This window comes from Anser anser, assembly GCF_964211835.1.
Source record: "Anser anser genome assembly, chromosome: 10".
In the NCBI taxonomy this organism is placed as follows: Eukaryota; Metazoa; Chordata; class Aves; order Anseriformes; family Anatidae; genus Anser; species Anser anser.
This window is the reverse complement of record NC_139730.1, coordinates 25,795,900-25,866,213: the sequence shown is the minus strand read 5'-3', so window position 1 is coordinate 25,866,213 and position 70,314 is coordinate 25,795,900. Positions and strand designations below refer to the sequence as shown.

Genomic DNA, 70,314 nt, shown 5'->3' with positions numbered 1-70,314 from the left:
TACCAGAGTCCACCAAGATTGGAACTTCTTTTCAAAATCATTGGCATTGTCCCAAACAATCTTTCGGACTTCAGCTGGAAAAATGCCTTCACTTCCTTCCCTAATGATCAAGGCAGCCGTTGCCTGCATCCATAACTGTACCTGTATACAACTAAGAGCTAAAGATACATTATCTTGCGCCATACTAAGTGCATCTATTATTAGTCTGTGGTCCTGGTCTTCAGCCTTTTCCCATATTGGTAACACCTTTGAAACTTGCCATTGGCTAGTTCCCAATGCCAGTAAGGATGATTGCAGGGGCTGTTTTAGTTTTGTGTTCCAGATTGTTGTTGGCCTGTGTTCCTTACTACATATGGGAGGAAAGGAGAACAGGCTGGTTGAACTGCTGAGATGTTAATTTGTATTAGCAATTCAACACGCTTGAGAAATGATCACCATTTGTTCGCCAAATAACCACAACAGCTAACTTTCCATTAATGCTCTTATCCTCTGTGGTTACGGCTTCAGACCAAGGCCACCCACCATTCTCCATCATCATAGAAGCACCTTCCAATTCTTGGATCACAATTATAACTATAAGCCACAGAAATAAAACAATTCTGTTAACTAAATTTCTGCTAGCTACATTACTAAATACTCCTGACCATAGTGTCTTCATTTTGCTTGACTGAACTTTAGTTTCAGTTCACCGTCACCCAGTGTTACTTTCCAGGGGGCTTTTGGAGCTTTCTTCACTCTCGAATAATGGATCCAGGCCGTTTGCTCCTTAATCTTGATGGCGGTATGTGTTGTCAGCAGCACCTGGTATGGTCCCGTCCACTTTTCTTCCAAAGGGCGACCTGCAAATGCTTTTACATACACATAATCCCCAGGTTTAAAGGGGTGGATTGGTTGGTCCAGCCCTCTAGCCCTGGTTCCTGAGACAACTTTAGATATTTGATCCAACTGTTTTTGGAGTCCTATTAAATAATTATACAAGTATCCCGACCCCAGTTGCGTCAGGTCCTCCCCGCTGAACAAAAACTGATAGGGTCTTCCGTATAATATTTCAAAAGGGCTTAGATTTTCCTTTGTCTGTGGTTTTACTCTAATTCTAAGTAAAGCCAAAGGGAGAGACTGAGGCCATGATAAATTAGTCTCTTGTCCTATTTTGGCTATTTGTTGTTTGATTAGATGATTCATCTTTTCCACTTGTCCGCTTGCCTGTGGTCTGTAAGGGGTATGGAGTTGCCAGTCTACCCCTAAGACCTTACTTACTTCTTGAACTATTTGCGCACAAAAATGAGAGCCTCTATCCGAGGACATTGCTGCCGGAATTCCGAAACGCGGTATTATCTCATTCAGTAAAACCTTAACCACTTCTCTTGCCTTGTTGGTTCGACAGGGAAAAGCCTCCGGCCACCCGGAAAAAGTATCTGTCAAAACCAACAAGTATCGATACCCCCCTTTTCTTGGCAGTTCTGAAAAATCTATCTGCCATTGTTGTCCTGGATAGTTTCCTTTACTGATTATTCCGAACTTTACCCTATTTTCTGTATTAGGGTTATGATGCAAACAAATACTGCATTGCTGGGTTACTTGTTTTACCGTAGTATACAGATTTCTTCCCACCAAGACTCGACTCAGATTTTTATATAAGGTGTCTGCTCCCCAATGAGTCTTATTATGTTCTGCCATGACCATAGGCCATATTAAATTAGAGGGTAGTACAACCCTATTATCTTTCAGGTATACCCATCCATCACTCCTTGCTTTTCCTCCCAGGTCCCCAATTAACTTTTGATCTTCCCGTGTGTACCTAGGTTCCTGTCCTTCACCTAAAGTTTGTATTTTACCGTCTGGTATTAAAGTGAGCGCTTCTGCCTCAGCCAATCCGGCCACCCTTTTTGCTTCTTGGTCAGCCAATCGGTTCCCTACCTCGAAGTCAGCGGTTCCTTTTTGGTGTCCCCGGCAATGTATAACAGCCACCTTCTCTGGGTGCTTTACCGCTTCCAACAACTTCAAAATCTCCTCAGCATATTTTATTTGTTTTCCTTGGGCCGTTAATAATCCTTGTTCCTTCCAGATAGCCCCATGTGCATGCACCACACCAAATGCATACTTAGAGTCTGTCCAGATATTTACTTTCTTTCGTGCTGCTAGTTCCAATGCCTGCGTAAGGGCAATTATTTCTGCTTTCTGAGCAGACGTCCCAGGGGGTAATGGTTTCGACTCAATTACCTGTTGAGTGGTCGTCACCGCATACCCTGCTTTGCGTTGTCCTTGTTTCACAAAGCTGCTTCCATCAGTATACCATGATTCGTCCGCGTCTTCCAAGGGCTCCTCCTTGAGATCTGGTCGGCTAGAATACACAGTTTCCATAGTTTCGATACAATCGTGGACCACTGGCTCGTCAGGAGCGTTACTAAGGAAAGAAGCTGGGTTCACAATGTTAGTAACCACAATTTCTACGTCATCTTGCTCCACCAGTATTGCTTGGTATTTTAAAAATCTTTGAGGGGATAACCAGTGTGCCCCTTTCTGCTCCAAGACTGCCGAGATAGTGTGTGATACCAGCACGGTTATCTTCTGTCCCATAGTGAACTTCCGAGCCTCCTGTATATTCATGATGACAGCGGCCACCGCTCGAAGGCAACCCGGCCAACCTTTACTTACTTCATCCAGTTGTTTAGAGAAGTAGGCCACAGCTCTCCTGTAGGGGCCCAGCTTCTGTGCCAGCACCCCCAGAGCCATCCCTTGTCTCTCACAGGAGCACAACCAAAAGGGTTTGGACAAGTCCGGTAGACCCAAAGCTGGTGCTCGCATTAACTCCAATTTAAGCTTCTTAAAGGCAGCCCGTGCTTCCCCCGTCCAGACCAATTTTGATTGGTTATTCTTGATGAGGTCATATAGGGGTTTTACAATTAGTCCATAATTATTAATCCATAGACGGCACCAACCTGTCATCCCTAGAAAAGTTCGTAATTCCTTAATGGTCTGTGGTTCTGGGGTACGGCAGATAGTTTCTTTCCGTTCTGTTCCTAACTCCCTTTGTCCCCCTGAAATCTCAAACCCCAAGTAAGTTACACGTGACTGAATCAGCTGAGCCTTCTGTTGAGAGACCCGATACCCATTCAAACCCAGAAAATTAAGGAGACTTATCGTCCATTGCATGCAGCTGCTCCTATTCTCAGTGGCTATCAAAAGGTCATCAACGTATTGCAGCAGAACTCCTTCGGTGTTTGGGGCCTCCCAAACCTCAAGCTCTTTTGCTAGTTGATTCCCAAAAATCGTGGGGCTGTTTTTGAATCCCTGCGGCAATACGGTCCAGGTCAATTGAGCCTTTCGTCCTGAGTCTGGATTTTCCCATTCAAAAGCAAAAAGCTTCTGACTTTCTGGGGCTAAAGTCAGGCAGAAGAAGACATCTTTTAAATCCAGTACGGTAAACCAAACTAAATTATCTTTTAATTTAGTCAGTAATGTGTACGGGTTGGCTACCACAGGGTGTATATCTTCAGTGATCTTATTTATAGCTCTTAAATCCTGCACTAATCTATAGTTCTTCCCATCTGGCTTCTTAATTGGTAGTATAGGAGTATTATATTCAGATTCACACTCAACCAGCAGTCCATGTTTTAAAAAACTTATCCACTATCCCCTTAATTCCTTTCCTGTCTTCTAATCTTAGGGGATATTGCTTAATCTTAACTGGCCTTTCCCCTGGCTTTAATCTCACCACTATCGGGGCTGCATTTTTGGCTCGCCCAGGGATGTCAGTAGCCCAGACTCCTGGGTAAACTTGGTCTAAAATCTCCGAAGGTACTTTTACCGATGGGGTCTGCTTGTATCAGCGTTAAGCTCAGCGTGGTTATCAGCTTTTCTTCTCTCACCTTTAACCCCACCTTCCCTTTTTCAAAGACAATTTCCGCTTCTAATTGTTCTAGTAAATCTCGCCCCAGCAAAGACTTCGGGGATCCTGGTAAATATAAAAACCTATGTATTCCCATCTGTTTCCCTAACTTATATTTTAAAGGCCTTAGGAAAAAGGCTTTCTCGTGCTGGCCTGTAGCTCCTATCACCGTCACAAAATCCTCATCCTCTGGTATCAATTTCTGGTTTAACACAGAATAAGTCGCTCCTGTGTCAATTAAAAACTCCACTTCCTGTCCTGATTTCCCTAGCTTAATTTTAACCAGCGGATCTGCTAGGGTAGAATCCCCTGGTTCACTTCATTGGTCGGGAGATACACTAGCTACCATCAACCTGTTCTTCTCCCATTGTTTCGGACATTCCCTTTTCCAATGACCCACTTCCCTACAATATGCACACTGATTCGGTCTCAGGGGAGGCTTTACTGACCTTCCCCTTATCCCATTCCCTCTTCCTTTTCCCCGAAAAGGTTCTTCTTGCCTCTGTAAGGCCGCAACAGTTGCCGCAGCAATAGCCCTACCCAGCCTTTGTTTCTCATTCCCTTCTCGATTCCTAAATACCCTCCATGCCTCTTCCACCAGCCTTTCTAAATCTCTCACATCCGGCTCTTTCATTTTCTGAAGCTTCCGCCTTATATTGTCCGCAGACTGACCCAAGAACAATGATACTAGCTGGACTTTACCTTCCTCAGAAGAGGGGTCTATCGTTGTAAATTTTTGCATTGCTGTCCTTAGTCGATTGAGAAATTCTGACGGGGTCTCAGTTTGCCCCTGTTTTATGGTATATAACCTAGACCAGTTTACAGACTTTGGTATCGCACTTTCCAAGGCGATCCTAATCCATTCCTGATATCTTTTTAATAACCTATAATCACCCTCATCATTATAGTCCCAGTTTGGGTCCACTCTGGGCACATATACCTCCACAGTTCCAGGTAAAACTGATGTTACCTGGGTCTGTACTTGAGTTTGTGCATTCTTAATTACCAGTTGCTTTTCCAGTTTCCGATAATGCTGCCAGCATTATCTCTATATCTTTCCAATCGGGATCTAAATTCTTTCCAATCAGCTCAAACCTCCGGGCCACTGATTCTGGATCATCCTGGTATCCTTTCACAGCTTCCTTCCGTGAATCTAACTCAGCAGTTGTGAAAGGTACTTTTATCCGAGCTGGTCCGTTAGCCCCCATAGCCTGTCGTAACGGGGCTTGAATAACGGGCCCGACCTTACTTCGGGTTCGAGCCGTGATCGGGGTAAAGTCTCCATTCCCCCAACTCTCATTTTTCTTATCTATTCTGCGGTTTCCTGGTCTCGCCCCCACGCCTTGTTCTATTATCTGGGGCGGGAGGACATAATCCTCCATTCTCTCCTCTGACTCATTCAATTTCAAACATCTCTGCCTGATACTGCACGCCGAACAACATCTTTTCATTTTTCCTGCCCCTTCCTTCTTCATATCCTTTTCTATTGCCAGGATCAAAGGATCCTGTGGGGCTAAGTTAATTCCACACTCCTTCTGCCATTCCGTGTGGTTTCTCAAAGTGAAAAACATATCTGCGTATGACACCTCATCCCACTTTCCTTCTCTCCTTAGAAACAACATTAACTGTAGTAGAGTATTATAATTTAAGGTTCCATTCAGTGGCCATTTCCCTCACAATCCAACTTATAAAGTGGCCACCATTGATTACAATATTTTATCAACGTTTTCTTATTTTCAGTTCTACCGGGGGATCCCCCTATATTTTTCCAATGACTCAAGATACATCCCAACGGGCTTTTCTTTGGAATCCCACTACTCTGCTGCCCCCCCATGTTACAGTTCAGAATGTTTCTTGTTACACAATACAAGCCGGCAGCTTTCCACAATAACACCAAGATCCTAGTAACGTTATAAAGAGTACAATCAAAATCCCAAAGACAATAGCCAAGGTCAAGTTCCACATTTAAACACAACGTAATACCAACCTCGCATGCAAAGGTTATTTGTTTCCCAACAGCAACTGAGTGCTTTCCAAAAAACCAAATGCCGTCCTGCAGAAAACTTTTGCTTTCCAACTTACAGACGACCCCAATTGACCGGTCAACCAAATAAACCAAAATAAAGAATATAATCACTTACAGTGATGGGGTCCGTGTCTGCCTCCGCAGTGATCCGTTGAGTCGAGGAGTCCCTCCGGGAAATCCCGGGGGTACCCTAGGGAGTCCTGTTCCCAGCGGGTCCTGCGGTCCGGCAGAGAAGAAGTCCCATCTGGGTCGCCAGATTGATTCAAAGATAATAAATCCAATTTCTTTAAGTGATTTATTCTTTATTGACGGCGCCGGATGCACGGGGGATCTTTCCGCCTATCGTGCATCCCGAAGTGAAAAGCCGTCCCAAATTTATACATCACAGTGATTAATATTTTATTAACGCCTATACATATTCATTATCTAACCCCGCCTACTCTCGCTTCTCATGCTAATCAGTTTTTTGTGTCCTGCGCCTGCGCAGATCCTCTCAGTGGTCTTGGGCAGGGGTCGTCGAGCTGTGGTCGGTGGTCTCAGAGAGGAAGGCCATAAGTCTTCCTCACAGTGTACTTTTCACCCTTGGTCAGGATTCTGCTGATTTAGCTTTCTTCCTAACCGCAAGGACTGTTTTTTCTTTGAATCTTCTGCTCATTATTTTCTTATCTTGGATTCCAATGTCTTGTTCGAGATATATTGCCTGTATATGTCCTATTTCGAGATACATTGTCCGTACATCTGTTTCCTGCCCTACACCTAATGTTCTGTTCTCCTTTAATAGTTACATTCTTAACCCTTTCTTATCTGGAATCGCCTCAGCTTCCCTAATCACCCTACAGTGTAGAAACGCTCCAACCCCCCCCCTTCCACCTCAAGGGAGTCCCTCCCCCCCCAGTATACACGAAGCTCCCAACCCCCTCTCAGAGGAATGCCTAAAAAAGTATACAAGCAGCTCCTAACAGCCCCCCCCCCCCCCCAAAAGAGGCAGTCCCCAAAGGTGTACAAGCAGGCCCTCAAATCCCTTAGGTGTACAAGCAGGCCCTTCAAATCCCTTAGCCCCTGCGCCAGCTTTATTGGCGAGCAGCGAGGCTGGGGGGGGGGAGGGGGGCAAGACAGCCTTAAATAAAATACGAATATAAAAAGTGTTATAAATGGCTGAGTCCCAAATAGGATTACAATCAAAGTTTACAATTTATTAAACGAATAGAGGCAAGCAAGTAGCGCTGGGTGCGCCGGGAGTCTCTGCTCCCCCAGGACGCACACCTGTTACGTAAGGCGGCTGGTTTTGATGCTCCCAGGCTAATACATATTCATTACTACTTCGAGAAGAGGCAGGGTTATTAGAATTGGTTTCCGGAATCCGAAACCCCTCCCAGGGGCGCCTGCGTACCAGTCTCTGGTGGTCTCTCGGGGGTTGCTCAGGCTGAATGCTGGTTGTCTTCCTCCCAGGCTTTTGTCCTTCAATTGTCCTTCAGCTCCCCCTTCCTCCTCGTTTGGGAGCCTCTGCGCCGGATTTCAGAAACTCTAGCAACATCCCCTGCAGTAGTCAGCACTTTTCCCTAAAAACCCCTTTGTTCTCTTATCACCTAGACCCGGACCTCGATGTTAACCCTTCAAATCCCTTAGTGACACGAATTGCTGGACCATTCCTTACAAAAGGAAGGATAAAATATGTAGAGGAGCAATGGCACACGCGAAAGCCCAGCGCCGCGGGCAGAGGCAGCGAAGGTTGACGGCAGAACAGTGCTCGGTTTGAACACGGAGAGGGAAAGCGAGGGGAAGGTGGCCGAAGCCGGCCGCAGTCTCTGAGCTCTCCTCCTCCTGATTGTTTTCTCTCAAAGCCATTTCTGTCTGTGTGCGGGCACCCGGAGCCGGCAGAAGTCCCCGTGAAGTCCTTCGGCAGGACGGAGGGCTGCGTGGGCTCCAGTGAGAGAGGGAGTTAGGAGAATCTTATCAAGTAGAGATAGAGCGCTGACGGCATTAAACTAGGATGCTACTTAGTGTCTTTGCTAACTATGGTGCATTGTGCCAATTAACTAAAGCAAGAAGCCTTGGGCCCCTTACCAAGGTCAGTCTCCTAATAAGAGAGCGAGCCTGTCTTAAGAAACTGGGAGAAACTGGTCCTGCAGGTGGACAAGAGCCAAGGAGCAACTGAGTGTGTGCAAAGACAAGAGGTCAACTAGCGGTGACGAGGAAGAGTCATCAATCTTCATGCTCACGACCTCCCGTGCTGCCCAGTGCTGAATAAACATACCTACTTTACAATCTCACTGATTGTGGAGTCCCTTTTCCGCAAGTCACCAGCAGCAGTTTCTTCCGCAGAGGTTTTCCCAGAGCCGCTTCAAAGCTTCCCTCGCGGAGCTGGGGCGTCGCAGGGGGTCGTCAAAGCACGCACGCGCGCACACACACACACACACACACACAGGCGTTGTTGTCCAAACAGAAAGTATTTACAACAAATTCGACAAGCGGTTTTCCTCTGCCAGCAGCAAATGCCTGAGGGCCCCTACAGCTTCACAAATCATAGCACAAAGAGCCTAAAGTTCCTCTAAAATTTAGGGAAATAATTCAAAATAGATCTGCTAGGGGAAAACGATCCCTGGCGGCAGGGTACACAATACACGCGAGTCTCAGCTCTCCTCCGCAGGGTCAGTGCCCACGCCCAAGTGCGACGCTGATGGCACCCGAACATTTGCTGTAGCAGGCAGCAGAGCCAGCAGCTCAGGGGAGCAATTTTAAAAACCAGGAGGCACTTAAACCAACCCTTAATTGACCCAGTTACTGCAGGAGAGTCCCGACTACTCGCCCTGGAGTCCTACTGTCACCAGCAAAAAGCACCAACCAAAGCTTGGGGGAACTTTGGTACAGCACAAGAGAAGGGAGTGGGGGTAGCGTAGCCGTATCGCAGAGCTGCTGCTTTTCACACCATTTTATCATCCCTGATAATTGAAAGTAAGGCCGGGTGGGCTGACCCCACCACCACCACTCCTGGCAGCATGTTTGGTCCACAACGCTAGAATAATTATTCTGCTCCCTCCCGCCCCTACAGCTTCATCATCTGAAAAGATTACAGTCAAAACAATGGCATACACAAATAAAAGTCAAGAGTTGACATAGTAACTCCGGGATTTGGGTATCAACTGTCCGAGAAATCAGAACACCCAGGCTTCACAATGTGCCCAACATCGAGCTGTGCCAAGGCGGGGGGGAAGGAAGAAGCTTTCCGTTTAAGCCTTCAGAGCATCGCTCCATCACTACGTCAATTCACAGCCACCGCAGCGTGCCGATGGACATCTTTCTGTGCCAAAAGAAACAAGTGCTTTGTCCTCTTGATATCAACGGTAGTCACCTATAGTTACGGAACCATGCACAAGACCTTAACTCTGACCAGCAGGGAAACTTAGGACAACTGAGTGCAGATCCTGCCAATTTCTACCAGTTCCAACTGTGCTTTAAGTCTCATTGCAAAGCCTCAGTTAGAAAAAGGATCACCTCGGGGTATCCAACAAGAAGAAGAGGTTTTTTTTGGTTTTTTTTTTGTTTTTTTTTTTAATATACCATAGGACTATGCAGTTCAATCATCAATCATCTTGGAAAGCTCAAGGAGGAGGTCATCCTCATCCTTTCCTGGGTCCAAGTCGAGCTCGTCTTCCAGTATGCCGTCTGAGAGTTCCCAAAGTAGCATCTCTAAATCCTCGTCTACAGATACGGGCGCGTTGCCTGTGGAACTCAGCCGGCGTGTCCTTGCTTCTTCTAGCTGGGAAGAAGCTGAAGTCGAGCTTGAGAACTCCATTGGCTCCATGGATTCTGCCTGGCTTCCAAGATGTGCTTCAGGTCTTGGCAGAGCAAGGAAGAGAACAATCAGTATATGCCATTTCTTAACGGGAAATCCCTTTTCTGCAAACCGGCTCTTAAAACCGTAGCCAACCCCTCCTGCACTTCAATCTTACCCAGGGATTGTTATTCAATTAACCCAGGGCTACATTTAGAGCCCAATATATTAGCAGGTACATTTTTCAGTTTGGGGGTTTCTCTGTGAAGCCAGAGCACCCGGAGTCTAGCAAAGATGGTTCAATTTTTGTAGCAAGAGGCACTTTGCCACCTTGCTTAATTTTCCTGTAAAAATGTTAAGAAGTCTCCATCTGCAAATATCTGTTTACTAAGTTAGTCATTTTTCCCACGGCACACTCAGCAGAGTTTGCTCCCCACTACAGGAAGCTGATCTGCAGCCATCACTTCCCTCTGCTCTCCCTGCACTCTTGTCACCTTGTATGTTTGTTCGGGTGGCATTCTTGAGGACCAAAAGGCAGAGGACACTACTCATCATTTATCACCTCACGAGGAAGTAGAAGAACTTCACCTCATCCTCATTTAGGTATTCAGACAGAGCAAGAAGTCACTGGAAAGCTGTACCGGCTTGCAGCATTTAAAGAAAGTAAGTCTAATTAAGCATTCCTGCTAGCTGCTAGAAAGTCATTTCACGTGACTTATTCCTCTGATGGATTTGGGCTTTAATTATCTCAGAACCCTCCTTTTTTCCCCACCTGTGACAGAACTTATGTTTCACTGGGGATATACACCGATTGAGAAAAAGAACAAGTTGTGGTCATCACCTGTTTTGGGGATTTTCTTCAAGTCTGGTGGCTGGGACGTGCTCCAGCGTGGCTGGAACAGCCTAGAAAGCAGCAAAACAGTATTTAGGACTCATGGGTAAAAGATTCCTTACTAGCTTTTTCCTCCATGCTGCTTCTCCTCTGGCACTGCGGAGCCTTAGCCAAAATACAAAACCAAGGTGCTCCTGAAGAAAGTTAATATTCACTTGGAGGTTACGAATGATCTTGTGTCTTTTAAGAACACAGCATTAATGGACAAAATCCTCCACACCAGAGAAATCACAGAATCACAGAGGACTAAGTAAATAGTGCCATTAATCTAATAAATATGGAAGGGTACTACAAGAATTCTGTAGGCAGCTACTGGATTTAAAAGGAAACAGAAGGCCTGTAGAACATTTGAGTTTTCCATCTTTTCTCCTAGAGGAGGGTATAAATTTTACAAGGGATCCATTTCTGCATTAGCCCCTGTCCTTACCATAGCTGCTTTTTTGGCTGGAGGTCCCATTGTGTCAGCGTCAGAGGCAGTCCGTGGTTTCACAGCTGCTACAGCAGAGGGAAAACTGCCAGGTGCCTTACGTTTCAGTGCCTTCTTCTTGGGGGAAGCGACTTTCCCATCCCAAGGCTTCGCAAACATGTTAAAGTTGGCTAGAGTAAAAGGAAGAGAGAACTGATACAGTCTTGCTCTGCCTCATGAAAAATCCACGTTCTCTTCCTCATTTCCACGGCCCGTCTACACAGTTAACTGTATTTGGCCAGCAGAAGTACACTGCCATTGCCTGGATTCTCAGCAATATCTTCCACATAGTAAACTCCGTCTACCAACAATCCATACAAAGGAACAAAGAAAGTGAATAGCTACAGTAAATCATAATCCAGGACGAGGGAAACTCAGACACAGAGCGATCCCAAGTGCAAGCAATACTCTAAGACGTTGTATGAAGTCTAGTAAGATTCACAAATGTTGACAGCTTTTGTATTTAAAGTCTTGCTCCCTCTAGGAAAGGAAAAGCAGCAGGTATAGTAAGACAAGAGAGTGTATGCAACTGTTGTACCAGCTTCCTCTCCCCTGCAGTGATGTCCCACAAAATCTATTAAGTTGTTCTACAAAATCCAAATGTGTAGAGTCATATTCTAGTCTCCCATTCCTGACCTAACGTCTGGCTGGCAGGAGAAGAAACGAAAGAAAGCTGGGTACTTGTTTTCTTTGTGTGTTTATTTCCTCGTGTCCCGTGAGACAGAGAGAAAGGCTACAATGTGCAGTGCATGCAGCCTTTAAGCCCTCCTTATCTCCCTCACACAATCTCATTTTACAAAGTTGATATAATCTTAACAACGAGGCCTTTGATCCTCTGTCATTTTTGACAGAAACTGGCCCCCCACATTAAGACGCTGACGCATGCTTTACAAACACATACACGTGTCAAGCTAAGCAACACATGCCAAAGAGGAAGGTGAACTTGAACTCAACACAGGGAGGACTTCATACCATAAACAGATGGCAGAAAAAAACAGAATACCAAAATTAGACTAAAAAGCCCCTCAATGTGTTAATTTTCTAGTGGGAAATACAGAATACCATCACGTAATTAACGAAAACAGACATGGTTGCACGTTCTGGCCCTTCTTTGCCTTTGAACTTTGTAGCCTTAAACTCTTTTATCCTCCGCATTGAAGGAAAAAGCAAAGCAGATCCTGAGCAAACGGAACTTGCTCAATATGGGAAGCACCTCACCAGGGCAGGTATTAAAGCATCTTATTACCTGATAGCTTTGTGTTCCATAACGATTTCTGCCCGGCTGGGGCAGGTCCAGGTTGTGCTGGGGGAGCTGGCACATTTCCTCCACTCTGCTGCATCCGCAGAGCTTTCTCGCGCTTTATTTCTTCCAAGGTTTTAACACGCACTTCTCCTTCTGGCTTGGCTTTACCTGCCGGCTCCTTCGACTGCACTTTGCTGGGCCCGGAAAGAGTGAGCACACTCTGCTTCTTGGGCTCACCCTCAATTTTTGCCCCTGCGCTGGGATCTTTGGTTTTACCATGCCATTCAGCCTGGGCTTTGGCTTGACTTTCTCGAAGAGCTCTCTCACGACGGATTTCCTCCAGTGTTTTCACATGGATCTCTCCCTTTGGCTTAGCAGCCTTCCCTGTCATCATCAAGAAATGAGAAGCACCAGCATTTAAAGAGAGTCCAACAATAGTTTAAGTCTCCAAAATTTGTCACAGTACTAAGGAAAACTAAGCCTGAGCGTTCCCAATAACCCATCTTAGGACAATAGCCTAACATTCTCCTCCTCCTCTGAGCCACTTGTTGTATTTCGAAGACCAGCCCTATCCAGAGAGAGTTGCTACACAGAAATGCTAGTTTACTTGATTACTTTTTCAGACTGCATTTCAAATTCCTGCTCCCGGCAGTGGCTCTATTCTAATTGTATACGATGGTTCACAGAAGCAGCTTAAAACCTTGACAAGGCACAAGCGGAAAATAAACACACACCTAGAGCCAGATTTCTGATAGTGGCTGTCGGAAGAGCTTCAGCACTCGAGCAAGAGGAACCAGTTCTTTGTTTTCATTTGAATTCCTTTTTAGGGCTGTATGAAAACGGTCTAAGTTCACGGAAAGGAAGAAGGAGAAAGTATATTTAATAGCCAGTTGTTACCTTTCGCAGTACTAGTCCGTTGAGAAGGTAATCCTAGTCTCTCCTTCACAGACTTGGGAACTTGAACTGCAAAACAGAAAAAGACCAAATTAGGGAGGCTGCATAAACGTCAACTTTGTGTTCACATTCGAAAACAAGGCAGGAAAGGTAACTTTGAATCCCGGCGATTAAGACCTCAGCCAACATGCAAAAAGAAACATCGCAGGAAAAGGACAAACAGAAAGCCTAAATACAAAACCCGTGAATCACATCCAGATGCCTGTTTAGTAGCTGTACCTCTCTTTGGTGTTTTGTCAGCATTTCCCAGAACCTCCACCTTCTTCCCCAGCCTTTCAGCAAGGCTGCGCTTCACCGGAAGGGCGCTTACATCAGCTTCAGATGGAGAAAACAAGGAATATTTTAAGAACATTTCTTTGCAGGAAGATTTGAGAACAGTCAACCACAAGCTTCTATTTTTCAAGCATATTTTCATAAAATTGCCTTTCAGCTGCTAAATGGTTTTTTTGCCATTTCTGCAGTCAACACAGATCTCCACTGCAACGCATTTTCCTCTCACACGTCAAAAATACTCTTCAATGCAGTCATATAGAGAAGGCGGCACCTAAATAACAGCTCATAAAAAGTTCTTACCCACGGAGGCTTTCCGTTTTCCTTGTTTCTCAGCAAGATCTAGTCGAACCACAGGTTCCTCCCCTAAAACAAAAGTAAAATTTTTCTATTTCATAGAAACCAGTAGCCAATAGAAATAGTATACTGTTAGCCCATGTCCAAAAAAAACCAGCAAGACACTGTTTTGACAGCTAAACCACACAAACTCATATTACAACTATAATGAACTTAGAAAAAGTATCCATAGTCTCAGTGTTTGCCTCAAATTCCAGCTGAATGTAGTCGAGAATGAATCTGAGTCTGCTTGACAGCTATACTTTGTGCAGAACAGAGCTGCATAAGCAAGCAGAATATTATTAGGTACAAATGCTGAGAAATATTCCTTTCTAAGGTGAATGTCTATGAGTAAAAGTACTTCTTCACTTCTTTCCCTTTCAAAGGAATTTGCACAACTCTAAACAATATAATTTATACACAGACTCCTATCGCACTACTGTCCACACGTGCCACTGTCAGCCTCTTTAAAGCTTCAGAAATTGCTTCTTACATAGCACTGTCCTCTAGAGCTCTTTCTTCTCGTTACTCTCCTGTTTTTCAGTTATCCCCCTATTTGCATACTGACACATTTTTTTCTTTCTCCTGCTACTGCACTTAACCTGAGCACCAAAGCTTTCCAGTACAACCAGGGACTTTCAGCATAAAAGCATGTTTTGAACAGAAGGCGGCAGCACCAGGAGGCTAACAGGGGTGAATTGCCTTCCTTCTTGCTTAACCTTCCAGTTTAGGAGTAATGAAATCAAAACAAAAGCATTAATTATTACCTTCCTCTGTAGACAGTGTCACAGTTCTCACCACTGTCCGGACATTTTCCTTTTCCGGAGCAGGAAAAATCATAGAATCGACGGGAGGAAGAGAAGATCTTGAAGGACCTTCTGCTCAGAGCAAGCAAAACATAAGGAAGTTTACCAAACAGAAAAAACTATCACGAAGAACAAAAAACTTTAATTATTCATTACTGTCAAACATACAGTGACCAGAGCATGCAAATAAGAGAGGTGACTAATTTGCCTCTGGTTGCCCTTGGAATTCCCATCTAGAATACCAGCTGGCTGAGAATCAGGTTGCTCGATGCCCCCAGCTAAACATGGAAGTCTATCCCTCAAGCAGCTCCCAGCCACCATCACCTGCCATTCTGAAGCCAATCAAATTTCACTTCTTTGGCAAATAGTTGGATTCACCAAAGCATAGCCAGCTACCCGGTATTACTGGAAGAGTTTTTTTTTGAAAGAAAAATCATCACACAGGATGAAGGTGAACAGGGTAAGAAAGTAGGGAATATTAACTCACCACCGTGTCTCTTAGTTTTTTCCTTCATTTTCTGCAATTTGATTTCTTCAAGTGTTTTTATTCCAAAATTCAGACCGTCCTCTGAAAACAGAAAACAGTTAATGAGACTAAGGCTTAGAGGCACTCACTGAGGACCACAGATCCTCAGGCTTCTTAGTGCTCAGGAACTTTCAGAAGTATTTAGAATAAACCCTGTCAACACTCCTCACAAGTCAAACAACCATAGAATCAATGGCATTTTGCCCCTCCTTTCACCCTTCAGGGTAAAAACTGTAGTTTTAATTTTAATCCATTTACGTAATATTAGATCCCTCTATCGTTAGATATGGCTTTCAACAGTGGTTGCCAGGCTGCACGTGCAGCCATTTAAACTCCACGCTGTGACCCTGTTTTGTTCTCCAAAAGGAAAGAAAAGGAGTTCAACTTTCTGACCCAATGGGCACATGATGGTATCAGGGAGAAATGAGATCATGGAAATAACCGAGTCCATTCAGCACCCCTACATTCTGTTGTGTTTTTACGCCACATTGCTTTTGAGTTAATTGTCAAGTTCTCCTTCCGATTTATCCTACTACAGGTGCTGGAATACCTTGTTTAGCAGTAGTAGCACTGGCTTTCCGAGTGGAAATCATCCGTAATCCATTTTGGCCTTCCTCAGCTGGTTGCTGGACGGGAGTTTTAGTTTCTTCTCCTTCCGCAGAAAGCTGGTCTGAAGGGGAAAAATCTATTCAGTTATGCATAGGCCAGATTCTTCGTGATTATGTAGCTCATGCAATGACACTTCAGTCCATGGTTCCTATAAAAAAGCTTTTTTTTTTTTTTATTATTATACAGCTACACTGACCTGATGAACTCGTAAGTAGACTACCCTAGGACAAAACATCTCGGACTCTAGATTCTCTCTGCAGCTTTAACTACTACACAACATATTACTCTTCAGACAAAAAAAAAAAAGGAATTTCCTTCCTAGTTTCACATAGAGCTTTACACAACAGACCAGCTAAAGCCAAGAGTGGTTCTAAGCTTTCCTCCAACATTTCAGGTTCTGTCCACTGACTGCCAGACAAAGCCACCAGTGACCTGACCAGACTGCCTGCCCTATCGCTAGTCAGACCTCAGGTCATCTGTGATTTATACATTCATTTACAGCACAAATTCCTTCCAAGAACCAAAGACTTACACAATCATTTACAGCACAAATTCCTTCCAAGAACCAAACCATGCTCACCATCATCATCTTCATCATCATCTGCAGCATTGATTACAACTGGAGGGTGTGTAGGGCTTGGGACATTTCATTTTCCGAGTTTTCCACTTTCATCACCCGCCTTAGCTATGGAGAGGGATTGGACTGGACAGAAAGTTTGTTTTGCTGCAGTGACATCTGAGCCACTTTCAAATCATCGTCCGCAGACTCAGGCGGACTTGGCAGTGTAGCTAGAGGAAGAGGAGGATCATCAGTAATATGGCAGTTTAAAACTTTGACCACAATGCACGAAGATGGTAGCTAAGGCAGATAACCTGCACAGACAATGAATTCAGCATCTCCTTTTGCCCATCCCGCCACTGTTTACACCGTGAACAATGACTTGCCTTCAAACAACAACACATCTCCCTACCACCCAGCAGAAGACGAAACAACAGAAAGCAAACTGCAAGGCAAATATCACACAAAGCAGAGAGAAGCTGAGCATGAAAGCAGAAAACAAATACCAGCAGTACAGCAGCAGTACACTCGGTTTAGCTGACCACCTAGGACTGCAGACCTTTTCCTGCACTCACAAATGGACGGTTACCTGATGTCTCCTACACTATTGGCACCCACTAAGTAATATGCAAAATTAATTCTTCAATACTTAAAGAAAAAGGACCTAAACTCACTCTTGCTTGGTGGTAAGAAGACTCCATCGATGTAACGTCCCTTTGCGTGATGAAAAGCACAGTTGGCTTTCTGACAGCCTACTGGCTGCTTCTCCCAGTAGCAGGGAATCTCACCGCGCTTTTTCTGAAGACAGAAAGAAAGACAAGCTCGTGATAACATGCACCTAAGGTTTGCAAAGAGATGCACAGTTCCAGGTCACGACAGCGATAGGGCTGTCACAATACAGTGCTGAAACATCATTCCAAAGGTCAGTTTATCACGGAAGTATAGTATTTCCGGGCATATTCACAAAGTTTGCAGAAGCTGTAACCACTATGCACGTTTAGCCCTGTCATCATTCAGTTTGAGAAGACAGGCACTCTCAGACATCAGTTTAGGATGGGTTAAACTGATACACCTAGGATTATACTAGGATTATTCAGAGGGAAAAAGAACATCTTAAATTGCCTACGTTAACTCTATCCAGAACTACTTCTTGGAGACTTCGTTCTTCTGCACCTTTAACTTTCCCCACTGCTTCCTAGCCCAGGCAGCTAGAACAGCATTATCTGAAGGACTCCGGGACACAAGAGACCTGATAGATCATTATCAAGCCTGCTCTCAGGAGGCTAGTACAGCCTGTTTATTACCCCCCTGCTCCAGCAGGTTTTAGCAGTCTAGTTAGCGGTTATTCTGCATCTGTTGAGAAAATACTGTCGGCGTCTAATAAAAGAAAATCTTGCTAAGACATACTTAAGGCATTGATTTTATTTCCCTCTCCTTCCTCCCACCCCCTCCCCTGCTAACAGAAACCAGTGTAATTCCAAAGCAAATGACTCTATCCTGCAAAAGCACAATCAGCACACCTACAGCACTGAAAAATGCTTTTGTTGATTTATTTTGAGAACACATCTTTAGGCACTCACGTCAATTTCCATGTGTCTGAATCGGCAGACATTCCTGAAACAACGACCCTCCTGCCACAGCGTGCAGACTGCCTCGTTCCCCAGAGCAGCTTCGCAGTGGCGGAAGGAACAGTTGTCTCCCTGTAACCAAAAGGAAACCAACAAGGAAAATATAGTACAGCCTCAAAAACGTCCATGCTACTGCCTCAGGTTGCTACGATTGAATTCAGAATCTATCTGGTTATCACGTTAACCAAAGACCAGTGTGCCTCCTCCTCCTACTCTACCCCTTCCTGAAAAAAATGAAAAAAAAAAAAAAAAAAAACCAAAGCAAAGCAAAGCAAAAGAAACCCAGCCATACCTTGGTACAGGTAGAATAGAAATAGAAGTAGCAATCGTCTCCTTGTTTAGACATGACGACAAGTTCTGATAACAAGCTCGGGTTCTCTCCACAGGGACTTCCTCTTCTCTTGGAGAGAGCTGTCTTCACCCTTGCTTGGGCTGAAAGTCTTCCACTGGCTTGTGATCAGTGAAATCTTCTTTTTAAAAGTAACCCTAAACAAAGTACCAACAAGTGAAAAATAATGAGTAACAAGCATTTTTCCAGCTTTCTTCTGTTCATCAAATTAGTCTCTTGAGGAGAGCAATGCCTTGAAATCAGCTGTTACGGGAACTAACACAATATTAAACTAAAGTTCTGTAAAGCTGCCAGGAGCTTTGTCAGCAAGTGTTCTCTTCTACGTCCTCAATAATATGCCTTGGAGCACATCCGGAAGAAAATGGAGTCACTTCTTCAAAAACCACCTGATCATACATGCAAGGCAATGATCAACTATGGCTACGAGTAACTTCTACAGAACGCAGTATGACGCATTAAATAGCATGTTCCAGTCACTGTGGGTCTTCGAGTTCACCTACCTGGACAACCTCAGCAAAGTTATCGATCTTCAAAGACTTCCAGTTAACTTCTCCTAGAGGCCGAACCAACACTGAATCCGTGAATTAATGATAAAGGGGTAGGAAGAATTTGCCTCCTCACTTTGCCAAGGGAGCCTCTCATCCACAATTCAAACATAGGATGTGCTTTTAAACAGCTTGTAACTAATGGAGGAAGCAAGTCCATCTGAACACTCTCTCAGACTGGAGACAGCCAGGGTTAGTTAGCTCTTCAAAAAATAAAAACAAACAAAAAAAAAAACACAAAACAAAACAAAAACAAAAAAACCCAGTGCATTTAGAGATGAACTCGTGATTCAAAGTGGCTGCAAAAATGAGGATCCATCTTCCACAGCCAGTCAATTTAACTTTTTTTTTTTTTTTTAATTCAAAATTCAGTATGTTCCAATCTCTGGTCTTCAAGATTTCTTCACCTATTAAGAAAACACTAAAACCTTTCCCCATCTTTATTACCTGTACAGCAAAAAACACACCAGTGCATAGAAATACACAAATGTGCATACGCATACCCACATATGTGTTTAGACACACACACGAGGAGTGAGTGATAGAAAGTTAGCGAGAGCGACAGTGGAAATCAGAAGTTTTGCCTTTTTGACACAGAGCGCGCGTAAAAACTCTCTCATTTTGAGGGAACTAGAAAAAAATGGAGGATCTACCAAATATTTTGATGAGTATGCCTTCGAGGCCAATGCTTTATACCATGAGTGATCTGGGGGCCAGCACACAAATATGCATACATATGTACATGCATACAGGATAAACATATCTATACACACAAGCGTGCACAGTATATGTTGTATGGTATCCATATGGAGAACAACTCGTAGCCCTGATCAGACACGTAGAGTTGCAATCAATTAACAGCAGGAAGACAGCAGATCAAGGATACAGCAAGCTTTGAGAGGCAGGGCAATGCTCACTTTGCCAGTGGCATGGCTGCATGATACCAAGAATTTTGAATTAGTTTGAATTTTTGGAAGCAATTTGTTTTCTTTCTGCGCTGTAGCAAATACCACAGGTTTGCCATCACGTGCTGTTCCCTAATCCATATATCCATCATCATCCATTGCTGCAAGATCATGAAAGGTTAGAAAAGATGACTTAGGTCCAATTTAACAGCCAATGATTTTTCAATGACCAGAGCTGCAACAGATTTTATTTAGCCACAAGCAGGTTTTTTTTTCTGATGTGAAGTCAGATATTTTGATTTTTTTTTTTAAGACACTAAACGTCATAAAACCTGCAACCAGACCAGATAAAGTTCAAATTAGAGTGATTCTGAATCCTTTCATTAAAATGCTGCACATTTCTGTGCAAATTATTTCTGACTCTTCTGGACAAAAGCGGATGAAATAGTTCTTACGAATTAATAATAAAAGTTTGGAACCTTTTACTCACACAAACACTAGTGAATTTTCCAGGAAGTATTATTTTGGCAGGGAATTTTCCCAAATCTAAAGTAAAGAGGGGAAAAGTTGGGTTCTCGTATTAGTTGTTGGTTTTGTTGGTTTTTGTTGGTTGCTCCTTAGCATGGATGTTGGACTTGAAATCTTTCCCAGACTGAGCTCTTTTGAATGCCCAAGGAGCTCATCATTTTGCTTGTTGCCTTCCATTTTCCTGAACAGACCCAGAACGCTGTTCAGGATATGAATGGATCTGGTCTAAGGAATGGGAAGAAAGCAAAAACCAAGGATACCTCACAGCCCTAAATGCCATAAAAAGCAGTCTCATTTTAAAAAAGATCTCCAAAGCTTTTTTTTTTTTTTCTTTAACTGACATCTGCCAATATGGCGATCCAAGTGCTGAACAGAAACCAATTGAACTAGCCCCTGAAAGCCTGAATAAAAATGAGTAACTCTGGTGCACTCAGCAGGTCTGTAATAGAAGTTGGCAAGATTTTTAGATTTCTTTTTTCTCCAGGGTGCTAGTAAAGTTTTTGCGTTACGAGATTTTGAACTCTTTTTGTACAAAAGAATTACAGATGCACTACAGTCACGGTAGCTGGGGGTCTGGAAATACATGCCAACAAGTGTCATAAACTTTGCCGTTGCTGAAGGAAGATAACTAGTCCAAAGAAAACCTGTCTAGTTTGTTTTACAGGCTTGTCTTTCTCAGTATGGAACAAACTGACCTCCGTGGTCTAACTTTCCAGTTGGCTATTCTGCCTTTGTCCTGGAGAGAAGAGCAAGAAGGGAACAAAATATTTTTGCACTCCAAAAAATGCATTAGGGAAGGATTATCACACCTACCTAAGGGTAATTTCTTGTTTGTTTATAAAGCACAAAGTCTTTCTCTTGGACAGTCTCTGTTGCTGGCCTGTTTTGTGCCTTCCATTTATAATAAAGGTATTAAAGATGCTTACCCCGTTTTGGTGGTTTTTTATTTTTAGAACAGTGTAAGCGGACAGTCGGATGACAAGCAAGAAAGAACAGCATAAACTCCTTGTTGTGACCCTGCTTTTTAATCACCCAGCATCAGCCTGGCTGCAAAACAGTCTCCGCTGATTTACCTGCTTGTTAAAGCACCCCACAGGCTGCAAGTGTTGTGTGCTAGGTGTCAAATTATATTTAACGGTGCATAGGTAAACCATTCATCTTCCCACGGTCGAAGCACAGAACAGCCTCCTGCTAGCACAGCTCATCCTTGCTGTAACTGCTTTTAAACCTATTTGTTGGTAAGAAAAGAGCTCAGTACACCACCTTCACAGGGCAAAAATTCACATGGAAGAGCAGAAAAACCCAGAAGTGCTTCCTGAACTTCACGTTACCAACAGCACCATCGGATTTAGATCCTGGCCTGGCATCCAGGATGCATGGCATCCAGCAAGCACTGCTGCGATGTGGAAGTGCCAAGGCAGGTTTTTGGCCTGCCCTAAAACACTTTTTTTTTTTTTTTTTCTTTAACAAACAATACAAAGAGTGTGCCAGGTACGCTGTAATGCCCGTGTGCCAGGTCAATAGAGGATATCCAAACAACAGAGGCGCTTCTCCTAATTTCCGGCGTGAAAACACTTTCACAGCGTTCTTTTCACGAAGGAATCCCTCTCTATCTTCTCCAATGCTCCAGGACCTGCTGCAGCTGCAGCGGCTGCGCTGGTACAACCCGCATCTTTGACAAATCTTTTCAACAGTTCTGCTTTACCTCGGCACAGTTGAGGTCACTCCTCTTCCTCTTCCAGCTGAGGAAGCAGCTTGCGGGCTCTGCCACACGGTTGGTGCAGAAGCGAAAGCTGGGAACACAGCAGTCAAACTCTCACTGCTAACGAAGCCACCAGGGCAGAGGGCTGACACAGACCCGACAGAGGCGAACCGCACCCGCTCTCCCTCCCGGCTGCGAGGCTCGCCGCAGCAGCCCCGACCCGAAGCGCTCACAGTGCTTTGCTTGGTGATGTCACCGATGAGTCAGAGTCCCCAGATGAGCATCTGCCTTGCCACTCTTTAATGTTGGTGTTGTTTTTTGGTTGGTTGTTTGCTTGCTTTTGAAACTTATGCAGGTTATTGTAAACCTTCAGGTAAACCACAGATCAATGTGGAAGAAGTCCCACACGAGGGAAGGCCGTGCTTTTCTTCCAGGCAATGGCGCATGCTTTAACATGCTGCATTCGACAAAGAAGCTCTCTCCATTTTGCGCAGTGGCAACAGGCACGACTGCAACACACGCACGTGTAGGCAGCACCTGCAGGTCCCAAACCCTTAACCAATTTTTAGATAGCACCAATTTTTTATGTAGTGGCTTTCCCTTCATCCATAACCCCTATTTTCCTTTCTTTGTATCGGGTGGCTCTCCTCCATTGTTCTCTCTGTCATTTTCCTCCCCAGTGTCTGAGCAGGCACTGGGAATCGTTTCCAGAGGAAGGGTACTGCTGAAGCTACAACATTTACTCTCAGGGAAAAGAGAGTATGTGAAAGAATACATACTTCCTTTCTTTTTCCTTTTTTTTTTTTTTAAATCTCTGAAATCAACGCTGCGGCCTGGCAGCAAATAACTATGGGAGTAATGATGATTCCTCATCCTCACTGTAACGTTGTAGTTAATGTCATAAAGAAGCAATTTCCCCAGGCAGTGGCCATTTGAGATGGGAAGGGGCAGTAAGAGGAAGTTTTCCTTAGACTAGCTCTTCCCCCAGAACACCTCGCCATCCAGCAACAAATTCAATTCACCTGCTCCGCCTGATCAGTCAAACGCGCGTCCGACTCCAGCACACGCCACAGCGGTGGTTCTGACATGGTTTGAGAATCACCTATCCGCAGAATATCTCGGGTTTGTACACTCAAATAACGCAGTCTTTTCCAAATAAGGCCTAGAGCTCACACTCCGAGTGCAGCCTAACAGCACCAGAGGGCCGGTAGGCTATACATTCCCATCCTGGCAACAGGACTGACCCGGGCAACAGTAAGCATCCCTTCTGCACTTTCATCGTGAACATCAGCATAAGGAAACAGAGTGTAGGTGTAGGAACAGCATCGGTATGTATATGGAACATCGGGAGAGGAAACTATATCGGTATTTACAGCTTTTCTACTTCCTTGTCAGAGAGACGTTATCTCCAAATTAGAAATTGATGTATTTTGAATAAGGGCTGGTGCATCGGATTTATTCTTACTAGTGATAATATTTCCTCTTGAATAGTACTTAATATCTGGTAACGCATCAATCAGTTGTCAAAAATAAACTTAAAAATGTGTAAGGCTTATCTCGTTGGTCGATACAAAGACCAAGGACTTTTCTCTTTTCTCTTTTTTTTTTCCCAGTATTGTTTTTCTGTTTTCCTTCTCACTGCAGTCTTGATTTTGTTTCTTGTCCCTTAAGTATGTTTTCAATGTGTTGTTGAAACATTTTCCCTTTCAATCCGAAAAAAGGAGCTGTCACTGGTGTCTGCAAGTTGAAGACTGGAGCTTATCTGAAAATCACTGAGCCCAAGAGCTGTCACCTTAGTCTTCCAATAGGACAGGGATGTCTTCGTTTCTCAGTTAAATGCATTTTTCAGGTTTGTGTATTATTTTCTCAGGAACGGAAAGTGTGCGCACAATTTGCCAGTTGTGGGACTAGGAGTTCTCTTATTTCCTGTGCTTTGTTTAACCTGTCTTAAGTTTAATGGATAGCAATCAAGGTGTACTAGAAATCTGAAAACACTTTATGATTTGTTCTCTCAGTCATTTTGGTATAACAAACTAGCTTATGATTTAAACCCTCCATTAGGTTAGCCTTTTCCCTAAACGTAACAAGTCCCTGTGTGCTACAGGAAGACAGTAACAAAAAATTAAGTATAGATATTCATCCTGTCATTATTCAGCTTCTGCCTATGGACAGACAATTACACTTATTTAAAGCGGTATCCTCTTGAAACCTAATCAGCATGTTAGAAAGGACTTAGTTATCGGCTTTTGTCCTGGAGGGCTGAGGTTTGGTCTGTTTTGTTTTACATTCAGCATTTCCTTTTCTAGCTTCCATTCCCCTGTTGTTTTGCATGAGGAAAACATGCAGCTTTACAAAGTAGAACGGAAAGAGATGCTTTTCAGTCTAACTTTTCAGTTTTTTGTAGGAGTTTTAAATGTGGTGGGTGCAAAACAGCATAAGTACTGCTGCCAAAGTTATATTCAAACAAGTATTTCGTGGAGAAGCAGAAGAAGCCCAGGGAGAAATAAATTTACAAACATGCTCTTCATGCTCTCCTTTCCCAAGATTTCTCTGAGATATATCCCATAGTCTGTGGGTTTTGAGGTATGTGGTTCCCAGGAGTGAAAAGGAGGGCCAAACAGCTCTCCTCTCGGATCTCAACGTGCCAGGGCTTTAGTGTACTGCCACTTATGGCTCCGCTTTTCACCTGGAAAAAGCGACCTCATGCTGTAAACTGAGGAGCCCTGCTGTTGTTCTACTTGTTTTTTGTTGTTTTTTTTTTTTTCCCCTGCTCGTATAGGCTTAGAAATGTGCTGATGAAACAATAAAAAAGCCAGCTTGGTACATCTCCTTACAAAAAAATAAATACAAACTTGAGCTCCTGATCGGCTTCATGCTGAACTCTGTGCTGTTCTTGTCATAATCTTGGTCTCTCAGTAGATAATATGGTTTAATTACGAATAGAATCATGTGATCAAGAAGATCTCACACTGCAACAAATTCAACATCTCAAATGAAATTTTACATTTTCCGTGATTTTCTTTCTGAGCAGAAGTGTGTAGTATTAAATATATATATATATATATATCTGTGATGAAGCCACGGTCGCAGTTACTCAGATATCTTAATAAGCACTTGCAGGAAGATAAATTGCTGCATCTTTTAGCATTATTTAATTGTAGGGTTAGAGACATGTTGATTCAACAGAGCTGTAAAGTTTCTAAGAGGTCACTTTGAAAAATACCAGCTAAATTACTGGCAAGACTGCACCCGTTCTTAAAAACAAACAACCCCCCCCAAATCATCTGTTTTCCTCTTACAGGTAACTGAAGTAATCCCCAAAGAAGACAGTTCACTATCCAAAGGCAAGTTTTATTTTTAAACATTTTCTACATTTTATACCTAGCCACAACTTAACAACCAGTTAACGGTCGGTGACAATCCTGTTCAGTGTTGAAAATGTCATTCTGGCATAGGAAACAAAGGACTTCATCTTCTTGCTTTACAGCTGAATGTCTTTTACATAATGTTTGGAGAAGTGAAATCTTGCAAGAGGTTTTCAAAAATTCTGCCCGGTTTGGATGATGAAGTAAATTGCCATAGTCGGTAGATTCTGGCACTGACAAGTTCCTTCAAGCTAAGAGTGCGATTCTTGCAAAGCATGTCTGTGTTTTGAGACAGGGACGACCACAAGTTTTAATCTTAAAATACGACATGGAGGGGAGGCTGGTTGTTCACACATTCTTGCAAACATTAATACAATCTGTCCCATTATCAAGAACAAAATTAGGGACTGAACGGAGGTCTTTCAAATACCAGTGTTGCAAAAATAGACTTTTTATGCTACTAATGTCAAAAGAATCCTGATTGTACTAAACTGTAAGTGTCTCTTCTAGCTGGTAAATCAGGAACAGCACAGAAGAAAATGCGTCTGCTCTAATGCTCTTTGGGCTTCGGTGAATTCTCTGGCCAGTAGATGGCGAACTCGTTTTTTCTAAACCAGTCAAAAGTAGAGGGAGAAAGTAAATGTCTTGCACACATTACACAAGTCCAGGGCATTGGGATCACTGGGCTACATGAGTGAAAGAGATGTACCCCAACAGTACCCCACTTAGATACGCTGCTTGCAACATAAGCAGGATAGGAGGGCTGTGCAAAGCAATTTTGGTAAATTGAGGAATTCATGTATTTCATCAAGCCTAAAGATACTAATTAGTTTCATGTGGGGGAAGGTCAGTCTTTCAAAGAAAAGAAAAAACGTCTCTTAAGCAGGATTTTCTGAATGGTGGAATCTAATCTGAAAAAAGGCCACTTCAGCAGGTTATTTATTTATTTATTTATTTCTTACTGTATTGAACCTCTCAAGTAAGCTAGGAGCAGACTAGGAACAACTGAGGACTTGTTAGAGTGTGCCTTTTCACCTGGACTCATGTTACTTTGAATAAATTAACAAGGATAGCTAGTGATAATTTGTGATTTAAGGAAATTCCAGATACGTGAGAGAAAGAGCAGCGTTAAAGCAGTTAAATTCCTGCTCTCTCTAATAAGTGCTCTCTCTAGCCAGTTTCTGAACGCTTCTGTTCTGTGGCTAGGATTTGGTCAGCTTGACCACAAGATCACTAGTAAAACAAGGATGCTGTCCAGTCAAACCTTCAAATGAATGCAACTTACCTAAGGTCTACCGTTTGCTATCAAAGCAGGTAGCTTTGTCCTAATATTCTGTACAGTTGACCAATTTTAGCATGGAACTGAAATGCAGTCAGTTTAATGGGAGGGCTTTGGAAGCTGCCTTCTCCAGTCAGTTCAGCCCTGTAGTCAGAGAGCAGATCAAGCTGTGTGCAGGCTTGTGACTTCTCTCTTTAGAAAGAAAACCACTGAGCCAGACAGTTCCATGTTGAGTATCACAACAGGGAATGACATTTCTTCCCTTTGTCTTTCAGATGCAGAGCTTACTGATGGAAGCCTTCAATACTCAGACTAAACCTACCATCAAAACGGACGACCTTTTTACCATCCAAACCAACCATTTTTCCATCAAACCCAACAACTTGGGTTTTGAAATGTAACTGGTAAGCCACAAGTCTTTATTGAATCTATTTTGCAGTGAAAGGGTTTTCTCTGTAACCTGATCATTTAAACTGTTGTGCTTAAAAGAAGGTCACTTGCAAGAGCGGTTATAATCCATGCTATAAAATCGAATCATCCTCTAGAAAGAAAAAAAAAGGAGCAATTATCTTGCATGTACTCTTGATAAAGGAGGAGCTACACAATGGTATATAGTTTCACACTTTATTTTTGAGAATGTCCAGGCTTAAGTAACAGCTCTTGATGATAAATGAAAAGATTAATACGCAGTGGATTTACACAGAACATTACGTTTTTAACAACGATCGATACAGAGTATTTGTCATGCATATCACCTGTGTACACCAAGAAATACTTATTTCAATATATATCTGTACAGTATTTACATTTTATATTTAAACTCTAACTCGAAACATTTTCCAAGAAAATACAGAAATGGAACTGGTAAGCCACAAGTCTTAATCTGCAGCATTTGGTCTACAACAGACCTGGCTTTTCCAGCAAGCGTATCTACATAGATATGTAACAAATCTTAAAAATAGGCATTGTTTTTATATATGAAGCATTATAAATGCTGCTTGGTTTATAAAGCTTCAGTTTTGTACCCGTTTAAAACTGTTCAAAATGTCAAGTGATTTAGAGCTTACTTTGTCAGAATATTTTAAAATTTAAGTCAGTCCAGGGGAGTTTAACTATTATATACAGTTCTCTCCCTAGATTGCACTGGCAACGGGGCAGCAATTTAATGCTAGAAATAATATACTTCCTGCTACGATCTCCTCAGTTACATGTTACTCTAAATAATTATTTCTGCAGGGTATAAGAACTTCAAATACAGCAAACGAACTCTCAAGGCGTTTCCTTTGTGCTTACAGGTAGACACCGTCGCCTGGCTGGATAAACAGATTTTCTTGAAGGTGTTATTTCAGCATATAAGAATTGATTAAAAAAAAAAAAAAAAAGTGCTTCATGGCTTATTGGTTTTGTAATCTCACAGTTCTCCAGGAACACTTGATTTGCTGCATTTCACCATTACACTCGTCAGTAGCACTGATTCTGGTTTATCACTATTTGCATTACAAATCTCCTTGTCCAAAGCCTAAACTGATGTATGCACTGCTTGAAAACAAAATTTGAAGTTGCAGAGCAGAAGACTCAAGTCATTAGGTTAGCAGCTGCATAACCATACTGCTTTCCAAACATGAGATGTAGAGCTTATTGAGTTTCTATGAAGAGTTTAAATGGCTCCCATTAAGCAAAGATGTCCCCACACTGCTACTTCCTCTTAAGCAAGGATTCTACCTCCTTTGGCTGAGGCTTGCTCCCTTACTCACATTCGAACATTCATCCAAGTAGCCTGCAATTCCACATTCGTGGGGGAAAGTCTATAGAATAGAAAAGGTTCCTCCAGTCTCTTCCTCTCAGCCTTTTTTTGAAGCATGCAATAAAGCAAAACATTCACAGGCTGACCTTCCATGCAAAACAAGGCAACTTAGTAAGACAGGAACCGCAAAACTGATTGCTCTTTAAAGTTAAAATGAGATCTGAAATAGATCAAGTTAGCAAGTGGTGTTAAGTCTGTAAGTAAGTCTGTTTTTGCCAGTGCAGCACAGTTCCCTATCATGTAGCCAGAGCTGTTTCTGTAGCCCCAAGAAGCAAAACTGCGTTGACAAAATACTGTGTCATGAAAGCATTAGTTGGCGCAGTAGGCACAGTTCAGGTTCAACAAGTTTCTGAAAAAATGAGTACTAACAGAAGCAGCAGCGTCCAAAGAAACACTTTATGTCCCCACTGCAAAATGAGGGGCTTTACCTTGAGTGTTCTGCACACTGGCAATAGAAAAGCACCGTAACAGAATCTGACACGGCAGTTTGTATGTTACTGAAAGACCATCAGAGTGGGACTGCAGAAAGATCTTTCAGAAGTTCCAAAAAGACATGTGGGGGTGGGAGTTTAGTTGTGTTAGATAACACAATCTTAGATAAAGATTTTGGTCTTAACGTAAAAGTAAGGGCGGCTACTGATTTCTTCAACTCCAACAACTGAAGCACAAGTCTGAAAAATCGCCTTTAAGAATGCAATGAAAATATTTAACTCTTCTGTATGTTCATAGTTTGTTGTCAAGCAAAGGAATGAATGCTGATGCCTTAACTATCAAGAGCTGTAGCTTACAGAAGGACTACGCCTTCCTGGTTTTTTCCCTTTAAAAACGTTAAATCCATGTGAAATTATTTGGGGGTGTTTTCACATGCAAAGCCTAATGCAATGCGTGCAAGCCCTGTCATCTTCTTCCTTTAGTAGTGTCGCATTAAGGGGTGTAGCCGATTGACCGTTACGGGTCCGGTCGGCTTCAGGGTACTGAACTATCACGGCCACGGATCCACCAACAACGCAGCACGCCCTCGCTCTAGTCGCGTTCAAGGAGAACTGTCACGGCCAGGAACAATGCAATTAAGTGCAGTTTATTACGGCAACAGATGCACAGGTCCTTTGGATTGCCAGTGATAAATTCACTGTCTGCAAAAGCAAGCTAGCATGCATGAAATGCACAGGTACACGGCCTAGGTATTAAGATGTTAAAAAGCATAAAGACGCTAGAGATTTCTAAGTTTCCGTGGAGACGCCTGGTATAACCAAGCGTTCAGATCTTACCTCGCAGCATCCCAGTGGGTGGGAGTGGGGAGGGTGAGAGGCTCAGCCTGTCGACTGATGTCAGAAGGTATCCTTCGTGACAGTATCTCCCCCAACATTCCCTTTCTCTTAAGCCAATTTATATTATTTTCTATCTTTTAGGTGGAGCTTGAGTGACTCCTGTCACGCATATCTTGGTTGTGATTGGAACAGGTACAGCACGTTAGCCTGGAATGCCTTCCCTCCCAACCAAAGTAAACTGGAGCTGTAACTAACACAAGCAGAAACAAGGCTTCCACGTTTTCAGCTGAATAAAGTTCCAACAAAATCATCCTCTGGGATTTGAAGCTTACTTCAAATTACATGCCAACAGCTCTTTTCCCTGAAAGGTCTTGCCCAGTTCTTACGTCATAGTAAAGTGTATACCTATAAAATTTACAGTTAACGTCTTCTCTTAGTTTGTCCAATTTTTGCATTATCGCTCAGCTGTGTGCTCATTCATAAGCTGATGCATGTATACAAGCTGCTGCTCAAGTCCTACGTCTTGTTTGCAATTCTTCGTTTCCTTGTTGCCAGCATATTGTAAAGCGGATCCCTGCTGCTACTCGCTCTAGAAGAAAAGGAATCATCGGTTTGGTTACCAAATACCCGCTTCTGGAAACCAGAAGTGTTTTGGTCTCTCTTCCCTTCGAATGACTCCACACCTCTCATCAGATAATGGATTGCTGACCTAGAATCAGAGAACATCCCAAGGTGGAAAGGGCTCACAATAATGAGCGAGTCCAACTCCTGGCTCCACACAGGACCACCCCAAAAGCAGAGCCTATGTCTGAGAGCATTGTTCAAACACTTCTGGACCCCCGTCAGGCTCGGTGCCACGACCACTGCCCTGGGCAGCTGTCCCAGTGCCCGAGCGCCCTCTCAGGGCAGCACCTGAGGCGCACGGGGCTCGGCGGGGCGGCCCGGGAGGGGAGGAGGACGGCGGGGCGAAGCGGCCGCTCCCTCAGAGCCGCCTCCCCGCCGCCTCGCCCGCACGTCGGGGCTTTTTCGTGTCGGGGCTTTTTCGTGTCGCGCCCTCGGGCTCTCGCCGCGGGCGACATGCCGCTCCCCAGCGCGGACAGCTTGCGCGCGGGGCCTGCCCGCGGCGGCGGCGGGAGGGAAACCCCAACCGCAAAGCCCTCCCGGCAGGGAGAGCTCGGGGTGAGGGCCGGTCCGGCACCGACAGTAAAGACACGCCGGAGGAAACGCTCTGCTTTTAGCCGTGAGCACCGCGGCCAGGTTGAAAAGGCGTCACGCTGGAGCTCCGAGTTGGGCGGCGTTCCGAGGCCGTTGTGGCAGTTGTGGAGACGGCCTCGGCTGAGGTGGCGGCTGCTGTCGCTGCTGTCCCCTCTGTCCCCGCTGTTGCCGCTGTTCCCGGCGCCTGGAGACCCCCGGCAGCCCCCTGTGACAGGACCTGTGGCCCCGGGGAGCAGGACCTGTGGCCCCCTGTGCCCGCCGCCTCGTCGGCCATCCCGGCAGCAATCCTGCCAGCACAGAATAGCTCACCGGCTTTACGTGCGTTTCAGGGTAAAGTGACGATTAACTTCTATTTCCTGGCTTGGGTGCTGCTTTATTCTTTAACGGAGCTTCAGGTTTAAAGGTTAAACTCAGTTCTGTCAAGGTTAAACTCAGTTTCGTGAATGGCATCTTGGACAAAATCTTAAGCTGTGATTGACTCTCTGCTTAACAGAGGCCAAACGTGTACCTACTGAGAAGCAGGTCATAGGTGATAAGCCCTCACAAATTAACTTGCTATCACAAAGTGACGCCCAGAAAAAGTGTATTCAAAAGCTAGGCTCATTATAGAATCACAACCAAGCCATCATGACTGGTGCAGTAGACAGTGAGGTAGAGGGTGAGCCCTGGAAAGACAGAAGTAAAGTAGCAGCGAAATGCAGGTACCTTTGTGCACACGAAGCAGAAAAGCGCAGGCAGTAAAGTAATAGTGCTCCATTACTAGCGTGAGCAACAATTACATATAAATCGCAACCATTATCTATTAGATAATAGGTAATAATTAATAGATAATTGCAAAGCTCCAAAAATGCAATAAATAACTGATTCCCCTCAGAGAATGTCATTTGCATTTTTTTATTAAAAAGACTCCAGAGTTGTAATGGATTAAAATCCTACGAAAGTGAAAGAAATGGCATCAGCCACTAGTTCTGCAGAAGCTAAAAGTAATACTGATAGAGTTTTGATGGAAATTTTTCCTTTGTGTGTTTAGTTTGGGGATTCCTTTTAAATCATTCATACCAGCAAGTTAGTTCTTCAAGGCCGTTTCTTTGAGATTAAGTGACAGGACTTCTACTACTCTTTTCTTCTTGGAATGCTTCTTGGTATTCTTACGTCAGCCAGAACATTTGTCTCTGTCGCAGATGAGAACAATGACCATAGTTAACAAGCCCAAATCTTCAAAGTCTAAAAAGCCATCTTCAAGGCGGTCTGGCAAATCCAAGAAACCGAGTACTAAAAAACTGATGTCACGCACCGCAAACTGGGGCCGGATACCACCTGCAGAAGATTCAAGCCAAGTCTCTATGGCCCAAGGATGTGGAGGTGCTATTTATTGTAGATCCTCTGAAAAATCTAAGCCTTTTGCCCAAAGAGATCTAAGTAAGTGTGCGCTTTATCCTGCCTCCGTTTTCTTCAAAACAAAAGTAGAAAGTGCAGTTCTTAACTTGTTGCACTGATAGAGAACGGGACTACTGTGAATAAAGACTTCAAAAGCGATTCTCCTAAGGCAACTGAAGTGACTGACGTTACAGAAATTAATTTTGATATATTTACAGTCGACAGAGAAATATGGGGAGCATTTTGTAATGCACAGATTCATCCATATCTTTTCTGTTTTGCAAAGAAAAGTGTTTGATTGTTGCTATTCACAGGTTCCATTATTCACAGGTTTTTGAATGCTAAGATTGCTCAGGAAAAGATCTGATATTTGTAGGGGTACCGTCATTCCTAGTTATTTGTTTTTACATTGTCCTTGCATTTATTACCATATAATTTCAAGTCTAAGTTTGTGGTTGAAGTTATAATAAGGAAAAAAGCAGTAGTTGAGGTAATCAGGTTAAAGATTATAGCTGGAGAGGAACTTGGCGTTAGATACTAAAAACAGGATGGCAGTTAGCCTTGCCTTAGAAAAATTAAAATGGTCGACTAAACTTTTTTTTCCCAACACGTTGTGTTGACCAGCCAATTTGAATTTGGCGGTATTAAAGCTGTCTGCAATAAGTTTTTCTGTTTTGGATTGTAGCTAGTTCCTCTAGGTGCTCCCGCAGAATAGTATTTTTACCATACCTATATATACTTTATATTTTTACTATACCTATATATACCTAATACCTTTCTTAGAAACAAACAAACAAAATCTCTTTTTAAATATAACTTTCTTGCAGTTGTTAATGATGGAATTGCTCCGCCACAAAGGATTCTTTTTCCACCTGAGAAGATACGTATGGATTGGCAAGAAACACAAAGTGTTGGAGTTGGCCTGTACAATCTTGGCAACACGTGTTTTCTTAATGCTACTCTACAGTGTTTGACCTACACCCCCCCACTTGCCAATTACATGCTTTCTCTTGAGCACAGCCAGTCATGTGAGTACTTTCTAACAGTATTTTAAATCTGTTGGATAGCTGTGAAGGTGAAAGAACAGCAGTGATTCTGTGAGACAAACTTACTTGCCTGATTTTACCTGTAGAAGCTGGCTTTGAGCATTGTATTAGCAGTGGGCTCGGAATAGCATATGGAGTGCGTTTAATGCACCATGTGTTTTGTTTGCTTGTTTGTTTGTTTGTTTTTTTAAAAGGATCTTTTCTTGCTTCATGGGAATAATGAAGTGCATTGGACAGTAATGCATTTAATGAACATTTGGCATTTGGGCTATTTGGGCTTCCTGCTGCTAGAAAGGCAATAAAATTTAGGATGTTGGCATCATAGGTCTTTAGTCTGCACAGCCGAGGTTCCATAATGCACTACAATAAATGGTCTGTTCGTTGTTGAACCAATTAAAAAAAAAAAAAAAACAAAAAAAACCTAGAAAGCAATATGAGCTGTTATGAACACGACTAGATTTTTTTGTGGGACTGTATTAAAATCTAGACTGATTTTGTCCTAAATAAAATGTTGTACTATAAAGTAAATGTTGTACTAAACCTGTATGCTTTTTAGGCTGGTATCTTTGTATCGATACCTAGAAATTTAACTGTTTTCTTCCTTTCTATAGAAATCATTTCAGTTAAGAATCCTGTTGAAAAAAGGAGGGCAGAAGTACTATTACATACATTACTGTAATTTTTCCTTTTTCCCAAAGGACTCGTAGCTCTGTATCATGAAGCTCACCTGACAGCACTGTGCTGAAAATAACCCACGTTCTCTTAATGCTGTATCATCAAGGTCAAATATTCTTTCCTCATACATTTTGCAACCTGTGGAGTTCACATTCCTGTCAGCCTTTACAAACGTGACGTTGCAGTAGTCTTTTAGATTTCTCATCACAAAATGCACTTGAATACAGGCTTAATGGATATTTTTATTCTATAAAGTTGTGTGAAATGAAATGTTAGGAGACTGTTGGGACAAGGAGAGTGGATATTGTATCTATAGTTTAAATGTTACTTATATGTTTGTTTGTAGTTATGTCTGTTTCGCTAGACTGGGATGCTTTCTTCTTTCACTCTTCAGGTCGTGAACAAGATTTTTGCATGATGTGCACGATGGAGACTCACATTAACCAGGCCCTGCGTTGCACTGTTGATGCCATCGAGCCTACGCGTGTTATCAATAATCTCAGTCGTAAGTGGCTTCAGATGTGTTTCTTTTTCAGCATCTTGTAATCTTCAAATAATTATTTGATGTGTATAAATGGTTTTAACACTGTAAAGAAGAGAGATTTTAGAAACAGGAGAATTACTTCATTTTTAAATGAGGTGAATACTATCATCTTCTTATTTAGGAATAGGACAACATTTCCGTTTTGGCAGTCAAGAAGACGCACACGAGTTCTTGCGCTATACTGTTGATGCTATGCAGGAAGCGTGCTTGAATGGAAGCACCAAGTAAGCATAAACAAATTCACTTTTATACGTTCTCTAGCACCTTTTAGGCCTTTATTTACTATCAAAACTGAAAGTCTAGGTCATCCTTGGTTTTCATAAAACTCTTTGAAGAGTTAACTGTGTGCCTTAAATCTTCTGAGGTCTGATTATAATTTATTTCCAGATTGGACAGATCTTCTCAAGCTACCACCATCATTCATCAAATATTTGGAGGATTTCTAAGATCAAGAGGTACTTTTAAAAATATTCCTGTCCTTAGAACTGATCTGTGTCTTTTGTCGGTAGTAAAGCAGTCTGTAGTTTGTCTGAAGTAGTATCTATCGACAACTTGAATGTGGACAGTTAGTCTCCTTCACGTGTTGTTAAGCATTTATATTTTGCTTCCAGTGAAGTGCTTGAATTGCAAAGCAGTTTCGGATACGTATGAGGCATTTCTTGATATCACTTTGGATGTAAAGGTAGGAGGTTTTGTAAATATAATTCTTTATGTTTAAGTACACGTATAACTTTCTAAATTAAACTTGTTTAACTTAAAAAACCAAACCACATACAATGTTAAAATATAAGAGCTTGGTGGTGGTTAGAAAGTGGATTGGACTTTGTCCTTCTGTGGAACCCCTGTAAATAGTCTCCACGTTTGCATTGGGTTTAAGGGGAAAGAATTTTATGTCTGCACAAATTATGATACTGTCATACTTCTTTGTTGTTCTACCTCAATATACATCTAATTGTTAGACTGCTGGATTTGTTGCCAGTATTGATGACAAAGCACACTATAGATGCTGTCTGCGTTACTGGAAAATGATTTGTTTCAAAGTAAAATGACTTCCAGGTGAGGTAAACGCTGAGCATGCTCTTTCTGCCTCCTTCTTCACAGTGCTCATAGTAGATCGCTTAAGTATGTATTAGTCAGGTTCTCTTATAAACTCCTAGCACGTCTCTGGAATTTTGAATTTACAGTGACTTTACGCTCTTCTTTCTCACTCCTCTAGGCGGTTTCATCTGTTACCAGAGCTCTAGAACTATTTGTGAAACCTGAAGAGCTGGATGGAGAGAATTGCTATAAATGTAGCAAGTAAGATTATTACTAATTATGTCTTAATACTAGATATTAGTTTTATATATTACATGACTTAGAGCGTAAGTTATCTTTTAACTTCATTTAGAAATAAGGAGACGCAGCTTTCTTGTTGTTGTTGTTGTTGCTTCATTTGTAGTAGTGGTGAGCTGAAGCAAGGAGCTATGGAGAATGATTTGGAGTGGAAGGCAGCAGCAGGTTCCTGCAGGTCCCAGCGTTCACTGTGAAACAAAGTTAGATTGAGTGTCAGGGAATGTGAGCTGGCTCTGTGGTAATGAATGTTAGCAGCCTGTGCTGGCTCACTAAACAGCGTCTTGCACAGCTCTTGAACTGTGAAACCTGTCGATGTGGACTAATGTCCGAAATGAGCTCCCTTAAGCCTAACCCGTGCACAGGGAAAGCCTGTTGAGTTCAGGCGCTCTCTGTGCTGATCAATATGTAAGATGTTTCTACGTATGTGAGAAACAATTGGAACATTTGTATAAGATGGTTTGGCAAAACAAGTTGTTAGTCAAACATCCCCTCAGAAAAGCACAGAGTGCCCGGCTCAGTTCTGTAGGATTCATGCCTGACCCCTCTAAATGAAAAATGCAGTATCCACTTCTTGTTGTTGGATACTAAGGAAATTAGGGTGTCGAATCAAGAGCGTCCAATAGGTTATTAAAGCAATTTAATCCCAGGTTCGTCTTGGCCTGCGGATCCTAGAAAGCAACATGCAGCGTATTCAGGATTCTCATAAGTGATGTCTGAGGAAGAGAAAGAACTGTAATAGCACCTCACATCTGAATTGCATGGTCCTTCCTTAATGTGCTCTTTGAGGTGTGATCGGTTCAGTCACACTTAAAGCCAGAATTTTCCGTCTTTTTGTGAGTTTAAAAGGAAAGGCCTTGCACATGTACAGTACTTTTTCCATTGCTGATAACTGTTATTAGTCTTATATATAACTCGTTTTTAATATATTTTTTTTAATATTTTATAACTCCCTGGTAATACGCTTTCGTGAGAGATTCCTGTTCCCGCTGTGCTCTGAGTTGTTGGGAAAACTTACCTTCTTCTCTGTATTAACAAACGTGACATGCAGTGCATGGGTTTATGAAAAGAAAAAACCAAACATATGATGCAAGTAAATATCATTCAAATAGCATAAGCATGCGTGAGACATTAAAAGGAGTTTGTTTTGGGGGCGAAAAAGAAGATGCTTTCAAACGCTTGTTTCTGCTTGTTTTTAAGGTGTAAAAAGATGGTTCCTGCATCCAAGAGATTTACCATACACCGTTCTTCCAACGTTCTCACAATATCACTGAAAAGATTTGCAGATTTCACAGGTGGAAAGATCAACAAGGTATATTTCCCGCTGTAATGCAGCTTTGTCATCATGTAATGGGACATCCCCCAAAGCTGAAAGTTGTTAATATTTTCAGACAATAATTGTAGACTAACGACTGTGGCTTATTCTTTCTCTTAATATCAGTAAAGTTCCTGCTTGACAAGAAGCATATACTTTCCTCTGAGAAGGCTAATTCGTCAGAAAACAGTTGTCTGCAACTTCTAGTATTAAACGTTGCTTATGGGAAGACTTATTTTTAGTGAATCAAGAGATATATTCATATAATTCCAGTCTCTGTTTTTTGGAAGTGTTTTTCTCTGGCTAGTCCGCGAAGTACTCTGATATAATTTTTCTATCTTCTTGGTCTCTCTTTAGGAAGTAAAATATCCTGAGTATTTGGACCTCCGAGCCTACATGTCTCAATCAAGTGGAGAACCACTCCTCTATGCCTTATATGCGGTGCTGGTGCATCATGGTATCAACTGTCGCTCAGGACACTATGTATGCTACATAAAGGTAGAAGTCAGCATCATTTCTAACAGGGTAAAGGTTGTGCTGGCAAACCAGTTCAAGTGTTACTAGTAGTACTGTTTCTAGGGAAAAAGATTTCATTATATGTTTATTTGACACGTGTGTATTTTATTGCTATCTGTGATTTCATTTGGAAAACATGCAATTCATCTAAAGATATCGTTGTCTTTATTTGCAGGCTGGTAATGGACTTTGGTATCAGATGAATGATGCAAAAGTAGTCCGTACTGACATTAAAAGAGTTCTTGGTCAGCAAGCTTACTTACTTTTTTATATCAGGTAATAACAAGTATTCAAATGTGTTCAGAAGAGATTTACTCTCCTGTTATTGATACTTTTCTTTTTGCAAGTGTTTTTCTTTCTCTCCCAGGAAAAGATGATTATTTCTCTAATTCAGTTCTGTCTAACCTGAAATTCTCTGTCATTTATTATCTTTTGTTGCTTGGCCTTAAACTGCAGCACTTGTGTAAATTGCTGTATATGTGTTATCTGTAGCTGGCTAATTTAGAGAAGGAGAGAAATGAAGGTCATCTGTGGTGTAAGAATGAATTATTGCTCTGAAAGTGATAGTCATAGTAGGAAGACTGTTACCTACTTTTCAGTTTGTAGTCTTGGCTAAGTCTTCTGTAGAGAAGGCTTCCATATCGTATGAACTGTTCCTATAAAATTATAGGATGGGATTTAATCCAAGAGTAGGCCGAAAGAAAAACTAAACTGAGATCACTGCTCTTTTCTGAAGGCGCTATGATTTGACGCTCGGAGAACGTGCTTTTTACTTAGCAGCACCATCTTATCCCTGTTCATTCCCCCCTGGTTCATTAGCCCCCTGGGGGGCTAACAGTAAGCAGGCTGGATTTCTGGGACCACGACTTCCTCCTCATATGATTAAGGTAATTTAGGGAAGCGGGAGGGCAGATAATGGCACCAAACGGACAGTGGGTTTGGGGTTTGGTGTGGGGTTTTTTGTTTGGTTTTTGGCATCTTTGTTTTGTTTTCCTTCCCACGCTGCAGCTGTCTTCACAGCCCTCATGCTACAGCCAGAGTCATTCAAACAGTGGTTACTGCTGAATTGCGCAGCCATGCGACTCCATTGTTTATACCTCCTAGACAGCTTTGTAAAGCACAGAGAGCTACGCTCTTTGACAATTTAAGTAGAGTGTACTAATCCTCGAATCATTTAAAAGAGGACTTGTTTTTCCTATCGACGTCACTTTAGCTAAGACAGGGAAACCAAATTGTCTTATTCCTGAGCACCAGAACAATTATTCCAGGCTTTTTGGGGTATGTTTAAAGGGGAAACTAAATATATTTGGGAATAGCTTTAGGCAATGTTAAGTTGTTTGGATGGTTTTCAAAAATGATGTTAATTTGATATCAATATGCAGTAAACCAAAAGCAGGAATTAAATGCACTTATGGGACTTGCATTTATCTTTTAAGGGCAGTGTTTTTTGCTTTTTAGGTGTTAAGACCATTTGTAGAAATACTTAGTAGGAGAATGACATGTTTAAAAATGTTAAATGGAGTGTTTGCATTAACCCGTCTTGCAATTTCTTCTTTTTAAATACAGAATTCAAGTCATTTAAATGGAAATGGATCCATAAAAGAGGATGCAAATACCACTGGTGTCACCCGAAAAAGGCCATCTTCAGCACCACCAATGGCCTGTGTTCAAGAACAGGCGATTACCAGGCCTTCAATTACTGATACGTCAAAAAACCAGAAGATCACCATCAGTATTCACAATAAATTGCCTGCTCGTCAGACTGTGTCACAGCCTGACTGTCTTAGCAGTGCTGTGGAGGATGAAGATCTCTACAAGGCTGTTCCTTCATCCACAATCACAAATTCGGTAAAGCAAATGAAGCAAATACAAATACAAAAAAAAAAAAAAAAGAGTTTCTGCTGAAATTTTTGTGGAGCCAAAGGTGAATGGAAATCCTAAACTCAGCTCTGATAACACAGTCCCTTATGATGCAGAATCTTCAGGAAAATCTGAGGAGGAGTCAAAGGGCTTATTTAAAAGGAATTGCAATGCAATGTGGAATTTTGGTTGGAAAGGTAGTCCGTACATTGCAGAATTCCCATTCTTCCTGTCAGAATGCTGATGAAGGAAGATCCCAGCATGAGCTGCCAAACACTGATTCACTGAATGCTGCTATTAGTTTAGTTCATGAATCTAAAGAAAACGGACTGAAACTTGATGATTCCACTTGCCAAGTTGAACCTGTTAAACCTTGTGAGATGTTCTTTTCTAAAACAAACGGATTGCTTGAAACATAGTAGTTTGCTCCATCGAGAATTTCTCACCCACGATGTATTCGGGAGTGTTTATCATGTTCCTAATTCAGGCGAAATGCTGAGAAAACACAGCACAAATTTGATCGTAACCCTTTGTGATATTATGCCATTAGAATTTGCAGAGCTGAGCTGACATTAGAACTTGTCAGCTTAAGCTGAGCTGAGATAAAAATTCTTAAGTTTCATAAAGTAGATTTTGGGAGGTGAGTTGGCGTTATCTTTGAAGTGTAGATAATGCATACAACACAAAGCGATCTTGCTTAGCATTTAATGTAGAAATTCTGAGAAGACTAGTCCTCAGCACAAATGGTATTTTTTCTGTCTGCTGACTTGTGCGTTTTAGTTGCAGATGCCTGGAGCTATGCCTCCAGTCCCTCGAGAAGTCATCATGGAATCCCTCACGGCCAGCCAGCTGAACAGCTTGTCAGAGGAAAGAAGGTAAAATGAGCACAGTCTGATTAAGACAAGATTTTATGGAAGTTCATTGCGGTTTTATCTGTCTACTAATACTATTTAATGGAAGGATTTAAATCAGTAGAATTCCGTACTGTATGGCCAGTGTTGCGAACAGAACTAATGATCGACACTGTGCATAGCACTCTGATGCAGGCTGGTGCCTCGCGGAGAACTTGTGTTTCTTCATAGAATGTTTTTCCATTTTTCTCCATTATCTGGAGAAACATTGGCTGTTCCCCCGTCGCCCCCACCCCTTTTTTCTCAGAGCAGCAGGTGGAGGGAGACGGAAACGTGTTTTTATTTTGTGCAGTGTCCCGGGACCTCCGAAATCTACTGAGAATGATGAATACCTTGAACAGTACCAATGTGATGACCGTGGAGACAAGGAGAAACCAAGAAGATCAAAAGAACATGAACTGATTTCAGAAGAAAATGTTTTCTACATCAAAGAGTCTTCTGAGACTGGTGAGAAATTGCGGCAAACTTCCCCTCTAAAGTCTGACAGTGAATGTAGTTCTAAAAACCTTTCCTCCTTAGCTGTTACAGATAGATGCCAAGATACAAAGGACGAGACTAAAAAATCTGACAAAGAGCGTTACCAGAGAAAGAGGGAACATTCTCCTACTGAAGAGAAGGAGAGTCAAAAAGATGGTCATTCCAGCAAGAGAAGGTGCTCTCGGAGTGTGGAAGTTGTTAAGCAAAAGCGTCACAAGCAGGAGTATTGGGAGGGAAGCAGGTACAGATCTTCCCATAGTGAAAGGAACAGCCCTGATAATGGCAGAAGACCAGTAAAATATTCAAAGTACAGATCTCGAAGCAGAGGAAGATCAGAACAAGATAGCGCTAGATATTACCATTCCAAAGGGGAAAGAAGTTGGAGCAGAGAAAGATACTATCAAGATGAACCACGGAAATGGGAAAAATGTAGCTATTACAAGGATTACTATTCACCTCATGCAGCAGGAGACAGTAGAGAGAGAAAGTTCTCTCACGGTGATAAAGACTTTGACAAATTGACTCAGACTTACTCCAGCAGGTCACATAAGCGTTATCATTACAAAAGCAGATGGCCTCACGGTTCCCTCTTGAGAGAGGAAGATGTACATCACTTTAGCACACCCAGAGCAGACTCACATCGTTGCTCAGTAGCTCAGCAACATTCTGGAAAACATTCGCGTGAGAGACATGCACTTCCACCTGTGTCAGCTCATTTGGAGAACTGTCGCCAGAAAAAGGCAAAAGAAGGAAACAGAAAAAGACAATATACTCGTGCAGAAGGTAGTGAAAGTGAAATAGAAAGGCAACGCAGAAAGGTAGAAAAGGAGGTTTTAGGTGGTGAAAACATGAAAAAATATAAGAAGTTCTAGAAGAAAAAGAAGTCTGAAGATAAACAGGGAGAGAAGGATTCCAAGTAAGCAGGGATTCCAGCCTAATCAGCATTTTTTTTCCTAATTCTTTTCTGGGTGCTTCTCATGTTTTGTTTTTTTTTTCATAGTTTCTGAGTTATTTAGATAGCATAATCTGGCTGGGGATCATGACTGGGGATCATTAGGTTGATCAGTGAAGACAGGAAAGGTATTGCTGAATTGTGTCAGAGCACTAGCTTTGGACCACGTAGTTCGAATCACATCTGCACACCATTCTGGATTAGGTTAAAATATTTTTTTTTTTTTACTTGCACATATTCCAGAGCTAACCATTGTTAATGATCTGTGTACCAACCAGGACCTATGGTCCTTCAATCTGAGGGCTTAAGTTTGCTGCATCTAAAGGAAGTTACATGTGCACAAAGTACCACAAAATAGCTGACATGCGGCAAATCATCGCCTGTGGTAAAATAAATAAAGTTTCCTGTATGCAACAAGTGCCACATCTTTTTTTCTCTTTTTAACTTGCATGTTTCTTTCAGACTTTATGATTTGTATTTCTCTGCGCTCCACTTTGACAATGCCAATCGCAAGCGTAACAAAAAGAAGAAAAAGGAGAAACATCAGGAAAGTGAAAGGCTTCTTGGAACACTTAGATCCTCGTTTCCAGAAGAAAACCCGGGAGAAGAAGGAAGAATCCCATCCTCCAGATGGCTCTTTATGAGAGCAATGCAGAAGTGAGGGCAGTAAACAACCTCACAAGGAAGGGAAGCCTTCCAGTGCAGGTGAAAGGAAGAAACATCGCATCCAGCGAGTATATTAAAGGTAAGCGGCTGCAGCATGTTTATGGGATTCCTTTTAGATTAATCTAGAGATTATCTAAAACAGTCTTTAAATGCTTGATGACTGAACAGTCTGCTGGATATCAAAATATGTTTTGAAAAATATGTTTCAAATGTTGTTTTTTCAGCTGTGTGGGGAGAACAAATACAGTGGCTATGAATATTTTGGCTATTATTCAGAACAGCATGTGGAGGGATATGTAAACTATGTAATATGTAAAAATACGTACTATGTAAAAATCCTGCTTTTTTTCTCCTTTTTGTTTTTTTTTTTTGTCTTTTTCTTTTTTTCCCTGCTATTATAGGTTTAAGAATATAGAGGAATGCGCTGATGGAAGCCATGTAAAGAGTCTCCAAATTTGCATTGGGTTTAAGCGGAAAGAATTTTATGTCTGCACAAATTATGATACTGTCAAAACTTCTTTGTTGTTCTACCTCAATATACATCTAATTGTTAGACTGCTGGATTTGTTGCCAGTATTGATGACAAAGCACACTATAGATGCTGTCTGCGTTACTGGAAAATGATTTGTTTCAAAGTAAAATGACTTCCAGGTGAGGTAAACGCTGAGCATGCTCTTTCTGCCTCCTTCTTGACAGTGCTCATAGTAGATCGCTTAAGTATGTATTAGTCAGGTTCTCTTATAAACTCCTAGTGCGTCTCTGGAATTTTGAATTTACAGTGACTTTACGCTCTTCTCTCTCGCTCCTCTAGGCGGTTTCATCTGTTACCAGAGCTCTAGAACTATTTGTGAAACCTGAAGAGCTGGATGGAGAGAATTGCTACAAATGTAGCGAGTGAGATTATTAACTAATTATGTCTTAATGCTAGATATTAGTTTTATGTATTGCATGACTTAGAGCATAAGTTATCTTTTAACTTCATTTAGAAATAAGGAGACGCAGCTTCGTTGTTGTTGTTGTTGCTTCATTTTGTTTAAACAACTGGTGCACGGAAATAATCCCAAACTTGAAAACGTTACATCTGTTTTGGAAATCTAAGAAGAGTGGCTATTAGCTGATATTGGACTTTTCTCGTAGCATTGTCTGCACCATGGCTTGTCAAGCTTCCTAGGCGTGTAGCTGCATGCTGAAATATTCATATTGGCAGAAGTGAAAAGACATGCCCAGTAAGTAGTGGTGAGCTGAAGCAAGGAGCTGTGGAGAATGATTTGGAGTGGAAGGCAGCAGCAGGTTGCTGCAGGTCCTAGCGTTCACTGTGAAACAAAGTTAGATTGAGTGTCAGGGAATGTGAGCTGGCTCTGTGGTAATGAATGTTAGCAGCCTGTGCTGGCTCACTAAACAGCGTCTTGCACAGCTCTTGAACCGTGAAACCTGTCGATGTGGACTAATGTCCTAAATGAGCTCCCTTAAGCCTAACCCGTGCACAGGGAAAGCCTATTGAGTTCAGGCGCTCTCTGTGCTTATCAATATGTAAGATGTTTCTACGTATGTGAGAAACAATTGAACATTTGCATAAGATGGTTTGGCAAAACAAGCTGTTAGTCAAACATCCCCTCAGAAAAGCACAGAGTGCCCGGCTCAGTTCTGTAGGATTCATGCCTGACCCCTCTAAATGAAAAATGCAGTATCCACTTCTTGTTGTTGGATACTAAGGAAATTAAGGTGTCGAATCAAGAGCGTCCAATAGGTTATTAAAGCAATTTAATCCCAGGTTCGTCTTAGCCTGCGGATCCTAGAAAGCAACATGCAGCATATTCAGGATTCTCATAAGTGATGTCTGAGGAAGAGAAAGAACTGTAATAGCACCTCACATCTGAATTGCATGGTCCTTCCTTAATGTGCTCTTTGAGGTGTGATCGGTTCAGTCACACTTAAAGCCAGAATTTTCTGTCTTTTTGTGAGCTTAAAAGGAAAGGCCTTGCACATGTACGGTACTTTTTCCATTGCTGATAACTGTTATTAGTCTTATATATAACTCATTTTTACTATTTTTTGTTTATATTTTATAACTCCCTGGTAATATGCTTTCGTGAGAGATTCCTGTTCCCGCTGTGCTCTGAGTTGTTGGTAAAACTTACCTTCTTCTCTGTATTAACAAACGTGACATGCAGTGCATGGGTTTATGAAAAGAAAAAACCAAACACATGATGCAAGTAAATATCATTCAAATAGCATAAGCATGCGTGAGACATTAAAAGGAGTTTGTTTTGGGGGCGAAAAAGAAGATGCTTTCAAACACTTGTCTCTGCTTGTTTTTAAGGTGTAAAAAGATGGTTCCTGCATCCAAGAGATTTACCATACACCGTTCTTCCAACGTTCTCACAATATCACTGAAAAGATTTGCAGATTTCACAGGTGGAAAGATCAACAAGGTATATTAAGAATATACCTTAAGAATGTAGAGAAATGGTCTGCTTTTATTTTCATTTTCTCTTTTTTTCATTTTTCTCTTAATATCAGTAAAGTTCCTGCTTGACAAGAAGCATATACTTTCCTCTGAGAAGGCTAATTCATCAGGAAACAGTTGTCTGCAACTTCTAGTATTAAACATTGCTTATGGGAAGACTTATTTTTAGTGAATCAAGAAATATATTCATATAATTCCAGTCTCTGTTTTTTGGAAGTGTTTTTCTCTGGCTAGTCCGCGAAGTACTCTGATATAATTTTTCTATCTTCTTGGTCTCTCTTTAGGAGGTAAAATATCCTGAGTATTTGGACCTCCGAGCCTACATGTCTCAGTCAAGTGGAGAACCACTCCTCTACGCCTTATATGCGGTGCTGGTGCATCATGGAATCAACTGTCGCACAGGACACTATGTATGCTACATGAAGGTAGAAGTCAACATCATTTCTAACAGGGTAAAAGGTTGTGCTGGCAAACCAGTTCAAGTGTTACTAGTAGTACTGTTTCTAGGCAAAAAGATTTTCTGAAATAACCCCAAACTTGAAAATGGGATCTTGTATAAAATCTTAAGCTGTGATTGACTCTCTGCTTAAGAGAGGCCAAACGTGTACCTACTGAGAAGCTAGGTGATAAGTGTTTTTGTACACTTATAAGTGGTCATTTTGTAAAGAGACTGCTGAAAAATCTGAACAGCGCTGCTGCAGAACTCTGAATGGGGGGCTAGCAACTGTCTTAACTGATCTGGAATCTTGAGTTTACTTTTCAGTGGACAGGAGGAGAGTCTCTCAAGGCAAACAGAGAGAGAAATAACACCCGATACTCATGTCAACATAAATTTATGCTCAGAGTGTAGGTGTAGGAACAGCGTCGGTATGTATATGGAACATCGGGAGAGGAAACTATATCGGTATTTACAGCTTTTCTACTTCCTTGTCAGAGAGACGTTGTCTCCAAATTAGAAATTGATGTATTTTGAATAAGGGCTGGTGGATCGGATTTATTCTTACTAGTGTTAATATTTGCTCTTGATTAGTACTTAATATCTGGTAACGCATCAATCAATCGTCAAAAATAAACTTAAAAATGTGTAAGGCTTATCTCGTTGGTCGATACAAAGACCAAGGTCTTTTCTCTTTTCTCTTTTTTTTTTTTTTTCCCAGTATTGTTTTTCTGTTTTCCTTCTCACTGCAGTCTTGATTTTGTTTCTTGTCCCTTAAGTATGTTTTCAATGTGTTGTTGAAACATTTTCCCTTTCAATGCAAAAAAAGGAGCTGTCACTGGTGTCTGCAAGTTGAAGACTGGAGCTTATCTGAAAATCACTGAGCCCAAGAGCTGTCACCTTAGTCTTCCAATAGGACAAGGATGTCTTCGTTTTCTCAGTTAAATGCATTTTTCAGGTTTGTGTATTATTTTCTCAGGAATGGAAAGTGTGCGCACAATTTGCCAGTTGTGGGACTAGGAGTTCTCTTATTTCCTGTGCTTTGTTTAACCTGTCTTAAGTTTAATGGATAGCAATCAAGGTGTACTAGAAATCTGAAAACACTTTATGCTTTGTTCTCTCAGTCATTTTGGTATAACAAACTAGCTTATGGTTTAAACCCTCCATTAGGTTAGCATTTTCCCTAAACGTAACAAGTCCCTGTGTGCTACAGGAAGACAGTAACAAAAAATTAAGTATAGATATTCATCCTGCCATTATTCAGCTTCTGCCTATGGACAGACAATTACACTTATTTAAAGCGGTATCCTCTTGAAACCTAATCAGCATGTTAGAAAGCACTTAGTTATCGGCTTTTGTCCTGGAGGGCTGAGGTTTGTTTTGTTTTGTTTTACATTCAGCATTTCCTTTTCTAGCTTCCATTCCCCTGTTGTTTTGCATGAGGAAAACATGCAGCTTTACAAAGTAGAACGGAAAGAGATGCTTTTCAGTCTAACTTTTCAGTTTTTTGTAGGAGTTTTAAATGTGGTAGGTGCAAAACAGCATAAGTACTGCTGCCAAAGTTATATTCAAACAAGTATTTCTTGGAGAAGCAGAAGAAGCCCAGGGAGAAATAAATTTACAAACATGCTCTTCATGCTCTCCTTTCCCAAGATTTCTCTGAGATATATCCCATAGTCTGTGGGTTTTGAGGTATGTGGTTCCCAGGAGTGAAAAGGAGGGCCAAACAGCTCTCCTCTCGGATCTCCACGTGCCAGGGCTTTAGTGTACTGCCACTTATGGCTCCGCTTTTCACCTGGAAAAAGCGACCTCATGCTGTAAACTGAGGAGCCCTGCAATTGTTCTACTTGGGTTTTTTTTGTTTTTTTTTTTTTTCCCCTGCTCGTATAGGCTTAGAAATGTGCTGATGAAACAATAAAAAAGCCAGCTTGGTACATCTCCTTACAAAAAAATAAGTACAAACTTGAGCTCCTGATCGGCTTCATGCTGAACTCTGTGCTGTTCTTGTCGTAATCTTGGTCTCTCAGTAGATAATATGGTTTAATTACGAATAGAATCATGTGATGAAGAAGATCTCACACTGCAACAAATTCAGCATCTCAAATGAAATTTTACATTTTCCGTGATTTTCTTTCTGAGCAGAAGTGTGTAGTATTAAATATATATATATATATATATCTGTGATGAAGCCACGGTCGCAGTTACTCAGATATCTTAATAAGCACTTGCAGGAAGATAAATTGCTGCATCTTTTAGCATTATTTAATTGTAGGGTTAGAGACATGTTGATTCAACAGTGCTGTAAAGTTTCTAAGAGGTCACTTTGAAAAATACCAGCTAAATTACTGGCAAGACTGCACCCGTTCTTAAAAACAAACAACCCCCCCAAATCATCTGTTTTCCTCTTACAGGTAACTGAAGTAATCCCCGAAGAAGACAGTTCACTATCCAAAGGCAAGTTTTATTTTTAAACATTTTCTACATTTTATACCTAGCCACAACTTAACAACCAGTTAACGGTCGGTGACAATCCTGTTCAGTGTTGAAAATGTCATTCTGGCATAGGAAACAAAGGACTTCATCTTCTTGCTTTACAGCTGAATGTCTTCTACATAATGTTTGGAGAAGTGAAATCTTGCAAGAGGTTTTCAAAAATTCTGCCCCGGTTTGGATGATGAAGTAAATTGCCATAGTCAGTAGATTCTGGCACTGACAAGTTCCTTCAAGCTAAAGAGGGAGTGCGATTGTTGCAAAGCATGACTGTGTTTTGAGACAGGGACGACCACAAGTTTTAATCTTAAAATACGACATGGAGGGGAGGCTGGTTGTTCACACATTCTTGCAAACATTAATACAATCTGTCCCATTATCAAGAACAAAATTAGGGACTGAACGGAGGTCTTTCAAATACCAGTGTTGCAAAAATAGACTTTTTATGCTACTAATGTCAAAAGAATCCTGATTGTACTAAACTGTGTCTCTTCTAGCTGATAAATCAGGAATAGCACAGAAGAAAATGCGTCTGCTCTAATGCTCTTTGGGCTTCGGTGAATTCTCTGGCCAGCAGATGGCGAACTCGCTTATTCTAAACCAGTCAAAAGTATAGGGAGAAAGTAAATGTCTTGCACACATTACACAAGTCCAGGGCATTGGGATCACTGGGCTACATGAGTGAAAGAGATGTACCCCAACAGTACCCCACTTAGATACGCTGCTTGCAACATAAGCAGGATGGGAGGGCTGTGCAAAGCAATTTTGGTAAATTGAGGAATTCATGTATTTCATCAAGCCTAAAGATACTAATTAGTTTCATGTGGGGGAAGGTCAGTCTTTCAAAGAAAAGAAAAAACATCTCTTAAGCAGGATTTTCTGAATGGTGGAATCTAATCTGAAAAAAGGCCACTTCAGCAGGTTATTTATTTATTTATTTATTTCTTACTGTATTGAACCTCTCAAGTAAGCTAGGAGCAGACTAGGAACAACTGAGGACTTGTTAGAGTGTGCCTTTTCACCTGGACTCATGTTACTTTGAATAAATTAACAAGGATAGCTAGTGATAATTTGTGATTTAAGGAAATTCCAGATACGTGAGAGAAAGAGCAGCGTTAAAGCAGTTAAATTCCTGCTCTCTCTAATAAGTGCTCTCTCTAGCCAGTTTCTGAACGCTTCTGTTCTGTGGCTAGGATTTGGTCAGCTTGACCACAAGATCACTAGTAAAACAAGGATGCCGTCCAGTCAAACCTTCAAATGAATGCAACTTACCTAAGGTCTACCGTTTGCTATCAAAACAGGTAGCTTTGTCCTAATATTCTGTACAGTTGACCAATTTTAGCATGGAACTGAAATGCAGTCAGTTTAATGGGAGGGCTTTGGAAGCTGCCTTCTCCAGTCAGTTCAGCCCTGTAGTCAGAGAGCAGATCAAGCTGTGTGCAGGCTTGTGACTTCTCTCTTTAGAAAGAAAACCACTGAGCCAGACAGTTCCATGTTGAGTATCACAACAGGGAATGACATTTCTTCCCTTTGTCTTTCAGATGCAGAGCTTACTGATGGAAGCCTTCAATACTCAGACTAAACCTACCATCAAAACGGACGACCTTTTTACCATCCAAACCAACCATTTTTCCATCAAACCCAACACCTTGGGTTTTGAAATGAAACTGGTAAGCCACAAGTCTTTATTGAATCTATTTTGCAGTGAAAGGGTTTTCTCTGTAACCTGATCATTTAAACTGTTGTGCTTAAAAGAAGGTCACTTGCAAGAGCGGTTATAATCCATGCTATAAAATTGAATCATCCTCTAGAAAGAAAAAAAAAAGGAGCAATTATCTTGCATGTACTCTTGATAAAGGAGGAGCTACACAATGGTATATAGTTTCACACTTTATTTTTGAGAATGTCCAGGCTTAAGTAACAGCTCTTGATGATAAATGAAAAGATTAATACGCAGCGGATTTACACAGAACATTGCGTTTTTAACAATGATCGATACAGAGTATTTGTCATGCAAATCACCTGTGTACACCAAGAAATACTTATTTCAATATATATCTGTACAGTATTTACATTTTATATTTAAACTCTAACTCGAAACATTTTCCAAGAAAATACAGAAATGGAACTGGTAAGCCACAAGTCTTAATCTGCAGCATTTGGTCTACAACAGACCTGGCTTTTCCAGCAAGCGTATCTACATAGATATGTAACAAATCTTAAAAATAGGCATTGTTTTTGTATATGAAGCATTATAAATGCTGCTTGGTTTATAAAGCTTCGGTTTTGTACCCGTTTAAAACTGTTCAAAATGTCAAGTGATTTAGAGCTTACTTTGTCAGAATATTTTAAAATTTAAGTCAGTCCAGGGGAGTTTAACTATTATATACAGTTCTCTCCCTAGATTGCACTGGCAACGGGGCAGCAATTTAATGCTAGAAATAATATACTTCCTGCTACGATCTCCTCAGTTACATGTTACTCTAAATAATTATTTCTGCAGGGTATAAGAACTTCAAATACAGCAAACGAACTCTCAAGGCGTTTCCTTTGTGCTTACAGGTAGACACCGTCGCCTGGCTGGATAAACAGATTTTCTTGAAGGTGTTATTTCAGCATATAAGAATTGATTAAAAAAAAAAAAAAAAAGTGCTTCATGGCTTATTGGTTTTGTAATCTCACAGTTCTCCAGGAACACTTGATTTGCTGCATTTCACCATTACGCTCGTCAGTAGCACTGATTCTGGTTTATCACTATTTGCATTACAAATCTCCTTGTCCAAAGCCTAAACTGATGTATGCACTGCTTGAAAACAAAACGTGGTTGCAGAGCAGAAGACTCAAGTCATTAGGTTAGCAGCTGCGTAACCATACTGCTTTCCAAACATAAGATGTAGAGCTTATTGAGTTTCTATGAAGAGTTTAAACGGCTCCCATTAAGCAAAGATGTCCCCACACTGCTACTTCCTCTTAAGCAAGGATTCTACCTCCTTTGGCTGAGGCTTGCTCCCTTACATTCGAACATTCATCCAAGTAGCCTGCAATTCCACATTCGTGGGGGAAAGTCTATAGAATAGAAAAGGTTCCTCCAGTCTCTTCCTCTCAGCCTTTTTTTGAAGCATGCAATAAAGCAAAACATTCACAGGCTGACCTTCCATGCAAAACAAGGCAACTTAGTAAGACAGGAACCGCAAAACTGATTGCTCTTTAAAGTTAAAATGAGATTTGAAATAGATCAAGTTAGCAAGTGGTGTTAAGTCTGTAAGTAAGTCTGTTTTTGCCAGTGCAGCACAGTTCCCTATCATGTAGCCAGAGCTGCTTCTGTAGCTCCAAGAAGCAAAACTGCTTTGACAAAATACTGTGTCATGAAAGCATTCGTTGGTGCGGTAGGCACAGCTCAGGTTCAACAACTGAAAGACCATCAGAGTGGGACTGCAGAAAGATCTTTCAGAAGTTCCAAAAAGACATGTGGGGGTGGGAGTTTAGTTGTGTTAGATAACACAATCTTAGATAAAGATTTTGGTCTTAACGTAAAAGTAAGGGCGTCTACCGATTTCTTCAACTCCAACAACTGAAGCACAAGTCTGAAAAATCGCCTTTAAGAATGCAATGAAAATATTTAACTCTTCTGTATGTTCATAGTTTGTTGTCAAGCAAAGGAATGAATGCTGATGCCTTAACTATCTAGGGCTGTAGCTTACAGAAAGACTACACCTTCCTGTTTTTTTCCCTTTAAAAACGTTAAATCCATGTGAAATTATTTGGGGATGTTTTCACATGCAAAGCCTAATGCAACTCGTGCCTAATGCAAGCCCTGTCATCTTCTTCCTTTAGTAGTGTCGCATTAAGGGGTGTAGCCGATTGACCGTTACGGGTCCGGTCGGCTTCAGGGTACTGAACTATCATGGCCACGGATCCACCAACAACGCAGCACGCCCTCGCTCTAGTCGCGTTCAAGGAGAACTGTCACGGCCAGGAACAATGCAATTAAGTGCAGTTTATTACGGCAACAGATACACAGGTCCTTTGGATTGCCAGTGATAAATTCACTGTCTGCAAAAGCAAGCTAGCATGCATGAAATGCACAGGTACACGGCCTAGGTATTAAGATGTTAAAAAGCATAAAGACGCTAGAGATTTCTAAGTTTCCGTGGAGACGCCTGGTATAACCAAGCGTTCAGATCTTACCTCGCAGCATCCCAGTGGGCGGGGGGGGGGAGGGGTGAGAGGCTCAGCCTGTCGACTGATGTCAGAAGGTATCCTTCGTGACAGTATCTTCCCCAACATTCCCTTAAGCCAATTTATATTATTTTCTATCTTTTAGGTGGAGCTTGAGTGACTCCAGTCATGCGTATCTTGGTTGTGATTGGTAGAAATTACCTCGCTTGCGTTTAAAGGTACAGGCTCCGAGAAATTCAGAGGATGTGCTCAGTGAGGGGTGGTTGCCCCTTGGAGGCGGGTAGCTTTTGGGATGGAGGGGTGCTTATAATGCCTAGTCACTTAAGGCAATTACTCCACAAGGAGTAACTTTACTCCTTTAACTTAACTACTTGAACTACTTTAAGCTTTAACTACAGCATATCTAAAACATAAGGAGGATGTTACTATGTAAAAAGCAGATGAAACCAGTCCTTAACTCTTACTGCTTATTGTGCGTGAGCAGACTGGCATGAGTTTTAGCTATACTGGCAAATATCAAAGCACACCTGTGTAGTCCCAAAGCTGGGAGAAAAGCAAGGAAACCTTGAAGAAAATAGGGAGGCCTGTAGCTTGTGTAGTCTTTTAGCTGAGAAAATAAGGAAGGAGAGAGACAGGTAGCCTTGAGCTAGCAGAAGCAAGGAAGAGAAGGGATAAAAGGGAAAAAACAAGAAGGAGAAAACCAGCTCCAGACTGGCCTGTAGTAACCTTTTGCTCATTAAGGGTCATTAACACATTAGAAATCACACCTGTCAAAATGATAATCCTTGCTAATGTGGGATTCGGTGTGTGTCCCCCTCCTCCTGTACCCCCGCCCCCCCCCCCCCCCCCCCGGTGTTCCTCTGTAATGCGCAAGCTCAGTAGAGAAAAGTTAGGTGAGCTGTAATAACCAATCAAAAGGAGCCAAAGAGAGAGTTTTCACAAGTTTCCTGTGTATGAATGACGGTGATTCGAGTCAGAGGTGTGCTTGCTTTGCGAAAGATAGCCAAGTACCTGACTCTGCAGAGTTCTGTAATTAATTATGTAATTAAAAGACCTTGGTGTGCATTCCGACTCTGGGTGCTTATTGGCGCGGTGCACTGGGCACGAACTCGCGGACAACATCTGTACTCAGTGTGATGCCTACAGACAATCCTTTACTGTTGGGACCTGCATATTTTTCTGTGCCTTCAACACAAACCCTTTGGTACAACTAGTTCCCTACGTAGCTGCCAGTTCACCACTCAGTTGCACTTCTGAAGAGGAAAAGCTATTTCCCTCTAACGTAGGAGCACATACTCTAAATGCAAGCTTCACTCAGCTGGTCATTTACTGCAGGACAAGATTTGAAAACTGTTGTGGAGATTCTGTTGGGTTTTCTGCTTACAGAAAAATTAAGTGCCAAATCGCCCTCTACTCCGCTTTGTAGTGCTGCATTTAATGGAGATTCAAAGAATTTCATTTGCTCCTCCGTTTATGGACAACGAGCTGAAGGAACAGGTACAGCACATTAGCCTGGAATGCCTTCCCTCCCAACCAAAGTAAACTGGAGCTGTAACTAACACAAGCAGAAACAAGGCTTCCACGTTTTCAGCTGAATAAAGTTCCAACAAAATCATCCTCTGGGATTTGAAGCTTACTTCAAATTACATGCCAACAGCTCTTTTCCCTGAAAGGTCTTGCCCAGTTCTTACGTCATAGTAAAGTGTATACCTATAAAATTTACAGTTAACGTCTTCTCTTAGTTTGTCCAATTTTTGCATTATCGCTCAGCTGTGTGCTCATTTATAAGCTGATGCATGTATACAAGCTGCTGCTCAAGTCCTACGTCTTGTTTGCAATTCTTCGTTTCCTTGTTGCCAGCATATTGTAAAGCGGATCCCTGCTGCTACTCGCTCTAGAAGAAAAGGAATCATCGGTTTGGTTACCAAATACCCGCTTCTGGAAACCAGAAGTGTTTTGGTCTCTCTTCCCTTCGAATGACTCCACACCTCTCATCAGATAATGGATTGCTGACCTAGAATCAGAGAACATCCCAAGGTGGAAAGGGCTCACAATAATGAGCGAGTCCAACTCCTGGCTCCACACAGGACCACCCCAAAAGCAGAGCCTATGTCTGAGAGCATTGTTCAAACACTTCTGGACCCCCGTCAGGCTCGGTGCCACGACCACTGCCCTGGGCAGCTGTCCCAGTGCCCGAGCGCCCTCTCAGGGCAGCACCTGAGGCGCACGGGGCTCGGCGGGGCGGCCCGGGAGGGGAGGAGGACGGCGGGGCGAAGCGGCCGCTCCCTCAGAGCCGCCTCCCCGCCGCCTCGCCCGCACGTCGGGGCTTTTTCGTGTCGGGGCTTTTTCGTGTCGCGCCCTCGGGCTCTCGCCGCGGGCGACATGCCGCTCCCCAGCGCGGACAGCTTGCGCGCGGGGCCTGCCCGCGGCGGCGGCGGGAGGGAAACCCCAACCGCAAAGCCCTCCCGGCAGGGAGAGCTCGGGGTGAGGGCCGGTCCGGCACCGACAGTAAAGACACGCCGGAGGAAACGCTCTGCTTTTAGCCGTGAGCACCGCGGCCAGGTTGAAAAGGCGTCACGCTGGAGCTCCGAGTTGGGCGGCGTTCCGAGGCCGTTGTGGCAGTTGTGGAGACGGCCTCGGCTGAGGTGGCGGCTGCTGTCGCTGCTGTCCCCTCTGTCCCCGCTGTTGCCGCTGTTCCCGGCGCCTGGAGACCCCCGGCAGCCCCCTGTGACAGGACCTGTGGCCCCGGGGAGCAGGTCCTGTGGCCCCCTGTGCCCGCCGCCTCGTCGGCCATCCCGGCAGCAATCCTGCCAGCACAGAATAGCTCACCGGCTTTACGTGCGTTTCAGGGTAAAGTGACGATTAACTTCTATTTCCTGGCTTGGGTGCTGCTTTATTCTTTAACGGAGCTTCAGGTTTAAAGGTTAAACTCAGTTCTGTCAAGGTTAAACTCAGTTTCGTGAATGGCATCTTGGACAAAATCTTAAGCTGTGATTGACTCTCTGCTTAACAGAGGCCAAACGTGTACCTACTGAGAAGCAGGTCATAGGTGATAAGCCCTCACAAATTAACTTGCTATCACAAAGTGACGCCCAGAAAAAGTGTATTCAAAAGCTAGGCTCATTATAGAATCACAACCAAGCCATCATGACTGGTGCAGTAGACAGTGAGGTAGAGGGTGAGCCCTGGAAAGACAGAAGTAAAGTAGCAGCGAAATGCAGGTACCTTTGTGCACACGAAGCAGAAAAGCGCAGGCAGTAAAGTAATAGTGCTCCATTACTAGCGTGAGCAACAATTATATATAAATCGCAACCATTATCTATTAGATAATAGGTAATAATTAATAGATAATTGCAAAGCTCCTAAAATGCAATAAATAACTGATTCCCCTCAGAGAATGTCATTTGCATTTTTATATTAAAAAGACTCCAGAGTTGTAATGGATTAAAATCCTACGAAAGTGAAAGAAATGGCATCAGCCACTAGTTCTGCAGAAGCTAAAAGTAATACTGATAGAGTTTTGATGGAAATTTTTCCTTTGTGTGTTTAGTTTGGGGATTCCTTTTAAATCATTCATACCAGCAAGTTAGTTCTTCAAGGCCGTTTCTTTGAGATTAAGTGACAGGACTTCTACTACTCTTTTCTTCTTGGAATGCTTCTTGGTATTCTTACGTCAGCCAGAACATTTGTCTCTGTCGCAGATGAGAACAATGACCATAGTTAACAAGCCCAAATCTTCAAAGTCTAAAAAGCCATCTTCAAGGCGGTCTGGCAAATCCAAGAAACCGAGTACTAAAAAACTGATGTCACGCACCGCAAACTGGGGCCGGATACCACCTGCAGAAGATTCAAGCCAAGTCTCTGTGGCCCAAGGATGTGGAGGTGCTATTTATTGTAGATCCTCTGAAAAATCTAAGCCTTTTGCCCAAAGAGATCTAAGTAAGTGTGCGCTTTATCCTGCCTCCGTTTTCTTCAAAACAAAAGTAGAAAGTGGTAGTTCTTGCTTGTTGCACTGATAGAGAACGGGACTACTGTGAATAAAGACTTCCAAAGCGATTCTCCTAAGGCAACTGAAGTGACTGACGTTACAGAAATTAATTTTGATATATTTACAGTCGACAGAGAAATGTGGGGAGCATTTTGTAATGCACTGATTCATCCATATCTTTTCTGTTTTGCAAAGAAAAGTGTTTGATTGTTGCTATTCACAGGTTCCATTATTCACAGGTTTTTGAATGTTAAGATTGCTCAGGAAAAGATCTGATATTTGTAGGGGTACCGTCATTCCTAGTTATTTGTTTTTACATTGTCCTTGCATTTATTACCATATAATTTCAAGTCTAAGTTTGTGGTTGAAGTTATAATAAGGAAAAAAGCATATAATAAGGAAGAAATTAAAATGGTTGACTAAACTTTTTTTTCCCAAAACGTTGTGTTGACCAGCCAATTTGAAGATGGCGGTATTAAAGGTGTCTGCAATAAGTTTTTCTGTTTTGGATTGTAGCTAGTTCCTCTAGGTGCTCCCGCAGAATAGTATTTTTACTATGCCTATATATACTTTATATATTCACTATACCTATATATACTTAATACCTTTCTTAGAAACAAACAAACAAAATCTCTTTTTAAATATAACTTTCTTGCAGTTGTTAATGATGGAATTGCTCCGCCACAAAGGATTCTTTTTCCACCTGAGAAGATACGTATGGATTGGCAAGAAACACAAAGTGTTGGAGTTGGCCTGTACAATCTTGGCAACACGTGTTTTCTTAATGCTACTCTACAGTGTTTGACCTACACCCCCCCACTTGCCAATTACATGCTTTCTCTTGAGCACAGCCAGTCATGTGAGTACTTTCTAACAGTATTTTAAATCTGTTGGATAGCTGTGAAGGTGAAAGAACAGCAGTGATTCTGTGAGACAAACTTACTTGCCTGATTTTACCTGTAGACGCTGGCTTTGAGCATTGTATTAGCAGTGGGCTCGGAATAGCATATGGAGTGCGTTTAATGCACCATGTGTTTTTTTTGTTTGTTTGTTTGTTTGTTTTTTTAAAAGGATCTTTTCTTGCTTCATGGGAATAATGAAGTGCATTGGACAGTAATGCATTTAATGAACATTTGGCATTTGGGCTATTTGGGCTTCCTGCTGCTAGAAAGGCAATAAAATTTAGGATGTTGGCATCATAGGTCTTTAGTCTGCACAGACGAGGTTCCATAATGCACTACAATAAATGGTCTGTTCGTTGTTGAACCAATTAAAAAAAAAAAAAAAAAAAAAAAAAACCTAGAAAGCAATATGAGCTGTTATGAACACGACTAGATTTTTTTGTGGGACTGTATTAAAATCTAGACTGATTTTGTCCTAAATAAAATGTTGTACTATAAAGTAAATGTTGTACTAAACCTGTATGCTTTTTAGGCTGGTATCTTTGTATCGATACCTAGAAATTTAACTGTTTTCTTCCTGTATATAGAAATCGTTTCAGTTGAGAATCCTGTTGAAAAAAGGAGGGCAGAAGTACTATTACATACATTACTGTAATTTTTCCTTTTTCCCAAAGGACTCGTAGCTCTGTATCATGAAGCTCACCTGACAGCACTGTGCTGAAAATAACCCACGTTCTCTTAATGCTGTATCATCAAGGTCAAATATTCTTTCCTCATACATTTTGCAACCTGTGGAGTTCACATTCCTGTCAGCCTTTACAAACGTGACTTTGCAGTAGTCTTTTAGATTTCTCATCACAAAATGCACTTGAATACAGGCTTAATGGATATTTTTATTCTATAAAGTTGTGTGAAATGAAATGTTAGGAGACTGTTGGGACAAGGAGAGTGGATATTGTATCTATAGTTTAAATGTTACTTATATGTTTGTTTGTAGTTATGTCTGTTTCGCTAGACTGGGATGCTTTCTTCTTTCACTCTTCAGGTCGTGAACAAGATTTTTGCATGATGTGCACGATGGAGACTCACATTAACCAGGCCCTGCGTTGCACTGTTGATGCCATCGAGCCTACGCGTGTTATCAATAATCTCAGTCGTAAGTGGCTTCAGATGTGTTTCTTTTTCAGCATCTTGTAATCTTCAAATAATTATTTGATGTGTATAAATGGTTTTAACACTGTAAAGAAGAGAGATTTTAGAAACAGGAGAATTACTTCATTTTTAAATGAGGTGAATACTATCATCTTCTTATTTAGGAATAGGACAACATTTCCGTTTTGGCAGTCAAGAAGACGCACACGAGTTCTTGCGCTATACTGTTGATGCTATGCAGGAAGCGTGCTTGAATGGAAGCACCAAGTAAGCATAAACAAATTCACTTTTATACGTTCTCTAGCACCTTTTAGGCCTTTATTTACTATCAAAACTGAAAGTCTAGGTCATCCTTGGTTTTCATAAAACTCTTTGAAGAGTTAACTGTGTGCCTTAAATCTTCTGAGGTCTGATTATAATTTATTTCCAGATTGGACAGATCTTCTCAAGCTACCACCATCATTCATCAAATATTTGGAGGATTTCTAAGATCAAGAGGTACTTTTAAAAATATTCCTGTCCTTAGAACTGATCTGTGTCTTTTGTCGGTAGTAAAGCAGTCTGTAGTTTGTCTGAAGTAGTATCTATCGACAACTTGAATGTGGACAGTTAGTCTCCTTCACGTGTTGTTAAGCATTTATATTTTGCTTCCAGTGAAGTGCTTGAATTGCAAAGCAGTTTCGGATACGTATGAGGCATTTCTTGATATCACTTTGGATGTAAAGGTAGGAGGTTTTGTAAATATAATTCATGATGTTTAAGTACATGTATAACTTTCTAAATTAAACTTGTTTAACTTAAAAAACCAAACCACGTACAATGTTAAAATATAAGAGCTTGGTGGTGGTTAGAAAGTGGATTGGACTTTGTCCTTCTGTGGAACCCCTGTAAATAGTCTCCACGTCTGCATTGGGTTTAAGGGGAAAGAATTTTATTGCTGCGCAAAGTATAATACTGTCACACTTCTTTGTTGTTCTACCTCAATATACGTCTAATTGTTAGACTGTTGGATTTGTTGCCAGTATTGATGACAAAGCACACTATAGATGCTGTCTGCGTTACTGGAAAATGATTTGTTTCAAAGTAGAATGACTTCCAGGTGAGGTAAACGCTGAGCATGCTCTTTCTGCCTCCTTCTTGACAGTGCTCATAGTAGATCGCTTAAGTATGTGTTAGTCAGGTTCTCTTATAAACTCCTAGTGCGTCTCTGGAATTTTGAATTTACAGTGACTTTACGCTCTTCTCTCTCGCTCCTCTAGGCGGTTTCATCTGTTACCAGAGCTCTAGAACTATTTGTGAAACCTGAAGAGCTGGATGGAGAGAATTGCTATAAATGTAGCGAGTAAGATTATTACTAATTATGTCTTAATACTAGATATTAGTTTTATATATTACATGACTTAGAGCGTAAGTTATCCTTTAACTTCATTTAGAAATAAGGAGACGCAGCATTGTTGTTGTTGTTGTTGCTTCATTTTCTAGTAGTGGTGAGCTGAAGCAAGGAGCTATGGAGAATGATTTGGAGTGGAAGGCAGCAGCAGGTTGCTGCAGGTCCTAGCGTTCACTGTGAAACAAAGTTAGATTGAGTGTCAGGGAATGTGAGCTGGCTCTGTGGTAATGAATGTTAGCAGCCTGTGCTGGCTCACTAAACAGCGTCTTGCACAGCTCTTGAACTGTGAAACCTGTCGATGTGGACTAATGTCCGAAATGAGCTCCCTTAAGCCTAACCCGTGCACAGGGAAAGCCTGTTGAGTTCAGGCGCTCTCTGTGCTGATCAATATGTAAGATGTTTCTACGTATGTGAGAAACAATTGAACATTTGCATAAGATGGTTTGGCAAAACAAGCTGTTAGTCAAACATCCCCTCAGAAAAGCACAGAGTGCCCGGCTCAGTTCTGTAGAATTCATGCCTGACCCCTCTAAATGAAAAATGCAGTATCCACTTCTTGTTGTTGGATACTAAGGAAATTAGGGTGTCGAATCAAGAGCGTCCAATAGGTTATTAAAGCAATTTAATCCCAGGTTCGTCTTGGCCTGCGGATCCTAGAAAGCAACATGCAGCGTATTCAGGATTCTCATAAGTGATGTCTGAGGAAGAGAAAGAACTGTAATAGCACCTCACATCTGAATTGCATGGTCCTTCCTTAATGTGCTCTTTGAGGTGTGATCGGTTCAGTCACACTTAAAGCCAGAATTTTCCGTCTTTTTGTGAGTTTAAAAGGAAAGGCCTTGCACATGTACAGTACTTTTTCCATTGCTGATAACTGTTATTAGTCTTATATATAACTCATTTTTACTATTTTTTGTTTATATTTTATAACTCCCTGGTAATACGCTTTCGTGAGAGATTCCTGTTCCCGCTATGCTCTGAGTTGTTGGTAAAACTTACCTTCTTCTCTGTATTAACAAACGTGACATGCAGTGCATGGGTTTATGAAAAGAAAAAACCAAACATATGATGCAAGTAAATATCATTCAAATAGCATAAGCATGCATGAGACATTAAAACGAGTTTGTTTTGGGGGCAAAAAAGATGATGCTTTCAAACACTTGTCTCTGCTTGTTTTTAAGGTGTAAAAAGATGGTTCCTGCATCCAAGAGATTTACCATACACCGTTCTTCCAACGTTCTCACAATATCACTGAAAAGATTTGCAGATTTCACAGGTGGAAAGATCAACAAGGTATATTTCCCGCTGTAATGCAACTTTGTCATCATGTAATGGGACATCCCCCAAAGCTGAAAGTTGTTAATATTTTCAGACAATAATTGTAGACTAACGACTATGGCTTATTCTTTCTCTTAATATCAGTAAAGTTCCTGCTTGACAAGAAGCATATACTTTCCTCTGAGAAGGCTAATTCATCAGAAAACAGTTGTCTGCAACTTCTAGTATTAAACGTCGCTTATGGGAAGACTTATTTTTAGTGAATCAAGAGATATATTCATATAATTCCAGTCTCTGTTTTTTGGAAGTGTTTTTCTCTGGCTAGTCCGCGAAGTACTCTGATATAATTTTTCTATCTTCTTGGTCTCTCTTTAGGAAGTAAAATATCCTGAGTATTTGGACCTCCGAGCCTACATGTCTCAATCAAGTGGAGAACCACTCCTCTATGCCTTATATGCGGTGCTGGTGCATCATGGTATCAACTGTCGCTCAGGACACTATGTATGCTACATAAAGGTAGAAGTCAACATCATTTCTAACAGGGTAAAGGTTGTGCTGGCAAACCAGTTCAAGTGTTACTAGTAGTACTGTTTCTAGGGAAAAAGATTTCATTATATGTTTATTTGACACGTGTGTATTTTATTGCTATCTGTGATTTCATTTGGAAAACATGCAATTCATCTAAAGATATCGTTGTCTTTATTTGCAGGCTGGTAATGGACTTTGGTATCAGATGAATGATGCAAAAGTAGTCCGTACTGACATTAAAAGAGTTCTTGGTCAGCAAGCTTACTTACTTTTTTATATCAGGTAATAACAAGTATTCAAATGTGTTCAGAAGAGATTTACTCTCCTGTTATTGATACTTTTCTTTTTGCAAGTGTTTTTCTTTCTCTCCCAGGAAAAGATGATTATTTCTCTAATTCAGTTCTGTCTAACCTGAAATTCTCTGTCATTTATTATCTTTTGTTGCTTGGCCTTAAACTGCAGCACTTGTGTAAATTGCTGTATATGTGTTATCTGTAGCTGGCTAATTTAGAGAAGGAGAGAAATGAAGGCCATCTGTGGTGTAAGAATGAATTATTGCTCTGAAAGTGATAGTCATAGTAGGAAGACTGTTACCTACTTTTCAGTTTGTAGTCTTGGCTAAGTCTTCTGTAGAGAAGGCTTCCATATCGTATGAACTGTTCCTATAAAATTATAGGATGGGATTTAATCCAAGAGTAGGCCGAAAGAAAAACTAAACTGAGATCACTGCTCTTTTCTGAAGGCGCTATGATTTGACGCTCGGAGAACGTGCTTTTTACTTAGCAGCACCGTCTTATCCCTGTTCATTCCCCCCTGGTCAGCGGGGGGCTAACAGTAAGCAGGCTGGATTTCTGGGACCACGACTTCCTCCTCATATGATTAAGGTAATTTAGGGAAGCGGGAGGGCAGATAATGGCACCAAACGGACAGTGGGTTTGGGGTTTGGTGTGGGGTTTTTTGTTTGGTTTTTGGCATCTTTGTTTTGTTTTCCTTCCCACGCTGCAGCTGTCTTCACAGCCCTCATGCTACAGCCAGAGTCATTCAAACAGTGGTTACTGCTGAATTGCGCAGCCATGCGACTCCATTGTTTATACCTCCTAGACAGCTTTGTAAAGCACAGAGAGCTACGCTCTTTGACAATTTAAGTAGAGTGTACTAATCCTCGAATCATTTAAAAGAGGACTTGTTTTTCCTATCGACGTCACTTTAGCTAAGACAGGGAAACCAAATTGTCTTATTCCTGAGCACCAGAACAATTATTCCAGGCTTTTTGGGGTATGTTTAAAGGGGAAACTAAATATATTTGGGAATAGCTTTAGGCAATGTTAAGTTGTTTGGATGGTTTTCAAAAATGATGTTAATTTGATATCAATATGCAGTAAACCAAAAGCAGGAATTAAATACACTTATGGGACTTGCATTTATCTTTTAAGGGCAGTGTTTTTTGCTTTTTAGGTGTTAAGACCATTTGTAGAAATACTTAGTAGGAGAATGACATGTTTAAAAATGTTAAATGGAGTGTTTGCATTAACCCGTCTTGCAATTTCTTCTTTTTAAATACAGAATTCAAGTCGTTTAAATGGAAATGGATCCATAAAAGAGGATGCAAATACCACTGGTGTCACCCTAAAAAGGCCATCTTCAGCACCACCAATGGCCTGTGTTCAAGAACAGGCGATTACCAGGCCTTCAATTACTGATACGTCAAAAAACCAGAAGATCACCATCAGTATTCACAATAAATTGCCTGCTCGTCAGACTGTGTCACAGCCTGACTGTCTTAGCAGTGCTGTGGAGGATGAAGATCTCTACAAGGCTGTTCCTTCATCCACAATCACAAATTCGGTAAAGCAAATGAAGCAAATACAAATACAAAAAAAAAAAAAAAAGAGTTTCTGCTGAAATTTTTGTGGAGCCAAAGGTGAATGGAAATCCTAAACTCAGCTCTGATAACACAGTCCCTTACGGTGCAGAATCTTCAGGAAAATCTGAGGAGGAGTCAAAGGGCTTATTTAAAAGGAATTGCAATGCAATGTGGAATTTTGGTTGGAAAGGTAGTCCGTACATCGCAGAATTCCCATTCTTCCTGTCAGAATGCTGATGAAGGAAGATCCCAGCATGAGCTGCCAAACACTGATTCACTGAATGGTGCTATTAGTTTAGTTCATGAATCTAAAGAAAACGGACTGAAACTTGATGATTCCACTTGCCAAGTTGAACCTGTTAAACCTTGTGAGATGTTCGTTTCTAAAACAAACGGATTGCTTGAAACATAGTAGTTTGCTCCATCGAGAATTTCTCACCCACGATGTATTCGGGAGTGTTTATCATGTTCCTAATTCAGGCGAAATGCTGAGAAAACACAGCACAAATTTGATCGTAACCCTTTGTGATATTATGCCATTAGAATTTGCAGAGCTGAGCTGACATTAGAACTTGTCAGCTTAAGCTGAGCTGAGATAAAAATTCTTAAGTTTCATAAAGTAGATTTTGGGAGGTGAGTTGGCGTTATCTTTGAAGTGTAGATAATGCATACAACACAAAGCGATCTTGCTTAGCATTTAATGTAGAAATTCTGAGAAGACTAGTCCTCAGCACAAATGGTATTTTTTCTGTCTGCTGACTTGTGCGTTTTAGTTGCAGATGCCTGGAGCTATGCCTCCAGTCCCTCGAGAAGTCATCATGGAATCCCTCACGGCCAGCCAGCTGAACAGCTTGTCAGAGGAAAGAAGGTAAAATGAGCACAGTCTGATTAAGACAAGATTTTATGGAAGTTCATTGCGGTTTTATCTGTCTACTAATACTATTTAATGGAAGGATTTAAATCAGTAGAATTCCGTACTGTATGGCCAGTGTTGCGAACAGAACTAATGATCGACACTGTGCATAGCACTCTGATGCAGGCTGGTGCCTCGCGGAGAACTTGTGTTTCTTCATAGAATGTTTTTCCATTTTTCTCCATTATCTGGAGAAACATTGGCTGTTCCCCCGTCGCCCCCACCCCTTTTTTCTCAGAGCAGCAGGTGGAGGGAGACGGAAACGTGTTTTTATTTTGTGCAGTGTCCCGGGACCTCCGAAATCTACTGAGAATGATGAATACCTTGAACAGTACCAATGTGATGACCGTGGAGACAAGGAGAAACCAAGAAGATCAAAAGAACATGAACTGATTTCAGAAGAAAATGTTTTCTACATCAAAGAGTCTTCTGAGACTGGTGAGAAATTGCGGCAAACTTCCCCTCTAAAGTCTGACAGTGAATGTAGTTCTAAAAACCTTTCCTCCTTAGCTGTTACAGATAGATGCCAAGATACAAAGGACGAGACTAAAAAATCTGACAAAGAGCGTTACCAGAGAAAGAGGGAACATTCTCCTACTGAAGAGAAGGAGAGTCAAAAAGATGGTCATTCCAGCAAGAGAAGGTGCTCTCGGAGTGTGGAAGTTGTTAAGCAAAAGCGTCACAAGCAGGAGTATTGGGAGGGAAGCAGGTACAGATCTTCCCATAGTGAAAGGAACAGCCCTGATAATGGCAGAAGACCAGTAAAATATTCAAAGTACAGATCTCGAAGCAGAGGAAGATCAGAACAAGATAGCGCTAGATATTACCATTCCAAAGGGGAAAGAAGTTGGAGCAGAGAAAGATACTATCAAGATGAACCACGGAAATGGGAAAAATGTAGCTATTACAAGGATTACTATTCACCTCATGCAGCAGGAGACAGTAGAGAGAGAAAGTTCTCTCACGGTGATAAAGACTTTGACAAATTGACTCAGACTTACTCCAGCAGGTCACATAAGCGTTATCATTACAAAAGCAGATGGCCTCACGGTTCCCTCTTGAGAGAGGAAGATGTACATCACTTTAGCACACCCAGAGCAGACTCACATCGTTGCTCAGTAGCTCAGCAACATTCTGGAAAACATTCGCGTGAGAGACATGCACTTCCACCTGTGTCAGCTCATTTGGAGAACTGTCGCCAGAAAAAGGCAAAAGAAGGAAACAGAAAAAGACAATATACTCGTGCAGAAGGTAGTGAAAGTGAAATAGAAAGGCAACGCAGAAAGGTAGAAAAGGAGGTTTTAGGTGGTGAAAACATGAAAAAATATAAGAAGTTCTAGAAGAAAAAGAAGTCTGAAGATAAACAGGGAGAGAAGGATTCCAAGTAAGCAGGGATTCCAGCCTAATCAGCATTTTTTTTCCTAATTCTTTTCTGGGTGCTTCTCATGTTTTGTTTTTTTTTTCATAGTTTCTGAGTTATTTAGATAGCATAATCTGGCTGGGGATCATGACTGGGGATCATTAGGTTGATCAGTGAAGACAGGAAAGGTATTGCTGAATTGTGTCAGAGCACTAGCTTTGGACCACGTAGTTCGAATCACATCTGCACACCATTCTGGATTAGGTTAAAATATTTTTTTTTTTTTACTTGCACATATTCCAGAGCTAACCATTGTTAATGATCTGTGTACCAACCAGGACCTATGGTCCTTCAATCTGAGGGCTTAAGTTTGCTGCATCTAAAGGAAGTTACATGTGCACAAAGTACCACAAAATAGCTGACATGCGGCAAATCATCGCCTGTGGTAAAATAAATAAAGTTTCCTGTATGCAACAAGTGCCACATCTTTTTTTCTCTTTTTAACTTGCATGTTTCTTTCAGACTTTATGATTTGTATTTCTCTGCGCTCCACTTTGACAATGCCAATCGCAAGCGTAACAAAAAGAAGAAAAAGGAGAAACATCAGGAAAGTGAAAGGCTTCTTGGAACACTTAGATCCTCGTTTCCAGAAGAAAACCCGGGAGAAGAAGGAAGAATCCCATCCTCCAGATGGCTCTTTATGCGAGCAATGCAGAAGTGAGGGCAGTAAACAACCTCACAAGGAAGGGAAGCCTTCCAGTGCAGGTGAAAGGAAGAAACATCGCATCCAGCGAGTATATTAAAGGTAAGCGGCTGCAGCATGTTTATGGGATTCCTTTTAGATTAATCTAGAGATTATCTAAAACAGTCTTTAAATGCTTGATGACTGAACAGTCTGCTGGATATCAAAATATGTTTTGAAAAATATGTTTCAAATGTTGTTTTTTCAGCTGTGTGGGGAGAACAAATACAGTGGCTATGAATATTTTGGCTATTATTCAGAACAGCATGTGGAGGGATATGTAAACTATGTAATATGTAAAAATACGTACTATGTAAAAATCCTGCTTTTTTTCTCCTTTTTGTTTTTTTTTTTTGTCTTTTTCTTTTTTTCCCTGCTATTATAGGTTTAAGAATATAGAGGAATGCGCTGATGGAAGCCATGTAAAGAGTCTCCAAATTTGCATTGGGTTTAAGCGGAAAGAATTTTATGTCTGCACAAATTATGATACTGTCAAAACTTCTTTGTTGTTCTACCTCAATATACATCTAATTGTTAGACTGCTGGATTTGTTGCCAGTATTGATGACAAAGCACACTATAGATGCTGTCTGCGTTACTGGAAAATGATTTGTTTCAAAGTAAAATGACTTCCAGGTGAGGTAAACGCTGAGCATGCTCTTTCTGCCTCCTTCTTGACAGTGCTCATAGTAGATCGCTTAAGTATGTATTAGTCAGGTTCTCTTATAAACTCCTAGTGCGTCTCTGGAATTTTGAATTTACAGTGACTTTACGCTCTTCTCTCTCGCTCCTCTAGGCGGTTTCATCTGTTACCAGAGCTCTAGAACTATTTGTGAAACCTGAAGAGCTGGATGGAGAGAATTGCTACAAATGTAGCGAGTGAGATTATTAACTAATTATGTCTTAATGCTAGATATTAGTTTTATGTATTGCATGACTTAGAGCATAAGTTATCTTTTAACTTCATTTAGAAATAAGGAGACGCAGCTTCGTTGTTGTTGTTGTTGCTTCATTTTGTTTAAACAACTGGTGCACGGAAATAATCCCAAACTTGAAAACGTTACATCTGTTTTGGAAATCTAAGAAGAGTGGCTATTAGCTGATATTGGACTTTTCTCGTAGCATTGTCTGCACCATGGCTTGTCAAGCTTCCTAGGCGTGTAGCTGCATGCTGAAATATTCATATTGGCAGAAGTGAAAAGACATGCCCAGTAAGTAGTGGTGAGCTGAAGCAAGGAGCTGTGGAGAATGATTTGGAGTGGAAGGCAGCAGCAGGTTGCTGCAGGTCCTAGCGTTCACTGTGAAACAAAGTTAGATTGAGTGTCAGGGAATGTGAGCTGGCTCTGTGGTAATGAATGTTAGCAGCCTGTGCTGGCTCACTAAACAGCGTCTTGCACAGCTCTTGAACCGTGAAACCTGTCGATGTGGACTAATGTCCTAAATGAGCTCCCTTAAGCCTAACCCGTGCACAGGGAAAGCCTATTGAGTTCAGGCGCTCTCTGTGCTTATCAATATGTAAGATGTTTCTACGTATGTGAGAAACAATTGAACATTTGCATAAGATGGTTTGGCAAAACAAGCTGTTAGTCAAACATCCCCTCAGAAAAGCACAGAGTGCCCGGCTCAGTTCTGTAGGATTCATGCCTGACCCCTCTAAATGAAAAATGCAGTATCCACTTCTTGTTGTTGGATACTAAGGAAATTAAGGTGTCGAATCAAGAGCGTCCAATAGGTTATTAAAGCAATTTAATCCCAGGTTCGTCTTAGCCTGCGGATCCTAGAAAGCAACATGCAGCATATTCAGGATTCTCATAAGTGATGTCTGAGGAAGAGAAAGAACTGTAATAGCACCTCACATCTGAATTGCATGGTCCTTCCTTAATGTGCTCTTTGAGGTGTGATCGGTTCAGTCACACTTAAAGCCAGAATTTTCTGTCTTTTTGTGAGCTTAAAAGGAAAGGCCTTGCACATGTACGGTACTTTTTCCATTGCTGATAACTGTTATTAGTCTTATATATAACTCATTTTTACTATTTTTTGTTTATATTTTATAACTCCCTGGTAATATGCTTTCGTGAGAGATTCCTGTTCCCGCTGTGCTCTGAGTTGTTGGTAAAACTTACCTTCTTCTCTGTATTAACAAACGTGACATGCAGTGCATGGGTTTATGAAAAGAAAAAACCAAACACATGATGCAAGTAAATATCATTCAAATAGCATAAGCATGCGTGAGACATTAAAAGGAGTTTGTTTTGGGGGCGAAAAAGAAGATGCTTTCAAACACTTGTCTCTGCTTGTTTTTAAGGTGTAAAAAGATGGTTCCTGCATCCAAGAGATTTACCATACACCGTTCTTCCAACGTTCTCACAATATCACTGAAAAGATTTGCAGATTTCACAGGTGGAAAGATCAACAAGGTATATTAAGAATATACCTTAAGAATGTAGAGAAATGGTCTGCTTTTATTTTCATTTTCTCTTTTTTTCATTTTTCTCTTAATATCAGTAAAGTTCCTGCTTGACAAGAAGCATATACTTTCCTCTGAGAAGGCTAATTCATCAGGAAACAGTTGTCTGCAACTTCTAGTATTAAACATTGCTTATGGGAAGACTTATTTTTAGTGAATCAAGAAATATATTCATATAATTCCAGTCTCTGTTTTTTGGAAGTGTTTTTCTCTGGCTAGTCCGCGAAGTACTCTGATATAATTTTTCTATCTTCTTGGTCTCTCTTTAGGAGGTAAAATATCCTGAGTATTTGGACCTCCGAGCCTACATGTCTCAGTCAAGTGGAGAACCACTCCTCTACGCCTTATATGCGGTGCTGGTGCATCATGGAATCAACTGTCGCACAGGACACTATGTATGCTACATGAAGGTAGAAGTCAACATCATTTCTAACAGGGTAAAAGGTTGTGCTGGCAAACCAGTTCAAGTGTTACTAGTAGTACTGTTTCTAGGCAAAAAGATTTTCTGAAATAACCCCAAACTTGAAAATGGGATCTTGTATAAAATCTTAAGCTGTGATTGACTCTCTGCTTAAGAGAGGCCAAACGTGTACCTACTGAGAAGCTAGGTGATAAGTGTTTTTGTACACTTATAAGTGGTCATTTTGTAAAGAGACTGCTGAAAAATCTGAACAGTGCTGCTGCAGAACTCTGAATGGGGGGCTAGCAACTGTCTTAACTGATCTGGAATCTTGAGTTTACTTTTCAGTGGACAGGAGGAGAGTCTCTCAAGGCAAACAGAGAGAGAAATAACACCCGATACTCATGTCAACATAAATTTATGCTCAGAGTGTAGGTGTAGGAACAGCGTCGGTATGTATATGGAACATCGGGAGAGGAAACTATATCGGTATTTACAGCTTTTCTACTTCCTTGTCAGAGAGACGTTGTCTCCAAATTAGAAATTGATGTATTTTGAATAAGGGCTGGTGGATCGGATTTATTCTTACTAGTGTTAATATTTGCTCTTGATTAGTACTTAATATCTGGTAACGCATCAATCAATCGTCAAAAATAAACTTAAAAATGTGTAAGGCTTATCTCGTTGGTCGATACAAAGACCAAGGTCTTTTCTCTTTTCTCTTTTTTTTTTTTTTCCCAGTATTGTTTTTCTGTTTTCCTTCTCACTGCAGTCTTGATTTTGTTTCTTGTCCCTTAAGTATGTTTTCAATGTGTTGTTGAAACATTTTCCCTTTCAATGCAAAAAAAGGAGCTGTCACTGGTGTCTGCAAGTTGAAGACTGGAGCTTATCTGAAAATCACTGAGCCCAAGAGCTGTCACCTTAGTCTTCCAATAGGACAAGGATGTCTTCGTTTTCTCAGTTAAATGCATTTTTCAGGTTTGTGTATTATTTTCTCAGGAATGGAAAGTGTGCGCACAATTTGCCAGTTGTGGGACTAGGAGTTCTCTTATTTCCTGTGCTTTGTTTAACCTGTCTTAAGTTTAATGGATAGCAATCAAGGTGTACTAGAAATCTGAAAACACTTTATGCTTTGTTCTCTCAGTCATTTTG

The 70,314-nt window shown here is 41.5% G+C and overlaps 3 protein-coding genes and 2 pseudogenes across 6 annotated transcripts; 2 read left to right on the top strand and 3 right to left on the bottom strand.

Moving 5' to 3' along the window:
* Window positions 1-10,088: 10,088 nt before the first annotated feature.
* LOC310904626 (zinc finger CCCH domain-containing protein 11A-like) lies at window positions 10,089-12,923 on the bottom strand. The gene is made up of 2 exons (XM_083849660.1): window positions 12,292-12,923; window positions 10,089-11,176 (listed from the first exon to the last, which is right to left on the bottom strand). The coding sequence occupies exons 1-2, from the start codon at window positions 12,680-12,682 to the stop codon at window positions 10,968-10,970; spliced, it is 600 nt and encodes a 199-aa protein (XP_083705786.1). The 5' UTR covers window positions 12,683-12,923; the 3' UTR covers window positions 10,089-10,967.
* A 160-nt stretch (window positions 12,924-13,083) lies between these two features.
* Window positions 13,084-15,209, bottom strand: LOC310904592 (zinc finger CCCH domain-containing protein 11A-like). Its single transcript, XM_083849577.1, has 4 exons — window positions 15,142-15,209; window positions 14,616-14,726; window positions 13,816-13,878; window positions 13,084-13,557 (listed from the first exon to the last, which is right to left on the bottom strand). The coding sequence occupies exons 1-4, from the start codon at window positions 15,167-15,169 to the stop codon at window positions 13,361-13,363; spliced, it is 399 nt and encodes a 132-aa protein (XP_083705703.1). The 5' UTR covers window positions 15,170-15,209; the 3' UTR covers window positions 13,084-13,360.
* Window positions 15,210-16,317: 1,108 nt separating this feature from the next.
* LOC310904721 (zinc finger CCCH domain-containing protein 11A-like) lies at window positions 16,318-19,306 on the bottom strand. Of its 2 annotated transcripts, XM_083849848.1 has the most exons (4): window positions 18,826-19,306; window positions 17,929-18,462; window positions 17,023-17,146; window positions 16,318-16,578 (listed from the first exon to the last, which is right to left on the bottom strand). In XM_083849848.1, exons 2-4 carry the CDS (start codon window positions 17,938-17,940, stop codon window positions 16,475-16,477), a joined length of 240 nt encoding a protein of 79 aa, XP_083705974.1. In that variant the 5' UTR covers window positions 17,941-18,462; window positions 18,826-19,306; the 3' UTR covers window positions 16,318-16,474. The 2 variants fall into 2 exon arrangements, with proteins under 2 accessions (XP_083705974.1, XP_083705973.1); XM_083849847.1 differs by having other exon boundaries at window positions 17,929-19,306.
* A 12,820-nt stretch (window positions 19,307-32,126) lies between these two features.
* Window positions 32,127-42,602, top strand: LOC310904806 (ubiquitin carboxyl-terminal hydrolase 42-like; annotated as a pseudogene). Its single transcript has 16 exons — window positions 32,127-32,355; window positions 33,141-33,341; window positions 34,429-34,539; window positions 34,700-34,802; window positions 34,966-35,033; window positions 35,190-35,260; window positions 35,795-35,877; window positions 37,111-37,222; window positions 37,583-37,723; window positions 37,917-38,017; window positions 38,478-38,628; window positions 39,308-40,017; window positions 40,388-40,476; window positions 40,648-40,651; window positions 40,881-41,905; window positions 42,404-42,602. The product of its transcript is annotated as a ubiquitin carboxyl-terminal hydrolase 42-like (transcript).
* Window positions 42,603-55,777: 13,175 nt separating this feature from the next.
* On the top strand, window positions 55,778-66,357 carry LOC310904805 (ubiquitin carboxyl-terminal hydrolase 42-like; annotated as a pseudogene). Its single transcript has 16 exons — window positions 55,778-56,118; window positions 56,826-57,026; window positions 58,115-58,225; window positions 58,386-58,488; window positions 58,652-58,719; window positions 58,876-58,946; window positions 59,481-59,563; window positions 60,793-60,904; window positions 61,265-61,405; window positions 61,599-61,699; window positions 62,160-62,301; window positions 62,981-63,690; window positions 64,061-64,149; window positions 64,321-64,324; window positions 64,554-65,578; window positions 66,077-66,357. The product of its transcript is annotated as a ubiquitin carboxyl-terminal hydrolase 42-like (transcript).
* The last annotated feature ends 3,957 nt before the right edge of the window (window positions 66,358-70,314 follow it).

Excerpts from the sequence above, each read along its gene's own strand:
- LOC310904721 (XM_083849847.1), bottom strand. Across the intron at positions 16,579-17,022 it reads CTTCTTACCACCAAGCAAGA|CTACACTGCCAAGTCCGCCT; the intron begins GTGAGTTTAGGT and ends CTCTTCCTCTAG.
- LOC310904626 (XM_083849660.1), bottom strand. The coding sequence starts at position 12,682 with ATGATGACAGGGAAGGCTGCTAAGCCAAAGGGAGAGATCCATGTGAAA. Across the intron at positions 11,177-12,291 it reads ATGGAACACAAAGCTATCAG|CCAACTTTAACATGTTTGCG; the intron begins GTAATAAGATGC and ends CTTTTACTCTAG.
- LOC310904592 (XM_083849577.1), bottom strand. The coding sequence starts at position 15,169 with ATGAAGGAAAAAACTAAGAGACACGGTG. Across the intron at positions 13,879-14,615 it reads GACACTGTCTACAGAGGAAG|GGGAGGAACCTGTGGTTCGA; the intron begins GTAATAATTAAT and ends CTTTTGTTTTAG. Across the intron at positions 13,558-13,815 it reads AAAACGGAAAGCCTCCGTGG|CTGATGTAAGCGCCCTTCCG; the intron begins GTAAGAACTTTT and ends CTCCATCTGAAG.